Here is a 72,089-nt window from a genome sequence, read left to right on the forward strand (position 1 = left end):
TGGCCAGCTACTGGTCAAAGGACATTTAATCAACTACCAAACTGGCAAATTTTGTATTTTGTCTGTCTGTTTGTTTGTTTTGTTCTGTTAGAAATGTAATACAATTGACTGGTTGCCCTGACACGACAAAGAAAATCATTCAAATAATGCTGAATTTGTCAAGATCCTTCACAACTTTGAGATGTCCTAACTGTCAAAATGGTCACTAACTGCACCTCTTGTGAGATTTTCAAATTTCTGTAATGGTTCTGGCAATGCCGATCTGCATTTTCTTTTTTTAAAGAAAACCTTTAGGCTGGGAAAGTGTTGACAATGGGACAACAACAGCAAACAAGAAAACAAAAACATGTAGTAGTCAGTTAGTAAAAGATTCCTTCTGAAGGAAAATCCCCAAAGCCCAACAGAAGCATTTTACAGCATCACTGCACTGAAATAACAACAAGGAGAGATGATTCCTTAAATCCAGAGGGAGATCATTCCACAGTCTTGAGAGTATCGCTGTACATTGCCTACTGTGAGAGTGAAATATCCTGGTTTTATACAAAGACAGTGACAAGAAGGTTGACTGCTAAGGCAAAAGTGTAAAACATCCAAACCCCCAATCAACATCTTGAAGTTAATCAAGAAACGCCATAAAAGCTCCATATGTTCCCTTTCAAAAGAGATAACTAACAGCACTTTGCACCATTTACTAAATCTCTAAGTCATTTTCAAAGCCAACTCCATTTAAACAACTGTAATAATCAAATCTGTGAATCTGTGAATCTGTATGAAACTATTCCAGCCTCAAAGTGCAGGAGCAGTTTGTGCAGGAAAAAACCGAAAATAAATCTGATTTTAGAATCTATAAGAATCTGTTTACTGAAAAGCAAGGAAAAATCATCAACACCATTAACCTGAGATCAACAAATGCTCATTCATCAATTGATGCCTCATATAAATTGTTACCATTTATGCGCATGCATACACACACATCTCACCAAGCTTCAATTTTGACTTGTCTGGCTTCATTTGCTGTCTCATATGCTTGAACTCAGCTTCTAGATTGTGAATAGAAACCATAATTCCTACATGGAACAAAATGAAATATGCAGCTGAACACTTTGAGTATAACTAGATGTCACTGAAAGCTGCATATAGGCATTAAATGTTATTTTTGAACAAAATATCTCTTGCTGGCTTTTAGAGTTACTCTTTCCAAGGCAAATCACATAGTAAAATGTAAAACACTTAATTATAAAACACAATTAATTAAAACAAGATAAACTCTTCTAAACTGACACTATAAAAGTCATAATATACAAAATAAACCTATAAATATTACAGGTGAAAGTACAAATCCAAAAACCCCAAACACACTATATATTAATTCCTGTAGGTTTGACCACATTTGAGTTTATGCAATATAAAAAGAATGAACCCATCAACATGTCCTGCTGAGAAAGCTAATGAAATCAGCAGGGAAGTATACTGATCTACAGACACACACTAATGACCAATACTACCAATACTTCTTTTCCCTCAAACTACCAGTACTTTTTTTTTATCTTAAATCAAATCAGTAGTCAGATAGGAAGGTGTCTAGATAATAGTATCTTCAGGGAAAATATAAACCCTTTAACAACAAGATGTATTCTGATTGCCAGATTTGCCTTTTGGCTGACCAGAAACATTTCTTTGGATTAAGCTTTGATTTTTTTATTCCAAATCTATTACATTTATTGAGAAGCAATACCATCTTCTTGATATTAAGTGCAAGGAAGAAATAGAACTGAATGTAGAAAGCATACTTCTTAAACTGAATCCCATACCTCCAGTTGACCTTTCCCAGCAGTGTCATGTAGATATTGAAAAGCAAGAGGGGAAAAACACAGTTCAGAGGGACCCCACAGACCAATAGCCAAGGAATTGAACATGATTCTCTTAGTGCCCTTCAGGAAAACTGAGTCTTCCATGCCCCATTCCTACAAAGTAGACCAGAAAAGTACCATTGTCAATTATAACAAAAGTTGCTGATAGTACAGAAAAACCAATAAGAATACACTCCCCATCTAGTTCCCAATAAAAGCCAAGTTGATTATTGCCATCTCTGTGTTATAGCAAGCTCAAAAATAGATTAAAATGGCCCAGGCTTGTATCCATTTTAGCCAAGAATTTTGGACCTGAAAAGGACCCCACACCTTATATCAACTTTCCCCAAATGATCTATTGCATGCTGAGCAACAATTATCCATTATGAAGGGATACAGGGAAGACATTCTCAACAGAAGTCTTGCCAATTCCTTCTTCAGGCATCTTAGGATGATGTATTGTTCTTAGGATAAATTAACTCCAAGGTATCAATATCAAGTAAGATGAGGCTTTCTGCAGGTGTTGAACCTTCATTATTATGTCCTTTAATGCAAAGACAAATCATTATAGTAGTTTGGAACTGGATCCAGGTGAAAACCAGTTATTACCCACAGTATTTTTCTTCTATTCTAAAGTCTAGAGTCCCAAAGTTTTCCAAGGGGATTACTCTGCAGAAATGTACACATGGTATTTGAATGTGTCTGCCAGGTCTTGATATCTTTACTCCTTTAGTTCACCTGTTTCTTGCAGAGGTAATGCCCCCTCCAAAAAAAGCAATCTGTTTAGAGAGGGGGGAATTCTGAGAATTCACCACTGGCTATTATTCCCCCGGTTCATCCAGTCCGCATAACAGTATAAGGAAGCAAAAGGAAACCATTTCACCCAGCTCTGAAACAAATCCAGTGGTCAAGGAGTTGCCTGAGTGTGTGTGGGGTGTGTGCTGACACCCTGCCCCCCCCCCCCCACACACACCAACCTTACACCTACCCTTTTGCTGAATGCCCAGCCTGTAATTGCGTTCAAGGTATTTGATGGTGATCGTTGACTTAAGAGGAAGAGAAGAAACGGGGCTTTGCTGAGATAAAATAGTGAAACCTCTACACACACACACTGCAGCCTGTCTAATCATCTGAATGGCATGTTATTGGATAACCGAATTGAAAACAATGAGACAGAAAGCAAAACTGTAAAAGGCAGGAGGGACCCACCATGCTCCTCTTGACACAAACTAGTCAGGTCTGCTGTGTGTTTTAGGAACCAGCTTAGGAAGTGAAAGCTCCTAAAGTAATGGTCCCTTAGGAGGCTGACCCCTGTCAGATGAAGAAAAGGATCTAAGACAGATTCATGGGCACACATGTCCTCCCATACACACATACAGACTCCACTACTTGCTGGGAGCTACATTGAAAAACCCTCAGTTCCTCCTTCCTCGGTTCTTTGATTTGGAGTACTTGACAGCTTTCTAGGGAAGTAGGCAGGGAAGAGGCATAGAGAACAAAGCTGAAAGAAAAGCAGGAACTGGGTGCCAGAAAACGCGAGTAGTATCTGCAGGAGAAACAGATGTAAGGAATGGAGAGTAGAAACGAGCAGGAAGCTGTTTGAGGGCAGGTACAAAGAATGCAATCAGATTCTTTCCACTCTATTATTCTTTCCAATGAAGTTTCCTGGTTGTCAGAAAACCATTTTTCTATTGAGAACTAAACAACTAGAATATTTATTCAATCCCTAAGGTTTATACCCTTCAAGATATTTTGCAACTGATAAAGAAATGTATTGCTACTGCAAAATCTATACGATCTAAGCACATTCAGATATATTCTCAGAGGCTCTGCTATGTCTATAAAATATGGAGAATACTTTAAGAATGAGCTTATCACTTGGCCTGGAAAATGCTAAATTATGATTTTACATGTATGCATGGTCTTCATGGCTTGTATACTTGTGACATGTATAAACCTAACTGTATTACCTTTTCTCCTATGGACAGGAGTAAGAAAGAGTTGAAGGCATTTTCTTCCATGTTCAGTTAACCATGGTTAGTTACTTGTTATTTCTGATCCTAGATAAGTGCAGTTGAGGGAACAAACTGCATTTGTCTAGGTTTATAAGCCTGCTTTTTCTCTCCAAAACTACAGTTAACAGTGAACATCATTACTACTTTGGACAAAATGAATAACTATAGTGAGTTGAAAAAAGTGAATAATTCTGATCTCCTTTTCTTGATCATCACAGAGGAGGAAGGGGAGGCAGGAATAGTGAAGTCCAAGATTTCTGAAAGTTCATTTCTATCATTCTAATCTGTTGTTTATTGTTACATACAAACATGACCTCCGCTCAGCATATTGACATACTAGTGCCATGTGAATTAGAGGAGCCATGGTATAAAAGGACAACTGAAGAAAATTGCTTCTTTATTGGATATGAAATACCTTGAATATCAAAGAATCCACAATGTCACCAGACATACTGGTTTCAAGTGGGTGGTTAATCTAGCAAGAAAAACTATGAGACTATTATAGAAGTTTCAATGTTTCATCATTTTTCTAATATTACTTCATAAAGTGAATTATACTAGGAAATAGCAATGTGTCCTGTGCACAATGTATTCCGGTTATTGCTTTCCTATTAGCCTTTTTATAGCTTCTATTATACCGCCAAGAATTTTTAAAAGAGTAACAAATCTTTGTTGTGACTGACAACAGAACAATACTCAGTTGCATTATAATAACAAGCATAAATGCAGCAACTTTGATATGGATTAAAAGCATATTTGTACTGGGGAATGTGTTTAGGAGAGGTACATTTAGTGTTGTAAAATGACAAGGCATAAAGTCGGCTGCATGAAAGTCATATGAGGATCAACCAAAATCACCCCAGTTCACAAAGCATGGCTGTAAAAGGCAAAATACTTGGATTTAAGATGATTTAGTTTGACTGGCTTTAATGGGACTAAACTGATTTAAATCAAAGCACTTTGACTTAACTGGGTTGTGGATCAGGCTATAAAAGTATCAAGTTCATTCCTTATTTACTTGTCATTCAGACTAACCCTGGTCACATCACATCTCTCCAGAGACGGTGGATAAATAAAGATTACAGTAATTGACTGCTGCATATTCATTGCTTCAGCTAAGCACGAAATAATTATTTGCACAGTTTCAGAGCTATGCTAATGCCAACCTAACCTTTCTGTCAAAGAAAAGCTAGCAAAATGCAAATATAGCGGCAGACAAGATCTTTAGAAGACCCTGTTTTTTGATAAAGAAGATGTTGACTTACAGAATCAATTGCTTCTAGGGCACAAGGACTATTTTACTAGCAGAGTTGCTACATTTGACAATCACACATGCTTTCTAATGGGTTCTGCTTAAACATTTTAAAAATGTAGTTGGGTCCTAAGAAAATAAATACATAAGGACAGCGCCAGTGAACATTGGACAATAGAATTGGAATTTCCAAAAGTTTATATACTCAGAAAATTAGGAGAGCTGAAGTGAAACCCCTACAGTTAAAAATGAAATAATAGTGAAGATACAACATGAAACTAATTTCTATTTGAAACAACTTGTTCTGTTTTAGTGAGCACAAAAGTACAAGATGGTTTCATCTTGAGAAAATGAGTGTGGATTTTTGAATCATGTTTTACAGGCAAACCAATTATCATCCTCCCATTTTTTTTTTAAAAAAAGAAATAAAACAAAACAAAACTTGATTTTTGTTGGTTTACTGACAAGTTGGTCCTCCATTTCTCTTCATCCCACTGAGTTCCTTGGGACAATTTTCAATTAATATAGATACAGCAATACGGCTTGAATCACAGAGATATTGGGATTGTAGGGTATTTTTATACCAGGAGGAAAAAACTGAAACATTTTATACATCATGACAGTTTCCTAGACATCTGTAGGGCATCAAGTGAGAAAATATTCACATAAATGTTTATGGTCTGAAGACTATATCATCAGATGTTTGGTGTTACCCTGAGTTACAAAGATATGGTGATATAGGATTTTTATTATGTGAAATTTTTGGAATGGTATATTTCTACACCTAAGAGCCAAAATTCTTTAGATGAAAGGGTCAACAAAACTGTAAGAAAGCATACAAGTACCAAAGAACCAAAGAGACAATTAAAAGGACAGCATGAAACAAACAAAACAGATAAACTATCTTTAGATTTACATTTTAAGCAGCAACCAGAAATAACTACCTTTGGTGAAATATACACAATGTAATGGTGAGTCTTTCCTTTTAAATGAACGAACAATCCTTATAGTGCAGGAGAAGGAGTTTTTAGTTGCATCTAGTGCTTGAGCAATATAAGGCAACCTTGGAGAAAGGTAGGATCATTGAATTGTTGTCTCCTTTGTCACATTCTACTTTGATTTTTAAAAGAAGTAGAAGGGGTGTGTGGAAAAATGGGCATTACTATGTAACGAGAGATTATCATAAACACATTGCACTGATTTATACAAGTAATTTAGACGCAGCCTTTTATTCACTTAAATCATTGCCCCTTCTTCAGGAGATGTATTTTGAAACCAGTTAAAATCTCCCATGCTTTCTAAGCATGATGTTATGTACAACTCAACTTTGTATCAAGGCTTTAACTTTATAAAGGGGATCTACTAGCATGAACATACAGGAAATTGGTGTGTTGACCTGACATATTTTTAAAGCATTAAATGATGAAAATAGATTCTCTTGTTTCCTTTAATAAAAGCACATGTCTCTCTACATTGACATCTGACCTATTTATCGTATCTCCAAACTCTAAAGAAAACAAAATACATTAATATCACTAGTCAAAAGTGACTTGTAATGGAATAGTTTTTGCAAAAATAATTGGTAAGACATGGAGGAGAAATCTAGTAAAAGGTGAATCCTAAAATGGGTAACATTTTTAGTTTGTAATCCTTCAATCACAAATAGGGCCAGAGTATGCCAGAGAGACAAAGTGGTGTAGTTGATTGAGCATTGGACTACAGCTCTGGACAAATAGGTTCATGTCTGAATCTTTGAACGTATTAAACAACACATTTCAATTCACAGACTCAGAACTGAATTTAAATTGATTAAAGCTATCTTAGTCATGTCAAGGTCTTTAGTTTAACTCCACATACATCCAATAACTGTAACTTCAAAAGAAAACATAGAAGCTTTAAAAAAAAAAACAATATTACTGCTTGGTTGCTCATCATACAAGTGGCTTCATTGTTTCAAAACACCAGCGAACAGTGATACAAAGTTTTTCAGAGACCAACAATAAGTCCTTGATGAGTTGTTTGACCACATACTGCAATTAGAGGAGAATTCTGTATTTTTTTGAAAAAAATAATAATGGAGAATAGGTGCCTAGGGCCAAATTATAAAGCCTTTACTCATCGTGATGGGCAGTTACTCAATTGTCTTATTGATCTGGTGTCACACTGTCCTTTATTAAAGAAAAGATGTAACACCAATAGGCTTAAGGGGATTGGATTTTTATTGGTAAATGGCAACAGATGTCAACATCACTACAAATACTAGCAAAAGAAGAAGAAGAAAACATTCTCAACTGCACATAATGAAATCTACAGATGCATTAAAACTTACAGGTCTAAGGAAGCATTATACAACATTTTTAAAAACTCGGTTGCATCAACTTCCTCAGATTTTGTTATAGTATTTGCACAAAATACTGTTAGTGTGGTGAAGATACTACAAGGTGACTAGCTGGTGTTATAATAGGTAGTTTGGTACCCAAAACTGAAACAATAATTACGAATACACAGTCATGTGATTTGGCTCTCTCTCTCAGATCATTTTGAACACAATTTAATTTACACACATACAAAATATTAAGAAAAAATGAACTTATTGCATAGCAACTTGCCCATTTACTGCCATGCATTCATACTATGCACTTCCTAAAACTCAGCATGAACTATCCACAATTTAGATCGCCCTCAGACTTTTTAAACAGAGGGCCAGGTCACAGTCCCTCAAACTGTTGGAGGGCCGGATTATAATTTGAATAAAACATGAATGAATTCCTATGCACACTGCACATATCTTATTTGTAGTGCAAAACCCACTTAAAAACAATACAATAATTAAAATGGAGAACAATTTTAACAAATATATCATTATTAGTATTTCAATGGGAAGTGTGGGACTACTTTTGGCTGATGAGATAGGATTGTTGTTGTTGTTGTTGTTGTTGTTGTGTGTTTTCAAGTCATTTCAGATTTAGGTTGACCCTGAGCGAGGGCCGGGTAAATGACCTTGGAGGGCCGCATCCGGCCCCCGGGTCTTAGTTTGAGGACCCCTGATTTAGATTAATGTATTAGCAACTATGAAACCCAATATTAAATGTGCTTGAACCCACTGAAGTTATTGCATTGTTGAATTGTAGCTGTTCAATGTCATCCCTTTCTCAGAATTTGTCAATGCATATTTTCACTGGCAAATCTCATGTCAATAGACTTCTTTACACTGGCCATAAAACCTGAAGTGGGAAAGAAGTCAATCCTGGATGTCTACATGATGTCCAGGGACTTCTGGTCCTTCGCATAGAATGAACCAAGGTAAACCAGTTTAACCTTGCACTAAGGAAAGTCAGGGAATGCCCTGGACTTTTGGTGAAGCTTCAGAATAGCCCTACACTTTGGTCAGAGTGTAGACAGCAGACTGGCTCCAATGCGAACTAGTCTGCTATCACATGGGCCAGTAATACCCCCAGTGCTGCTGCATACAGCCATAGAGCTCTGGAACAGCATAATAACATTATGGGTGCTATCTGTAAAGGCATCCACAAAACCAGGGAGAAGGAGAAGGGGTTACCCACTACTTCTTCCTGCTCATGTGGAAACTTTTGTTGATGTCAACAAGGAGCATCTAAAAGAACTAGAAGCTTTCCCAGAGCTCTGTGACCACCATTAAGTGTTGACAGCAACAGGAAAGATAAGTGACATCCCATGTGGACTGAGCTGGCTTTGGTCCAGATGGATTATGTAGACTTTGCTCCACCACTGCCACAGGTCAAAGATGGAAAGTGTAAACACATGTAAATATGTAAAGATCCCCAGGTCCACTTTGGATTATTTCTTCTCAACTGGTCCAAAGGCTCTCCTACCATGAATATAGACATATTTTGAAGTTGCCAGACTTCATTAAATATGCTAATTAGATATCCTTGGTTTCCAAACTTCCCCAGGTCCAGTTTGAAGCATTTCTTCTCCAGGCTGGTCCCAGAAAAATTGACCATTGTAAAAAAGTGCAATAAGGCATTGTATCTCCTTTGAGTTTTTTAGTTTGAATTTTAATGGAACCATCCAAGATTATTAAGCTATTTGAATTGTAAGATTCAGCATGTTGGATTTATTTATTTATTTATTTATTTATTTATTTCAAACATTTTTACCCCGCCCTTCTCAACCTCTAGGGATAGCTTCTTTAAAAATTCAGATTAAATCTGGAGTAGATTTGTTGCCTTGCTAATATCAGATCAAACAGTTATCACTGTCTGTTTTAATTCCTCTTGTCTCTTTGACATGATACTGCTATAACACAAACTCATTTGGAGAAAACTGGATTGAACTTTGCTCTGCCCGGTGAGCTTTGGGAGCTGTAGTCAAAAAAGTAACTTTTATAAATCCTGATACTGGACATGTCATTAAATAATATATCAATTTTATCTGAGTTTTTTTCCAAACACAATGAGAGCATTTTCTTTGGAAAGGGCTTCCTTAAAGATGATGGATTGCTTCAGCAGCTTTGCTTTATGTAGATCCAACTTCACATTGACTGAAAAAGTTGAGATTTAATGAAGAAAATTTTCAAAAATATTTCTCACTTCCCATGGCACAGTCTCTCACAGCAGAAAATGAGGCATGTGATATTTATAATAATAGTAAAAATGTTAGTGATTTAACAAGGAACTTGTTGGGATACAATTCATTTGTTTTAGAAATAATATTATGAGTAGGTTTACATAAGTTGTACAGTAGCATGAAATTCCCAAATGTATGTAAGCACCAAAACCTTATTCCAAGGTATGTTATCTTTAGGATGCATAGCAATAATATGGCTACCACACCTTTGTAAGCACTTAAATATTATATGGTACAAAGGCATGCATATTTATGCCTAATATCCACTGGTGAAAAAAATCAGGATTTGAATAATAATAAAACTTTATTTATATTCCGCCCTATCTCTCCAGAGGAACTCAGGGCAGATTCCAAACATAAAAGACAAATATTCAATGCCCAAATACACAACAATACATACATAGTAATGAAATTTAGCAATACAAGCATGCCTTTTTTGGGTTTTTTTCTTCCCCTTTGATCGACCCTTTATCTTATGTTTGGCCTTGCTTTTTTTATACTTTCATGTTTATCTCTAGTCCTTAACAGGAGTGTCCGTTCTGTTGGTTGACTACTTCTACATTTTTCTTCTGTTGATACATAATCAACCTTGTAATAGTTTGTGGGGAGGCAACTTGCAGATTGCTAGGAACATTCCATCAGTCTCTGGATGCCTTCTAGTAATGCTGTTAGCGCATGGCTCTTGGGCATACTGCGTTGACTTCATAGCCACAGGGCTATGAAAACTCAATTTGTATTCATGTCTTTACATGTGTCACCTGGTGAAGTATAATGCCAGGTAATCCTGACTTCAGTATTAAAATATAATTCCAGAACAGTGCTGTAGTCCCCATTGCTTCGTTTATTCATGATTATAGGACTTTGAAGAGGAAACAGGGGGCACGATGATACGTTAATGCATTTTTTAAGCTTTGTAGCAGGTGAATGATCTCTTGTATAAACTGACCTTCGTGGTTACTGCAAAACAAGCTAATTATTACATTCTTCAAGTGACTGTAATTAATGTATTCTCCAAAGCATTAAGATATTAATATTTCATGTTGCAGATTGTCTGTAACATTTGCTGCACAACCTGGTATTTAATGTGCAAGCTGTGTCATAATTCACCAATCTAATTCACTAATATTTCAAAACTGTACGTTTGAAGTGCCATCACCTTATATATTGCTGCAGTTAAATCATAGGTTTAAAACTCAAGCCTGTCTGCAAATTAGCAATTAAAAAGCAGCAGAAGCCTTAGATTGTTATTGCTTATTAATAACATGACAAACAAGCATGAATTACTGCGAGCTCTGGACTTGTGCTGACATTTCTGTGAGAAGTTAGTGAAAATTAGTATCTCATTTTCCAGCCATAAAAATGTCCATGTGAACATTTAATCCTCACAGCATAGGAATCCTGCATGGTTCTAGATCTGAGTGAGAGTAAATCATGCACCACACAGGAAACCAGCCATTGCAGATGTTTTTGGGTGCATCTACATTGTAGAATTAATATAGGTTGACATCATGTTGACTATCATGGCTCAGTGCTATGGATTCAAAGATGTGGTTTGGTGAGGCATCAGACCTTTTTGGCATAAAGGGCAAATACCTTGTACAACTTACATGATTCTATAGCATTGAGCCATGGCAGGAAATAGCACCAAGAGACCCGGGGAGGGAGGGGATTTTCCTGGCATATAATTTCTTTATGCCAGAAGGATGCAAGGAGGTAACTTGTGGTGGCCAGGAGCATTTTACTTAACTTTTAGGGAAACATTTGGGGGCTTTGGGGTTGCTTCATGTCACTCCCTCCCCAGGAAACCCCAGATTTTTTGGGGCGGAGGGCAGTGGGGGGACCAAATCAGTTTTTAAAAATCTGCTTCGATGAAGATTTTAGTCTGATCTGAAAGCGTCCTAAATGTCTCCTTAAAGGGCATGAAATATCATGCTTTTATTTATTTATTTATAGTATTTAAATATCACCTTTCTCACCCCTGGGGGGACTCGATGGCTCAAGAAAATTGGATAAATAGGACCCCTTCTACACTGCCATATAATCAAGATTATCAGAACAGATAATCCACATTATCTTTTACAAACTGAATTATATAAGTCATATAATCCAGTTCAGATAACTTTGATTTTATCTGGCAGTGTAGAAGGGGCCTTGGTGAGATGGAATTGCAACCTCTATTTCAAAGTTTAAGATACTCTATCAAATAGTCTATGATGTTTTTGGTCTCCATGCTGTCCAACTGGTTTGTGGACCAGATAGCTCATTTTTGCAATGGCACTTTTTGTAATAAGATTTATCTTAAAACAAAACTATTGTGATGTATTATGAAAAACTTTCTGAGTTTTACTCTTCATTAGATGAGCAGTAAAACTAGCAAGAACAGCAGATTCTGGTATGATTCTAAAAACACCACAAAGGGTAAAGAATAATCTACAGAACATGTTCTATTTGTATCAAGAGAGATCCGAGTTGCCTATAAACCATGTCCTTGCACTATTGCTAGCTTGCTTAAAGGATTTGATGTCCTGAGACTTTTATTAAAGTACAGAATCCTATAAATATATTATTAAGTTACGGTACTGATTTCAAAATTGTGCCCTTGGTTTTGGAACAATGAATACAGGCAAGCTTGTGTTAGATTCAAATGTCTATCTGAAATCATACACTGTATTCCTTTATTTTTCCAGACTTGCTTTATCTTTTTTGCAAGCAGTTGGAGATGGAGAAGTTTAATGGCAGACATTGTTATTGTACATATTGCAAGCTAGATTCTGAGAATATAACTTATTGAGCTTGTTAATATCCCCTCCAGACTACAAACTATTACTATCAACATTGTTTTCACCAAGGTACTATAGGATAATGTCTTCAAACTATTAACCTAATGTGTAATTAGCATTAATAAATTACAGTACAATGGGGAAATCACTGGAAATTTACTAGAGAGCTTCTACAATAGACATTTTAGTGAACTGGATTATATGGCAGTATACACTCATATAATTTAATCTGTTTTCTGAAACTTCCTTATATGGCAGTGTATATCCACCCTCCGAGCCCATTTACACTGCTATATAAATCAGTTTGAAACTGCATTATATGGTCAGTGTAGACTCATATAATGCAATTTAATTGCATTGAACTATAATATAACTGCATTAACTTCACTGAACTACATTATATGACTCTGCACTGACCAAAATGAATTATGTAGATGGGGCCCCATCTATAACAAAATGAATGACACTCATAAGGAAAATCAGAAGTAGCAGGGAGATGGAGTCTGAAGAAGAAACAAAAGGAAAGGCAATACCAGTGCATGCCTGGCTGGAACAGAAAGAACAATAGGCCCTGAGACTGCATTTCAAAATAAATAAATAAAGTGCATTGGTTATAGTATGATGAGAGTTTTTTTTCCTAATATGATACAAATTATCATGTGAAATGCAATACAGACAGTGCTCACGGTTTGGAAATGCTTCTCATTTCTCATGAAAAATATTTCAGGGAGTTTATTATTATGTCAGAAGCAACTTGAGAAATTGCAAGTTGTTTCTGGTGTGAGAGAATTGGCTGTCTGCAAGGATGTTTCCCAGGGGATGTCTGGATGTGTTACCATCCTCTGGGAGGCTTCTCTCATGTCCCTGCATGGGAAGCTGTAGCTATCAGGTGGGAGCTCACCCTGTCTCATGGATTTGAACTGCTGACCTTCAAGTCAGCAGTTCAGCCACCACAAAGATTTAACCCATTGCTCCACCATGGCTCCCTATATAATTTAGGGGATTATATAGGAAAAGAGAAGGAAAGTATGTCCATCTTCTGTCTTTGTATTGTGTACTTCCTTCTCCTTATTGAATTGGGTTTGTTCCCCCATTCCCATTTGTTAGCTAATTTGGATGTTGCAAAGCAATGCAATGCTTTTGGGTTGCCCCTCCATGGGCAAACCAAGAATGGGCATCTTGGAAGTCCTTGAACAGACTTAGAAGTGGAGTGGGCAGATCAAAAGACAACTTGACAAAATGGCACTACCTAGAAGAATCCCCCACCTTGTGTAACTGTGGAGCAGAACAAACAAATCTGTATCTGTATGCTTGCCCACAATGCCCCGCCTCATGCACAGAGGAAGAATTGTTTTGAGCTACAAACAATATAGTCACTGTTGTCCATTTTTAGTCTAAAATTATTTAGCCACTTGTGCTTCCTTTATTATATCAGTTTTATACTTATTTATGGAATGCTTTTGACACAAAATAAATAAAGCTAATCTGGATTTTGTCTGAGGTGACTTGCCATAATCTTCTAGCCTCCTGAATGCCTTTCTCATGATGGTGGTTAAACCAGATAGACATTTTGTCATCATCTTGCCACTTGGGGCCCCTTCTACACTGCCATCTAAAATCCAGATTATCTGCTTTGAACTGGATTATATGGCAGTGTAGACTCAAATTTCCCATGTATCTTTATCTTTGTGGAGAGGAAATGATAATTTTCCTCATGTCCCCTACAGTCTATAGGAGTATTTGAATTAAAGAACAACTCTGCTAGTGAGACTGAAGATTTCAAAATTGCCTGGATGAAATTGGATGGTGAAGGCAAGGGGGTATCATATATGTATGGCAGGACATGCTTTCACCACCTGACATATTAAGTGAAATCATCTAAAAATTATATGTATATATTTTTTCTAATCTTTATGTTTTTTGAAATTGTTTATTTGTTTATTGGTATAAGTGCTGTCAAGGAGAAGTAATGTTCATGAGATCATAAACATGTAATAATTTGCTGGGAGTTTTCACTTCAAAAGATAGCTTTATATAAAATAAAAAAATGCAAAAATATCTTTATTGGTCAACCAAAAAGCAAAAATACATCATGCAATTGTTTAAAGCTCCACTGGCTTCTTCTTCAAGCAAAAGTTGTTTAAATGGTCATATAAAATAAATATGACTTAAAATCACAGGCTTGCATTTTGGATCAGATGTTGTTTCAGGTGGTTTGGAGGGGTCTTAATGGAGGTAGATGCTGTTCCTCTTGATCATGTAGAGTCTGAAACATTTAGGGCCCTTCCAGACAGGCCTAAAAACCAAGAGGAAGTGCAATTTTAAATCCCACTTCCTCTTGGGATGGAGGACACATAGCTGGCCTAAATGCAGTGTTTTTGCAGGTGTGGTGTCCAAATACTCACCTCTCCTGTTCCGGTATCAGTAGGGGTGGACATCATGGGCACTGCTAGGAAAGGTGTTTAAAGGGCAGCTTTTAAAGACATGTTTTCCAGCCTTTAACACAAGTCCTTCTAATTCCTCCCACATTTTGGCTAAACATCATTTAGCCCCCCCCCCCCAAACCCGATTTAACCCGGGTTATAATGCATGTGTAGAAGGACCCTTAGACTCCATAAGCTATTTTTTTAAAAAAAAACAAACAAACAATCCTGGTTGACTCTGTCCTTTTTGAGGCTACAAGATGTCATTGAAGGGGAAATGAACACTGAATGACATATTTTGAAGAAGAAGTTCTAAAGTAATTGTTTTAAAAATAATGACAACAACAGCAACAATGATAATTGCTAATTCATGTTTATGCTTTATGGCCCCATCCTACAGATAGAGGCACTCAAACATTTCTTGAGTTGAAGGCTCTACTTAGTAAATTTTATAGATCAATTTATATTTAGCCATAATAATTGACTTAAGACATTTTCTTTATCAAGATTCAGAAACCTGCTTGTTTTACAATGCCTGAATGGAAATAGGCCAGCTTAAATGCAAATATTATAGTTCGTATGACTTGGGAATCATAGATATTGATTTCCTAAAGACTATGATGCTTTATGTTAGTGGAGATCCTTTACACTAAGAATCGATTCCTGTTGTAAAATTGTCACTATTGATTAATTGTGAGCTTGTTTAAGAAAAGGGACCAAAGATATGAGTTAGGATGGTCTATGTTTAAAACTCATCTTAGTCATGAACTCCATAAATAGTTTTAAACAAAACTGCTATTCTGTCAGGTTCATCCTCATATCTCCAAAATGGCTAAGAAAACCCAGGCTTGTGTTACAGTACTTTTGTTGATATATGTTAAGGATGGGATTGTGATATAATTAGGAGCACTTCTACATTTAATTAAAACTTGAGAGGAAGAGGGTTGAAAACCTCCGCTTCCTCCCGGGTTTCAGTCCCCACCCCCTCCCACAACCCTGGGCTTTCCCTCGGGGGGATGGCTAGATTCCCCTCTTGGGCATACCTGAGATAGCATCCATCCCCCCCTCCCCCAGAAAAAACTTATGAGATGGACCTGACAGCAATTCAGATGCCTCCAGAGTGTCCTCCTGATGCTTGAAAATGACATGTCAGGAAATGGGGGGAGCAGGGATCTTCCTTCCATTCTCCCACCTCCTGACACATCATTTGCAAGCATCGGAGTCTCTACAGCAGAGTCTGAGCTGCCTGCAGGCCCCTCCAGTAGATATGGGGGGAGTGTTAGATTGGGGGTAGGAGGTCCCTCCCACTCCTTTGGACTCCAGGAGCCTGAAGAACTGGGGTCGCTGTGGGGATTGACCCTTGAGATTGCAGAAGTAGTTCCTGGAGTCAATCTCCACAGGCCTGGAACCTGTAAAGATCCGGACCTTAACTTAAGGTTCAGATTTTTGAGGTGCTAAATTAATGCAGGGTAAACTGAAAAAAACCTAGTTTACATTAATCCGGGTTTACTTGAGGTATTGTTTGGACACCTCAGGTAAACCCGTTACTTATCACGGGCTTTAGGACCTGTGTAGAAGGGCACTAAGAGATTTCCTATACAATGTAGTATAAATGCCTATGTTTCAATACAATGATCTGCTGTCAAGCCCTACAAGACATAATGTGTGTATAGGTCTGATAGCTCTATGAAATTTATCATTCACCATGTAAGGAATTTAAATATTGTGAATTCCTCTATAGTACTTCAAGGGAGTACTATACCCAGGTGGGATGACTAAAGATATAGGAAGAAAAACAATTTGCAACTGCCAGGAAATTACTCCAGAAGAATCACTAAGTACATTTGCTATGTTTTCTTTTTCCTTGTTTAATTGTATGTGTGCAATCTTGATTCTTGTGAGGTATGAGTTAGGGGCAGAGAACATCTGTTTATCTGCCTAGAGGCATACATGAGAGAGATCCATGCGTCTGCATTGCATTTCTTAGTCCTTGCAAACTATATTCTCCTAATGCCTTTTTAAGACACTAGTAAAAATGTGCTCTGCATTCTATGATATTAAGGGTGTTCCACATTTAGCCCAATTAGTTATTGCAGTTGTCAGAAGTGCATTTTAAAATGCAATTGATTCATTTTTCTTTAGGCAATTGATCTTCTAGAAATCACATCCAAAGCTTTTTTTTTCTGAACGCAGATCATATTTAAAGTGCAAATCTGAGCAATTAAAGTACTCTGCAAGGTTTGCAACATTTTTGCTAATGTGACAGAAAGTTCAGGCCAGAATGAAGATTTTTTCCTCTCCTGGAGTCTAGTTAATATGGGACTAACCAATTGGGACTAACTGTTGGGATTCAGGATTTGCTAATGTGTGAATAATGTGTACATTTATTTCCTCATTTTCTCGATTGAATCTGTGCATTTTTCAACTGTGCACATTTTAAGTTGTAAACATTTTAAAATGTGTATATACTTCTAGCAAAGCCTAGAGAAGACAATTATGCTGGGGAAAGTGGAAGGCAAAAGGAAGAGGGGCCGACCAAGGGCAAGATGGATGGATGGCATCCTTGAAGTGACTGGACTGACCTTGAAGGAGCTGGGGGTGGTGACGGCCGACAGGGAGCTCTGGCGTGGACTGGTCCATGAGGTCACGAAGAGTCGGAGACGACTGAACGAATGAACAACAAAATATACTTCTGTGTGCACCTCATATCTGTAAAATATCCCCAAGGCTTGAGGCAAGGTATATGACTTCTTGTAACACTCTTCTTGCAAAATGTTGGTGGATAGGGTGCTCTTCTTGCAAAATCGAACATTTTATAACTCTTAAGAGTTATGAAAAGGCCAATTTTGCCAGGATCACCCAACCCAACCAAATTCTTTTTCATCTCTAGTTTTCAGAGAGTAGTGCATTCAAGTACAATGTTCCTCATGGCTCAAGCTCCATTTTATACTTTTCTGACATGGATCTGGCAAAGGTGCAGGTATCTGCCTGGAAAAAAAATACACAGACGACCACAGTATACAATATGTTGGCACGAGAAACTAAATACATGATTCAATAAAATAGAGGCATGCCAAAACAAACCTTTCTTGGTTATAAATAAAGCAAAACAAAACCCAATATTGAACTTGTTTATGAACAAGACAAAAAAAAAAAAAGACTGATCTTTTAAGACCTACTTTTCAAGAAGCCCAGATAAATGGAAAATTACTTTAATTACATCCAACTGCCAGACAACATATCATGTTTACTTTGCACCTCAAGCTTTCTACATTTACCTAGGAAAATTAATTCACTCCCTTTCTGAATTGCCATTTTATCTAGTAGATGCAAAGTACATGCCTCTAGAACATGGTCATATAGCCCGAAAAAACCCACAAGAACTGAAAGTACAAACTAATTCTTAGATTACTCATTTTTCACTGAGTGTGTTTTCATGTAGTCATTAGTCTTCACTATGAACAGAGAATGAACCAAAGGCATGTTAGCCTTCAAGGCAAACCATGAATCAGATATTCCTCCTAGAATATAGGATGCAAAACATCTTCACCTGTGGAAGATTGACCAATGGAGAGCAAGGAGTGACACAAAAAAGCAAAGTGTGATGCATAACACTTGGATGTGAATTTACAATTTTCCTAATTTGCCTGTGTGCCCCATCTCTATTCCTTCTTGTCCCATCTATGTTCATTGGAATGCTATTAGGCTAGTCCAAGGAGTTACAATCATATTTGGCTAACAAAGATAACCCTTCATGGTGGGAACAATGATTTCTTTTGTTTCCATTTCCACTGATATTGTTGGATATAAGCTATGTTTCCCATTCACACCTTCATCATATTTCGACTGCTACACCAATGAAATATTAAGCTGATTCAATATTAGTTATTCTCTATTTCTTTTAAAAAAATATGCCTATGACATAAGTGGTTCATAAAATTTAGAGAGGAAAATGCTAAAAATCCTAGTAAAAACCACTTTAAAATAATCAGTGGATCCTTAGCTAACAAGTTACACAATGTAGTTTCATAAACCGAATTGCCGTTGCTATCTATGTAAACAACATATTTTTATTGGATGATATAATATCAATGGCAGTAGTAAATAGTTGGCAAACATGTTCTGCTTTTGAGTCACTACAACAGAAAAGTTGCTCTGGTTTTCATAATGTATCAGGGTACTTGGGAAAAACCTCCCCTGAAGATCCTGTGCACTGGCAGATTGATATTAAGTACAGTTTTACAATGAATATTATGGAATAAATCCAAAATTTGCACCACCATAATATTCAATGTATTAGTAGATATTCATTATGAGAGTTAAGACCAGATTTCAGCAGTATTTCTTTGTGCAAATGGTCACATTTCAATGCTGTGTCTTGCACTACTACTTGAGCCTCTTTTCACTGATGCCATTAGAGCTATAGGCTTATATCTTATGTTTTATCTGTATAAGTGGGGTTCTATTGTACCCTGTACCAATTTACTGACATAAGCATAGAATAGAATTGCAACTCACACCCTAAACAGATTTTAAATTAAAATGCTTCCTACAATATATTTACTTGTTTGGGAATTACACATTTAACTTATTTATTTATTTATTTATTTATTTATATATTTATTTATTTATAAATACTACCCTACTGATTATGCATTGTATAAAAAAAAATACTATAGAATAACATGTTTCATTAACCTTTGTTTTTTCTATGGTGTACATGTAAATAAAAAAGCCTCTATTTCCCACCAGCTAGAGAACTTTGTCAACTCTGCAAATTATGCTGTTCTTCTCCCTTCCACTTTCTTTCAACCAATAAAAGTGAAAGGTCAAAATGGAAGGAAAATAAGAACAAAATAAAAACAGTTAATAAAGGTCAGGTTAGTTTATTCAGAGATATCATTTAGAGTTTCCAATACAAAAGGAAGCACCCCTCATTACCTATTTTGTGAAAGTGCTAAGAAAACTCTCAAGCCATATTACATTTCAAAAATGTATTTTCACTCTTTTACGGGAAGATGGGCATCTGGCATGGGCTGGATTGTACTTCACAGAAGTTGGAAGAAATGTTTTTGCTGAGAGACTTGCAAACCTGATCGAGCAGACTTTAAACTGAGTTGTGTGAGGGAGGGTGACAGTATTCTTGGAGACAGTACTTTATCAAGTCTTAGACAAAATAGGCCAAAGGCTAAAGAGAGAGTTGGACAAACAGAACAAGTACCAAGCTGTGAGAAGACAGTAATCTCAAATACACAGCTAGAAGGAATGTCCCATGGCCTTATATGTCCCTACACTAATTCACAAAGCATGGAAAATATACAAGATGAACCTGGAACTCTTAGCATGACAAAACAGTTACAATGTAATAGACATCATTGAAACCTAGTGGGATGAGTCATATAATTGTAATGCTATGAACCAAGAGCACACCCCCCCCCCCCCAATTGGCTGAAACCAGATTAATCAAGACACCCATCTCCAAAATTTCAGAAGTTTGTTTTTGATGCAAGCAACCTGTACTGGGAGGCACAGCCAAACATTCTCCATCACAAGCTCTCCTCAGGCTATCGGGGCTGAAGGAGAGGGGAAGAGAGCAGGTGGAGCCCCAGCTGCTGGCATTTCTCCATTGCAGCAGCAGCCAGCCAGCAGCCATTCTGCCTCCTCTCTCATCATTCTGAGAGGGAGAGCGATTGATGTATCAAAAAGTCATTCTTGGTCCATTTTCCAATGCTTTTGCATGTAGCCGCCAGTCTAACAGCCACAGTCAGATAGCCACAGCTTAGTAGCCCTTTAGGATCATTTTATTTGCATGTTTGGGGTTTTCCCATTTTCTAGGATTCATTTAGACCTAGAGAGTGACTTGACCAAGGTGCTGAAATTGAAAATAAAAGCCCTAAAAATCAGTAGATATGTGAATCTTTCTGAAATTTTGGAGGAATTATGACCTGGCCATGTCATTATAGAGAAATTCAAGGAAATACATCATGCAGGGTTTTTTTTAAAAAAATTTGCATATCACGAAAAATGTTATTCATTAAAAAAAATTAAAATTCCCAAAGATCAGTGGATGAGTGAAATATTCTGAAACTTGGGTGGCTTACAGTCTTAAATGTGTCCTACAAGTGTAACAAATTTCATCCTGATAGGCCTAAAAACATCAGAGAAATGAGCCTCTAAATTTTCCCTATTGACACCAATCTTACAGAAATGAAAATGCCCCCTTCTGATTTCAGGAATTTCTTGAAAAACAGAACAGGGGGCAGTCAAAAACAGAACTGAAAATAGTATGGTTTTGGGCTTTGTGCACACCGTAATAGCCTGTCTACTTTGAATTAAATTGCCCACATTGGAGAGATTTGAATGCTCTCAAACCTGAAATGACTTCTCGCTACCGATGCAAACTAAATTAATACATTCTCTTTTTTGTAGAATGCATATAGTTTTATTTTATAGAGAAGAGGAGGAGGAAAATGTGTCATTTTCTAACCTTGAGGGCCCAGTCAAAATATTTGCTGTCTTGCTCAAATGTGGCATTTTCAATGGATTTCCCTCTTGGATGTGACATTGGAAAATTTAGGCCAATGGTAATTTCTTTGACACCACCTTTCCAAAAGTGAAGAAAGGGCAAGAATGATCCTACTATCCCTCATTTGTCCAATACATTCTTTATCTATGTGCCCCGACTCCACCACCAACTTAAATATACCTAAATAAAAATCCTTCAAAAAGAATTTGAAACTCAAAGTGAAAACCATCCCTCAATTATTGTGCTTCTCCCTCATTTCGTCATCCATGGAACAGCATTTCCATCCTTCCTAAACTGATTGAGCTGTATATATTTGGAAATTGTTGGCTATCCTCCACATTACACTGCCCTCCCTGTGCTTTTCTATGGTCCCTTGGCTGACCCCATCCTTTGGGGCAATTCCAAAAAGAGTTGATACCACCACACACAGAGCATTTGCGTAAAAAGGGGCACAGCTTCCTGTGATTCACCCCATGCATCCTGAACTTTCAGCATAGCAATCTTTGCTTTGATCTTGCATTCCTTAAGCTTAAGTGATGGCAATGCTAGCAATTTTGTGAACTATGTGACCACTACGAAAACTCTCACCCAGAGTAGGGCATGTTGGTCATGATAGACTTGATCGCTCCCGAACACCCCCTCTCACTGTGTAGAGACACGCCGTCTCCTTGGTTCACTGGGGAGTTGGCGGTGATGAAGCGCACGAGAAGGAGGCTAGCGTGCAAATGGAGGAAATCTCAGAATGTATCTGACCAAGCACGGGCTACGGCCTCACTTAGGGCCTATTCCGCGGCCATACGGGTAGCCAGGGAGACCTTCACAACTGCCCGTATAGCGTCTGCATCTAATAGATCTTCGGAGTTGTTCTGGGTCATTGGGGAACTTCTTCACCACCCCGAGGTGGAGGAGACCTTCGACAACCTGAAAACTCGGTGCTGTGAATTTGTGCAGCACTTTGCAGACAAAGTTGCTCAGATACATCTTGAGTTGGACTCCAGTTTAATCACAGTTCCAAGAGAGGTGACCGAGGCATCTGCTTGTCCGATTGTGTGGGATTCCTTTCGGCTTGTCCATCCTGAGGACGTGGAGGTGGCCCTTGGGGCAGTGAGGGTGACCACGTCAGCTCTGGACCCCTGCCCGTCCTGGCTAATTAAACCAGCCAAGGATGGTTTGATTGATTGGTTTATGTTGATCATTAATGTATCGCTGGAGCAAGGAATTTTTCCATCTGGACTAAAACAGGCGGTGGTCAGACCACTCCTGAAAAAGACCTCCCTTGACTCCATGGTCTTGAACAACTACAGACCTATCTCAAACCTCCCTTTTCTGGGCAAGATGTTGGAGCGGGTGGTCGCCGCTTAGCTCCAGGGCTTCCTGGATGACATCAACTATCTAGATCAGTCACAGTCTGGCCATGACACCAAGATGGCTTTGGTCACCTTGGTGGATGATCTCCGTAGGGAGCTGGACAGGGGGAGTGTGACCCTGTTGGTTCTCTTGGACATCTCAGCAGCTTTCGATGCCATCAACCATGGTATCCTCTCCGGGATGGGCCTTAGAGGCATGGCTTTGTCGTGGCTCCGGTCCTTCCTTGAGGGTTGATCCCAGATGGTGAAGCTGGGTGACACCTGCTCAGACCCCTGGCCTTTGACCTGTGGGGTCCCGCAAGGTTCCATTTGTCTCCCAAGCTTTTTAACATCTACAAGAAACTGTTGGGAGAGGTCATCCAGAGTTTTGGAGTTGGGTGCCATCTTTATGCAGATGACACACAACTCTACTATTCTTTTCCACCTAACTCCAAGGAAGCCCCTCGGGTGCTGGACAAGTGCCTGACTGCTGTGGCTGTCTGGATGAGGACAAACAAGCTGAAGATTAATCCCGACAAGACAGAGGTCCTCCTGGTAGATCGTAAACCAGATCGGGGTATAGGATGGCAACCTGTGTTGGACGGGGTTGCACTCCCCTTGAAGTCACAGGTCCGCAGTTTGGGTGTCCTCCTGGATTCATCACTTACGTTTGAGGTGTCAGTGGTGGCCGGGAGGGCCTTTGCACAATTGAGACTCTTGCGTCAACTGCGACTGTACCTCGTGAAGGCGGATTTGGCCAGGGTGGTCCATGCCTTAGTCACCTCTAGACTGGATTACTGTAATGCACTCTATGTGGGGCTGCCCTTGAAAACGGCTCGGAAATTCCAGATGGTCCAATGGGCGGCAGCCAGGTTGTTAACCGGGGCTCCTTACAGGGAGCGGTCAGCCCTCCTGTTTAAGGACCTCCACTGGCTGCCATTCATTCTCTGGACCCAATTCAAGGTGCAGGTTCTTACCTACAATGGTTTGGGACCCGCCTACCTTCGTGATCACATCTCTGTATATGAACCCACATGATCTCTCAGATCATCTGGAGAGGCCCTGCTCACGCTCCCACCTGTATCACAAGCATGATTGGTGGGGACAAGAGAGAGGGCCTTTTTGGTGGTGGCCCCTCGACTCTGGAACTCACTTCCTAAGGACATCAGGCATGCCCCAACTCTGGCAGTCTTTAGGAGGAGCTTGAAGATGTGGTTGTTCTAGTGTGCCTTCCCAGAATAATGATCCCATAGCACTTTGTCCTCCAAAGCATTTTACATTGTTTTAGGTCTGCTTGTATGTTTCCACAAACCACCCCATCACTTTTTCGCCCATGTCCAGCATTATTTTTAATTTTAACTACATTTGGCCTACCCATAGATTTTAAAGTGTGTTGTCTAGGCCTGGGTAACAACGGAAAAATTTGTTTCTAAAATCGATTTGTTTTTTGGGGGGGTTTGCGTTTCGTTATTTAAAATAATTACAAAAATTTCCTTTTAAAAAGTTCGATATTTACGAAATTTCGTAAATGTGAAAAAAATTACAAAACATTAATGAATTGATTTCCGAAACAATAACGAATCGATTCGTTAATGGCGGACGCGACCGCGAAATACGCTAAAAAACCTCCAAAAACTTCTGAAGCTTCCCTCTCCCTCTGTTGTTGACTGTTGGTGTGATATTATAAATTTTTTTCACTAATTAAACTAAAAACTTGCCCCAGACATGCGGAAATAATAACGAAACGACCTCAGAACAATAACGAAACGAATACAATAACGAAATACGAAGCATTTACAAAACATGTTTAAAAATTGGTCTTTTTTAAAAATTGCTCCAGAATGGTTCGTTATCGTTTTGTAATTAAAAAAAATAACGAATTATTAACGAATTACGAATTAACGAAACGAAACCGCCCATCCCTAGTGTTGTCCTACTGATATGCTATGTTATTGTTTTATTGTTTTGTTGTTTTTAAATTGCTTGTATTGTTGTTGTTATTGCTTGTATTGTTGTATTTTGGGCTCGGCCTCATGTAAGCCACACCGAGTTCCCTGGGGAGATGGTAGAGGGGTATAAATAAAGTGTTGTTATTATTATTATTATTATTATTATTATTATTGTTATTGTTGTTGTTATTATTATTATTATTATTATTATTATGAGTTGCAGCCAAAGTTAGGTTTAAGGTAGGTTTCATCTGAAGGTGAGATTCTTTTCTGCCCCTCATACATAAAGTTGGCTTTGAGGAATTGACCTGTGCTGTATAGATAATGTCGATATACTTGAAAATATGCATTGCCTCCATAAGTTCAGTGCCTGAGACTGAATGCACACAGGACTGAAACACCATAAAAATTGATTCACTCCAAAGGAATAATTTTGAAAGAATTTCAGGTGGATTGGGAGAGTGATCATTTTCTCCTTATTTAATCTTTTCTAATTGGATGCCACAAAGAGTCCTTTGAAACACCTATAAGTGACTTTTCAAGTCATGAGACAGATTGGGCTATTAAGTTTATCAACATGAATATGGACATTTATCCATGATTGAGATAATTTGTTCCTCTATATAGTATATATAAGTAATAAACCTGTCATACGATAACACATTTGAATTTTGAACAACAGTAACACAATACTTTGTGTATCTTAGATAATAGATATCTGTGTTCTATATTGCTGCCTACATCATGGCTGAATGCCTGGGTACTTTAAGTTTCGAAGACAGTTATATTGCTAATTTAATTAAATACAGATCCATTCTGGATACTCATACTCAGACACTCTCATCACAGACTCAAGTATGACACTGGGCAATACTTCCTGCTATTAAGATCCATGTATTGGCATATCAAGACCTTTATAAAGTGGCCTTGAAGCATAGGGCAGAATGCTTATTTTTAGCATTCTTAATACATAATACATTTCATTTTGTCAATACTTTGAAATAATTCATAATTTGTTCATCTACTCATCTGATTCTCTAGTTCACATTACATACTAATTCTCTCTCCCTTTCTCTCTCACTCAGAGTGTGTGTATATAGATATATATATATCTTCAACCCCTTACTAAACTGTTTCTCAGTTGATGGCAAGCACCTCAATTGATTTTATAATAGGCTTTATGCAAACTGAAACAAATGGAGTAGTTAATTGGAAGCCAAGTATTGCTCTTTCAGTGCACTGTGGAGATTTTAAGAGCTTTCCGTTACCTGGTTATTCTAAGTCCAAATTGCTGTGAAAGGAAAAAAAGAAGAGAAACACAAGCAAACACTATATAGTTTGATGAAAGCCATGGTTGTTCATTAAGAAACACTCTGATATTTTGGTCTGTAATTTCAACACAGGAATGACAGTATAGCTTAAAAAATAAACTAAGAACCCACTGCAACAACAGTATATTAATGCCTCCTGTGATAACGTGATAAAAGCTTATAATTGACAGCAATTCATAGTGTTTGGCTACCTAAAACTATTTTGATTGATTGGGACCTGAAGAAAAAGTTTTAAAATTATCATCAACTGCAAAAAGGTATTTCTTTAAGTTTTTACAGGAAGAAAGGAGACAGTTTGGTTTCAAATTAGAGATGTTTCAACTTCTGAGATCAGTCAGACAAAAGGGAATTGCAACATTTCAGAAATTGTTTTGCAAGGTGTCCAATTATTCCAAATTGTGCATGATACATTGAGGAAAATTGATATTATTTAAAAGCTTTCTAGGGTGGTATTAGGATGACAGCACAAGGTTATTTGATGTCCACATAGTCAATGGATTTTATTAATATTTTCAGGAGCAGATACAGCCCGTGTGCAAATGAATTTGAATAGATTTAATGCAACTGAGGCAACCAATCTCTTGGAAAAATAATTTTTAAAAAGGCTTGAAAGAATTCCTTGTCTAGCAAGCTCACTAAAATATAAAATCATGAGTCTGAAATAGTTAATGCAAAAGCAAAAAGAGAGTGAACATGGTTTCTTAAGAAGATATGAACAAGAAAGGAAACCTGAGCTATGAACAGTACCTGAAATTCTCATTAAAATCTCTGGTACTGGAGGATTTTTGTGCCTACAGATATTGTAGAAAATCTAAAGTAATATTGTTGAATCTGCCTATCAGCTTCATATAGCACTAAGGGGGTATTTCTTGCTTTTCATATTAAGCATACATTAAATATATTTGTTTCAAGTGATATTTTCAGTTCTTTCCATTGTTGTTTTCCCTTGTAGGCATGAAACTCATCCAGCAGACACTGATAAAGTCTGTGTTTGACAAAACCTTTTCACTAAGGCGAGTTTAATGGAAGTGGGTTTTTCCTTCTTCAAACACAGAAAAACACAGTAATTTTATAAAGTATGTTACAACTGAGATAACATTCAAGCTACTGTACATATGCCCTCATACCACAAGAATGGAAACCAGTGTCCTGTGGACAGAAGCATTCCCTCTGTCTTCTATCCTCTCTCCCCAATGTCACCAAAACTCCCCTCTCTTCCAAGTTCCATACTGTTTATTGACTAGCTGAATAGAATAGATGGGGTGATTTCAACAGATGCCAATTTTCAATCTTTCCTTCCTCAAACCCCGTATCCTCTAACAGCTAAGAAGTGGTCTCCAATGGTGCTATCTGCTTCCCCTTCCTCACTGGCAACCCGTTTGAGGTGGGTCCCTATTTGGTCATACAATAGAATGTTAAAGTGCTTAAAAATAATATTTTCAGAGAACAGTTTAAATTCCCATAGGTATGAAAAACAGTGTTATCTTGAAATGTATGAGAAGTCCAGTCAGTTCTGAATGTGTGTTTATAACACATAGTCCTTGAAAATATTATGCATTTTGGATTATGCAGCTGTATTCACAAGAAACATCATAAAAATGTTGACTAAAATGGGATAATTGGTGTGTTTTAGAATTTTGTTTATATTAAACATACCACAGCTGGAGAAATGAATTCGTCACTCACAGCCCTTACATTGTGGCAAATTATTTATAGCTGGGAGTTGATGTTTCTTCTTCTGTATCTTTAAATGGCAATAATTATAGACAAGGAAGTAACAATGTCTTTTTGTTGACTGAGGCCCCTTCCACACAGCTGTAAAAAAATTCAAATTGAACTGGATTATATGGCAGTGTGGATTAAGATAATCCTATTCAAAGCAGATATTGTGGATTATCTGCTTTGATATTCTGGGTAATATGGCTGTGTGGAAGGGGCCTGGGTCATGGTGAAGGTCTTTCCTTCAAAGAAAATCAAGTCATGAGAAATAAAACCAAATTGAAAGAGGTGCTGCCAAAATTTTTCTAGCTGATACTATAGATGCTGGATGATCCCAGTTCTTAATATTCAAAGAGAACACAACTGAAAAGATTAAGCAGAGAGCAATAAAAGTCAAAAAGATTCACCACCATGCTAACATGAAAACTACCAGCTATTATCACCAAGTAAGTTCCAGAAGCTTTCAATGGAACCATCTCTGCCTTCCCACATTCCATTTGTTTCTGAAAAGTTCTCACTCTGGGATGTCCAAAAGCATTCTTTTGAAAAGTGAGTTCTTCTTATGAAGGAATGCTCCCAGGGCACTTCCAGACAGCCCTTTATCCCAGGAGCATCTGCATTCAAAAATGTTCCTGGGGGTCTGTCTACACCCACCCCAAAAAGCACATGCTTTCTGGAGTGGGTGTCCAGATGTTCTGCCAGGACTGGTCTGGCAGAACATCTGGAGCGCTCCCCCTGGCCCCACAACCCCTCTTTTAAAAGTAAAATAAACATACCTGGCCTCCATTACAGTTTTGCTGGAGCTCTCCTGGTGTGTAGAAATGATGTGCCAGAAGAGGGGGGGGGGAGGAAAATTGCTCCTCCCCCCCCCCCCCCACTTTCCTGGTGCGTCATTTCTACACATCGGGAGAGCTCTGGCAAGAAGGCCAGGTAAACTTATTTTACTTTTAAAAAGGAGTTGGGGGGCTGTGGGGGAAGGGGTTGGGATTCCCACAGTTTTCTGGACTAATTTATTCCGGAAAACTGTGGGAATGGTGTCTGGACTCCAAGAAGGCACAGAATAAATCCACTATCTAATTAATTTACCACAAACCAGGGTTTTTCTGGTTTGTGGCGAATTAATTGTGGGTTGGCCAGAATGTCATCTGGACAGCCCCCTTTTTATTGTGGATGGGGCTGTCTGGATGGACCCCCAGTGAAACCTTGCCATTGTTGTTCCTGTTTTATTGTGGCCATTAGCCAACAAAAACCTTATACAGGCAATCCCCAAGTTACAAACATCTGACTTACAACAAGTCAAAATTAAGAACTGGACTGAGACTACAGCAAGTGAGTGAAATCTATCCCTAGGATTGGAAACTTATTCCTGAAAGAGTTATCAAGGGGAAAAGGTGTTTCCACCGAAGCTTTATCACCAATCCTTGTTTCCACAACAAGCATTTTTTTTCCAAAATCCAATTATCACAGGGGCAGAAAGGAAGTGAAATCTTCTGTACAGTGGCACAGACAGGAAAACAAACACCACAGCTGTGATAACCCTTTCCTTTGCAATCCAAAGCTTATATCTATTTGTACCTGTTCCAAATTCAATTTAAGAACAAATCTTGTTCGTAACTTGGAAATTATCTGTACTAGGATACAAATAACTGGGATCTGCCAAATGGTTATGCATCAAAGATTTTGGTGGCATTTTAATATTTTAATTGTTTCCAAAAAAAAAAGCACTCAAGGAACAACAGTGCTGATGCTACATTACCAAGGAATGTCCTTTCCCCCTCCCTAGCCCTAAGAGCCATCTAGCTATTAGTTCTAGATAGATTCTAAGGTCCCGCTATAAAATCCACATTGAACTGGATTATCTGGCAGTGTGGATTCAGATAACTCTGTTCAAAGCAAATATTGTGGTTTTTATGGTTGTGTGGAAAGTCCCTTAGTTTTTGCAGTGACTTGCAGTGAGCAGGGAGTTGCAGTGAGAAGGGAGATTTCTCCTGCTCTATTTTACTATATGGTTTGGATTCCCTCTAATGATTACACTTAAGCATCTGTTTAAATCTGTATATCATTTTCAGATAGTGTGTAACAATAACATGGACTTTTGAAAGTATTGCTTTATCTGCATTAATGTTTGTATGCTATGCATACAAACCACATTCTGTTACACAACATAGAAATGCATTGTTATATATTGTTAAACAAAACTGATATCGAAATGATATTTATCCTAATTTCATTGCAGCTGCCAACCATTTGAGTTAATGAACACAGCACCATTTCATCTGAAGGGTTGTCATGAGTTTCTACTACATCAAGATAGTTCAGGTAGCACAGACCGACTACATGCAGTACAAATCATGCAGAAATTGAAAATCATTTCAAAATTGCACATTAACTAGATTTAAATAGGAAATAAGTTATGCTATGCTTGCACCCTGAATTCTAAACAGTTTGGGCTTGTTTAGATCAAAATCCAATTTTTTAGTGTTTCCTTCTTTGCTTATAGCATCATTAAAGAATAGACTCAGAATGCAAGGCACACTATGAGCCAGAAAATTATAGTTGACATGTTTTCTTTGACTTTCTGTTTCACTAATTGTACTATGTCAAAAACAATGAGCATCTAAATGGGTTTAAAGATAAGTATAGTGGTTTTTTTTTAAAAAAAGATATTCTACCTTCTTGCTACAGTACTCTATAAACAAGATGAATTGTTTTGACCATTAGTAGGTTCATTTCAACAAGATCATTTATGTTCACCGGTTTTCTTCCACATCTGATATATCAACAAAACCATCATGACTATAGCAAAAATAATACCTCAAGGGAAATTTAAGGTACCATCCAAAAAGGACTAAGGTCTTAAATAAAATCTTATAGGCGTGGCCCTAATGTGTATTATAGCAGACATGTAACTCCATCTTAAGCTGTACTGCATGCAAATTATACCTATACAGAACAATCTCATCTAACTTCATGCCTTCCTTACGTACTGGATTATAAATCCCATTGCTTCCAGAAATATGATTCTAGAGGTTTCTGACAAATTTAACTTCTCCCAATATACTCCATAGGCTTTGCACCCATGTATTAACATGCTGTTTACATGCAATGTTTGACTAAAGAATAGCAACAGCATTTATGTTTTTCAGATTGCCTGTAATTTGGAATTAGAGACTTTGTTGATTAAGATATTACTATCCTCCATGATGACACAAAGGAACTATCATTAATAATTAAATAGGCCTGCTATAATTGATAACTGTAGACTGAACTCTGCAACCAAAATTTTATATAAAAACAGATGTCAGATCCTAATAGCTTTGAAACAAAATTACTGTTAATTTCAGCAGATGTTCTGCGGGCTCTCAAGTAAAAATCCCCAGGGCACTACAAATTGTTGGTAGTAGAATCAAGTCTACCATACTTACATGTAATATTTGTTAGAAGTGCAACAACACTTAACATGGAAGAGTCAAGATTCCTTCAGAGCAGACACCTAATAGCAGTGTTAGATGATCTGAATGATCCAAACTGTCCTTCCTTCTTATCTAACATTTTGGCCTCTGTGATGCAAACTCATACTCTTAGGGGGCCCTTCCACACAGCCCTATATCCCAGAATATCAAGGCAGAAAATCCCACATTATCTGAGTGTGGTCTCAGATAACCCAGTTCAAAGCAGATATTGTGGGATTTTCTGCCTTAATATTCTGGGATATAGGGCTGTGTGGAAGGGCCCAGGGATGCTTTCCCACTTCTCCTATCTCAGCTCTTACCTAAAATTAAGGTTGATTAGATTAGTACCCCAAGTAAATTTCCTATCTTAGACTACAGTATCCATATTAAACCCCTTTGTTTTTCCAAGCTACTGAAAAATCAGAAACTGTAACCAACATACACATACACTATCAATATTAGCACAAGTTTAATTATGTACTCCCATTTACTATCTTTCTACAGGACAACCTGTATCCATGGGAGCAGTATTCATGGTTTTGCTTATTCATATCTGACAAAATGTGTAATATCTAGGCATTTCTAGGTCCTCCAGGATTACTCTACAACTGCTTCTACAGAACCACATAATCCAGATCAGTATGTGGACTTTTTTTTTTAAAAAAAGTTCTGACTTCTGGTGAAGAAAATAGAGCTGTGAGCTGACTGAACACTGGGATATCCTTAGTGGGTTATCAAAAATATGGAGTTAAGAAATACTTTTTCAGAAAGATAATGGACAAATGCAAACTCCTCAAGACTCAAAGGATCTAATCTTCCCCACTGAAGCAGGAGAAGGGATGAAAGGAAGGGGAGACATCATGTACCCCAGTGATGTTGTCTTGCAAATGTACTTATTGGAACTATTCTTCAAGAATTTTCTAAGTCTGCCTGACGAAACTATCTGCTGAGACCAATTACAAAGGATGAAAGTAAATTAATTTGTTAAAGATTAAGCTATAAGAACTGTGAGAATTGAAATTGTTTAACATACCTAGTGTTGTGACTCAGCTGGAATCTCAAAGTGATAGTATCAATGATAGTGTCAGTGATGATGGGATTCAAATTCACAGTCAGGTGCAAAGCAATGATGTCCCTGTGTTAGACGAAGAAGACCAGGAACAGGGGGCAGAAGTTCAGTTGTTTCCCACAGCAAGGGATGACTCTGGTGAAAGTGAAACTACTGAGAGCCAGGTGCATGATTCAGGAAGGGAGGACGGTTCTCAGCCAGATAATTCTCATCCAGATAATGAGGGAAAAAGCACTAACAAGGGAATTGACCTTGATGAAGCTGGAGGTTTAGATCGAGCTGATCGGTTGGAATTTAAGGTTCAAAGGAGTGTCAGGATTGCTAGCAGGCAAGAGAGGGAGGCTCAGGGCCATAGGAATGCCTTCATGTTGTCCAAAGAGTATTAAACAGGCTGTTTGAATATGCCTCAGTGTCAGAGCAACTTCCCACTTCAACCAAGAGACCTTGGATTTATCTTACAGCTTTCGTGTTCATGTTTCAGGACTTTGTCATGTTCTCATGGGATTTTGCCTTGCCTGTGTCTTCATGGATCTTGTTTGTCTATGCTACCTTGGATTGATCTTTTGAAATATACTTTTGCCTTTTTTGAACTTTTTATCTTTTACTTTAATAAATCATAAAGACTACTGCTTATGTGTTCTTTGATATTTTAAGCAAGGTGACTTTACTCTGAGGTCTGACACCTAAGAACTTGATAGCCATAACATCCTAAAAACATGTAGAGCAGTGGTTCTCAAACTGTAAGTCCCCAGGTGTTTTGGCCTACAACTCCCAGAAATCCCAGCCAGTTTACCAGCTGTTAGGATTTCTGGGAGTTGAAGGCCAAAACATCTGGGGACCCATAGGTTGAAAACCACTGATGTAGAGCCTCTGCAAAGAAGGCAGAAGGTGACCAAAGAGATAAACCATAGAGATAGACCCATAGAGAAAAGCATAGAGAAAACCATAGAGCTTGAAATACAGCTTTAAATACCGAAAATAGGGAAATAACTAAAATGGCTGTAACAACAGCATACTAAAAGTGAAAGAGGCTGTAGGAGCCTCTATAAAATTCAAAAATTAGATGTCTCTTTTTTTTGGGGGGGGGGGTTAAGACAGCTTGATTACAGAAATTACTGTGATGTCAACAAGTCAAAGATTGAAAGATCACAAAGAAGCTTCCAGGAAAGAATCTCTCCCACAAGATGATCCAATGAGGGAAATCTTGAGCCAATTAAGAACAATTATAGATAAAATATAATATTTGGAGGCCAGGATTGATAAGAGAATTACACAGGCTGAAGATTATTTACATAAAGGGCAACAAGAGATAAAGAAAGATATGCAACGGATCGCAGACACAATGAGTGGTATTTTAAAGTAGCAGGAACAACAAAAACAGAAAATAAATATAATTGAAGAGGCTCAAAAGAAGATGCAAAAGGATTACCAAAGACATTAAATCCAACTCCAAAGATTAAAGTACACACAAAGAGAAAACTCTTTGAAGTTGAGAGGAATATGGGAATCTGTACAGAAACTTGATATGGCAATAGCAGAAGTTGTGGCTGGAATTCTTGGTCAAATTCCAACATGCAATAAGTAATAAATTTCCAAGTTATGTGATTGTGTTATTTACAAAAAAGAAAGTACGAGACCAACTTTTGAAAACCCACAACAAAGATCTGATTTAAATGACAGAATTACATTATTAAGAGAATTTACACCTCAGGACTCTTCTTTACTGCCATATCAAATCCAGATTATCTGCTTCATAATGTGGATTATATGACAGTGCAGAAGAGACCTCAGACAATAAAAAATAAAAGAGGTCTTTTTCCTGACAGATAAACTTAGGAAGAAAAGCTACAGATGAGATAGGAAAGCCCAGAAGGACTGATGGTATCTTATAAAGGACAAAGGTATTGGTTAACATCAGTCTTGAAGCCCCATGACAAATTAAAAAAAAAAAGAATCTAGTTTCAGAGAGAGAAGATCAGAAGACCAAGAATAAAGAGAACATACAAGAAGCCAAGAAGAGATGGCAGCCTCAATAGATCCTGGATAAAGAAGATGTTTCAACTACCGCAGCAGGCTACTCCATATGATGGAGAAAAATTAGATGATCACCTACTTTTTCAAGAACGAGGATCCCAAAAATATTTTCTATATATATAAATGGACTAAATTGGCCAAACAAGAGAAGAGCTTTTCATTATTTGTGATTACCGGAAACAAGAAGAAATACCAACTTTTTGTATAGTTTACAAAAATGATAAATCTGACAGAAATTGACAAATTGATCAGGCTTATACAATCACTAGACCCTCCCAAATTTGAAGAAAAAATCTAATACTCTAATAATTAGAGATACACAAATTGACTGGACTTATACAATCACCAGATCCTTCAAAAACTAAGGCAGCTGTCTATTGACTTTTTTTTTTTTTTAAAAAAAAAGCAGAGACAGGATAGGGAGCATTCATTAGGCCTTTCTATTTCTCAATTTTTGTATCCCATTTGTTTCAAACATTGTATACCCCTTTTCTATCCTTCTGTTTTAGATTAGAAAATAAATGTTCTTTTTATTGTTATTTCTCTTTTCTTTTTTAGCAGGATACTTCAGTTAGGCAGAAAAAAAATGAAACACAGAGACGCAGAATGAGTGATCCCTGACTTAACAATAGTACATGTGAAAAAGATATTGGAGTTTTGGTGGACAACAGGTTGAACAAGAGCCAGCAGTGTGATAAAGCAGCTAAAAAATGCAATCGGATCTTGGGCTACATCAAAATGAGTATAGTGTCTAGATCAAGGGAAGTCACAGTCCCATTATATTCTGATTTGGTCAAGCCTCACCTGGAATAGTGTGTCCAATTCTGGACATCCCAATTCAAGAGGGATATTGACAAGCTGGAACGTGTCCAAAGGAGGGTGACTAAAATGGTCAAAGGTCTGGATACTATGAGGAGCACCTTAAAGAGCTGGATATGTTTAGCCTGCAGGGGAGAAGGTTGAGAGGAAACATGATCACTATGCTTAAATATTTGAAAGGATGTCATAAGAAAGAGGGAGCAGGCTTGTTTTCTGCTGCTTTGGAGACTAGGACTCAGAGCAATGAATTCAAATTCCTCCTGATTTTTTAACACATGTTTTCCCATTTGGATGTGTATTGTAGTGTGCTTTAGGGTTGTTTGTTTTCTAGTTACCCCTCCCCTATAATTCACATCATTAATCAGTTTTTTTAAAGTGACATCTAATTCCACTGCTATAGCCAGCCAAATTGGCAAGAGAATATTGATGATTGGCAGATCAAGCAGATGACATCAGAGTGTTGGACTATCATATTAATAAGTTTGCGGTGTTTCAGTGTATAAATAAGCATTAAATTTCTCTGTGCTTTTCAAACTAATTTCTTGTAATCAAGCCCTAATGCGTTCAAAATATTGTTCTTAGACCTCCTTCTGTTCTTTCACCATAGTGATGCTTTCCTTTTCTTGCTTCTACTCAACATGCTTACATTCTTATTCAACCTAACACCTTGGCTTCCAGCTATGTGCCATCTACATATTTCATGATATTGGTTCCTAAGCCTAAACCCATAAAAGATTGTAAATATACCTAGGTGGAATCAAATCATATTAGTAAAGTTTGGGAATATAAGTTCACAAATTTTATTTAAACAATTAAAATTGTATGGCTTGAATAGATACTGTATCCATTAAAATTAAGGGGAAAATTTTTAACATTTATTTGTTCTTCTTCATCTTGGCTTTCTTTTATTTCATAAGTTTTCATTAAAAGATCTAGATCTAGTGTCAGAAGCAACATTACTAAAGCGATTCTTCACAGCAGCTTTACATCAATGCCAGCTGTGATTTCATTTATTTCAAATCACTGTAATCATTGGCAACTACTCATGGAGTTGTTTTCCATCCCAAATTTAAATGTAAACTCTTTAATGGGTGTAAAGGTAGAGTATTTCATCTTTATTATTTTTGTAAGTAAAGTGAAGACTGTAAATGCAAACTCAATACTGTGGAGCTTTTTTTTGGGGGGGGGGGCTGAAAAAAGACAACATGGATACACAGCAGAACCCTTAACACTAATGTATTACCTCTTGTACCGCCATGCCATACACTTTTACAGACTGAACAAGAAGAGATTGAAGAAAGAAACTGAACTTTCCTAATGCAGAGAAATGCTGACATCTATTTATTAAGCCATTTTTCCATGTTGACACAGCAGTATAGTTACAATATCAAAGGTTTTAACAAGTCAAAATATATATATTCCATTCTACTGCAATCAGAAAAATCATAAAACTAAAACACAGAGCAGTGGATAAAAATACACAAGGATATCAAAGCTAACTCCCCCAACTGAACCGAACAGATTTTGTTCAGAAGAAGGACTAACATTCTTAATTGATTTCCTTCTTCCACATGAGGCCAGTATATGAGAGTTTCAGATCTTCCCCTCCCCCCTACGTAAAAAATGTGTGTAATATGCAACCCCTTCCACACACACATATATTTTCTGCGAAATCATGCTTCCTTTGTGCAAAAGCCTATTTTGCTCAAATATGTTTTTGTGAACATAATTTTCCAAAAACCATACCCAAAATTGAAACAAGGATAAAACTATGCAAAGAAGGGCTGGGCAAACTTTTCGTTAATCTTTGTATGTTGGATCAAATTTGTATTGTTGAAGGCTTTCATGGCCAGAATTACTGGGTTTTTGTAGGTTTTTTGGGCTATATGGCCATGCTTCTAGAACATGGCCATATAGCCCAAAAAACTTACAACAAACTTGGATCAAATTGGTTAAATCCATATTTACGATGCAATATCCGACACATGGATGTGGCCTGTTCCAAAAATAATAATAATCAAAACTTACCCAATACTGTTTCATTTGAATTTTTTGAACCTTGGAAGCCTCTCAAAGTCAGTTTCATGTACAGCACAATCAAGCAAAGGAAGTCCAAAAAGGCTGCCATTCCTCACCATTAGGAGAGGGAGGAAAGCAGCAGGAAGAAAGCCGAGTTCATTAGAAAAAAGACTGAGAAAGCCCAGAATTCTGGGAAATGTAATTTGGGCAGGTGAGGAGCCCCCTGCCAAAGACTGCCATCAAATGCAATTCCCAAAATTCTGCTTAGCATCAGAAAGCCCCCATCAGGATACGGGAGAGCATTGTCATTCCGTAGCTGCAGCCAGCCAGAGTTCCAATACATTTTTGAATCTGCAAAGAGGTGGAGTGACTGATATTTCTAGTAAGTAAATCTCTGTGCTGGGATGGGAAGAAATCCCTAAATGGAAGTTGTGACGGTTAATATCAGAGTTGTGGCTTTTTTAAAAAAAAAATGTTTTTGTCAAAACTTTTTTTAAAATCCCTAAAATCAGTAGATGTATGAATATTTCTGAAAGCTGAGAGAATGATTCCCTATCTTGTGTAATTGTATAGAAATATTAAGGAGATAGCTCTTGTAGGTTTTTTTAAAAAATAATATTGTTTATAAAAACTTTGAAAATTCCCCAAAAATCAGTGAGTAAGTGAAACATACTGAAATTTTATGGGATAGCAATGGTAAATGTGTTCTATTATTGTAGCAAGATTGGTTAGGAATAGGGGGTGAAGCCTAACATTCAAATAGAGGGAAAAACCTTTTGAATTTGAGACTTGAGTTTTGGCAGTAGGGATTTGTCAGTTGGGAGTTAGGTAGTCAGTTGATGTTCACAGTTGGATAGTGCTAGATAGGAGAATTGGGTTAATCTTTTGTAGTATTCAAGGACTAGAGGAATTAGCCAGGAATACTGACAGTGGGAACAGGACCTTGCTTATGGTCTGTTTCTTTTATTCCTGAGGAAGGCTAGGCCAAGGTTGTTTGGCTAGATTCCAGAAAGTGGGAATTTGGTTTGGAATTATCATCAGAGATTAGTTTCCTGAGATAATCTCCTGCTTGTTAACTCTAGATTTGAACCCAGTACCCATCTAAGAATTGTACATCACAAGTAACCAAAAGCTTTTGTGCCATTAACTTACAGAAACCATTATGCATTTGTACCAGAAGAGTTTATGCCTGTTATAGTTAACACATTACAACAGCCTGTGTGTGAACGTTATTGGTATTTAAGCCCTCTGAGGAAAATAAACACCATAGTAACACAGAAGGGTGTTACTAAGTATCCTCTCCACACATATAACTCAGCCTGAATATTCGGCAATAAGGTGGCAGCGTACCCCAATTGAAGAAACAGTTTCAAAACCTCACAGTTCAGACGTCATTCAAATATAGCTATACAGTTATATTTTTCCTGTTTTATCAACCTCCCTCTTGTGATATTCATTATAAAGAAGTTCCTTAGTGGAAAGTTTCATTATAATTTAGTGAAGCAGCGTTGGGATTATTTTTATATCTTTCCCTGTCTGATAAATTCAAATTATTTTAAATCCTCTCTTCTCGGCCTTCTTCCATTTGATATCTTTTATAGATGGTATAGGATTTGAGTGAAAAAAACTGTTCAGGACTTTAGTGTTGGAATTTCAGTCTATTTTTTAAAATAGAGAAGGTCTGATCTGAACAGAGTAGGCAAGTTAAATTTGTTGTTTTTTATTCTCTCAGTCACTTCTAATTCTTGGTGACCTCATAGACCACCCCCACCTCCTTCAAAGTCAAGCCAGTTACTTCAAGGATTTCATCCATCCATCTTGCCCTTGGTTGGCCCCTCCTCCTTTTTACCTCCCCCCAGCATCATTATCCTCTCCAAGCTTTCCTGTCATGATGTGGCCAAAGTACTTCATCTTTGCCTCCAATATCCATCCCTCTAATGAGCAGCCAGGCATATTTTTTCCTGTAGTATGGACTGGTTTGCTCTTCTTGTGGTCCAAGGCACTTTCAGAATTTTCCTCCAGCATCACAGTTCAAAAGCGTCTATCTTCCTTCGCTCAGCCTTCCTTATGGTCCAGCTCTCATATCCATAGGTTACTATGGGGAATACCATTGCTTTAACTATGTGGATTTTCATTGCCAGCGTGATGTCTCTACTCTTCACTATTTTATCGAGATTGGTCATTGCTCTCCTCTCAAGAAGTAAACTTCTTCTGATTTCCTGGTTGCAATCTGTGTCTGGAGTAATCTTTGCATGTAGAAATACAAAATCTGTCACTGCCTCCCTGTTTTCTCCCTCTATTTGCCAGTTATCAACCAGTTAAATTATAATAGCATATTCTGCATGTGTTCAATATAGCCCCAGGTATACTGTGTTATAATAATCCAACAGTCTTGGTAAAAGGGACTAAAATGATCACTATCAGAGGTAAAGTCAAGATAGGGTTGGAAATCATCTTTCATAATACTATTTTCCTCATAGATTGTGGCTCTGGGAACACTGTTAACATCATTACGGCAAAAAATGAAGTTGCTAACACATTCCCACTAAACCGAGGGTTTTGAAATGTGATAAGGCTTTAGCACTCTTTCTAGAGAAGACTAATTACTTTGTAAAATTACAATTACTCTATAACATTGACCCAGAACAGTTACTGCAATGTAAAATTGCATTAATTCTATAATGTAAATACACCCTGAGACTGATATACAAACTGAGTAATGTTTAAATAAGCACAGATTTAAGGGTTGACTTCCGGTGTGGAATCATGGCGGCAAGATGGTGGTTTTGAGAGCTCCTCAAACCTCAGCGTCTTTTGAGTGATGTGGCGAGCCTTCGGCTCCCCCTAACCAGCGGATGGAGACTGGGAAGGACGCAAAACCCACAGGGGTGCCAGCCGACGGTCTAAATTCCCCTCTCCCCTCAAGGGCGGGGGGCAGATAGACCCGGCAGTGGCCCCCACAGGGTAGCGATCACCGAAACGCTAGCCGGCCAGCTGACTACAGCGGATCTCGGCACTTTGCCGCCACCCACACCTTACCAAGGAAAGAAGCATACAACAAGAGGTTGTGAGTAAACACTCTTTCTGCATCGGTATTTCTAAGAACTTCCAAAAAGGGATGAGAGATGGAAGAGTAATAGGCTCTATCTAGTTCTGTACAATTAAGTTGTTGTTGCACAGCCTACCAATATTATTATTATTATTGGAATTGCCAATACTGTGGATACTGTTGATGTGAGGAAGGCTTGGTCGTGAAACCCCACCATCTCGGTTCAGCCCGGAGTTACTTCACGCAACTTATGCTAGAGGTTAATATCCTGAAGGAGAGAGACGCAGGGCCTGGCCGTTTGTTACAGCAGAAAGAGGAGTTGAGAGGCGCTGATGGTTTGTCGGGTTAAGAATAGAACAAAAGTACTACAAAACTATTACTCCCGCCCCCTCGCCACGCCACCTTGACTCTGAAGAGGAACCCCGCTGAAACTCTAAACTCCAAATCCCCCTCCCCTCCTCTCCCCTCCATTCGCTTGTTCCATCAAGGGGGCAGAAAACACAGATTAAAATTAGACACAATATAATATACAGTGAGGACTGCCCGGAGAAAACGCCGAAAACGCCGAAGCCTAAGGCGTAAGCAAGAGAACAGGAGAATACATTAGACTTGAACTACTCTAAAAACTCAATGTATAGCCTACGAATCCTCTAATCAATTCCCAGCCCTAACCAATAATTAGGGCAATTAAAGAATTTAAAACTACAAAGGCAATTAAAGGACTTAAGATAGTTAATTAAGATAACTTACCCTACCCTGAAGCGCCCGCCAGCTGCGTTGCATCTCCTCCGACGTGCGCACACTTGGGAGCCGTGGCGCGAACGCGCGGAGACAGGCCATCGCGAGGAGACGCGAGAAACGCGAGGAACGGAGAAAGCTCGCGAGATTTGGCCGGGAGACTTGGCGCGAGAGTGGAAATAAATCGAAATAAAGAAATAAAGAAATAAAGAAGTAGAAAATAAGAAGAAAGGAAGCCTTAGAGCGCAACGGAGGGAATTGAAGGAAGAGAAACAAGAAAGAGAGTAAGTACAAAAGACTTACAATTTAACAATAAATAAATAAATATATATATATACCCTGTGCCGGCTGACAGAGGAGGGGAAGGAAAAGAGGGAACGAAAAAGAGCAAGAAAGAAAACATTCTAGCTAAATTTCACAATATTACAACTTGCCTTCTGGACAGCCAAAGGCCAGAAGGGCTAAGTCAGAGGAGGAGTGGAAAATAAAAACAAGAACCCGGCTAAGATACAAAGAGAGGAAGGAAAGATCAAGGAAAGGGGCAAAACAAGCGAAAGCAGAGGAACAAGCAGCAATGGAAAAAGAGAAAAGACTTCAAAAGGATCACACTGGAGCTAACCAAATAGGAGATTCAAAATCAGGAAAAGCAGAGATGTCCACACCAAAAAATAAGGGAGAAAAAGGTGACAAAGGTGAGAAGGAGAAGGAAATAAAAAAGAAACTATCTACCTCAACATCTGGCTCAAATAAAAAGAATGTAATCATAGAAGAATCAATCTTGAAAGAAATTTTAAAAGAGGTAAAAGAAATCTCAGCGAAACAAGATGCACATCAGGAGAATTTAACAAAATTGTCAGAGAAACAAGATGCACATCAGGGGGAACTCCAGAAAATGCGAAAAGAAATGACAGAAGAATTAAATACAATGAAAAAGGAAATACAATCGTTCCAACATGAGATGAAAGAAATTAAGAAAGAAAAACAAGAAATGTCGCGCAAACAGGAACAATGTGAAAAAAGACTAGAGGAACTGGCAGAAAGAAGCTCGAGACTGGAAAGACAACAAGAGAAAATGGAAGCCAATGAACTGGAATTTCAGCTCAGATACAGAAACATAATGGAAGATCCAAAAGAAGATATAAGAAAAATTGTGGTCGAGATAACAGCGAACTTACTAGAGCAACCAAAGGAGGAATTAGAAAATCAGATCGACCGAGTGTACCGCATAACTACCAACTTTGCTAAGAAAAATAAAGTGGATCGAGATGTTATAGTACATCTTAGTAAGAAGACAACCAGAGATGGAATTCTTAGATGTAACAACCAGGGACATAAAGGCAGGAAAATCGCCATAATGAAAGAGATCCCTCAAACCACCTTACAAAAAAGGAAAAAATACTTATTCCTGACTGAAGAGTTAAAGCAATTAAATATAAGATTTCGTTGGGAAAGAACGGAAGGGATAATGGTTACATACAAAGGAGAACGGCTTTGGTTAACAACGGAAGAAAAAGCGCATGATTTCCACAAAAGGCTAAAAAGAGAAACAGGACAAAAACAAGGAGTCAAACGAGCAAGACCAACATCACCGAGAGGTACACCGTATGCAGAGGAGCCGACGGAGTGGGAACCGGACGCTAAGGAGGCAAGAGTAAAAGAGGATAACGAAAATGAAAACAAAGATGGAGTGGAGTCTTAAGTGTATATCCAATAACACCAACGGTTTGAACTCCCCGAATAAGAGAAGAAAGATCTGTAACTACCTCAAGAAAGGGAATTATGACCTAATTGCGCTCCAAGAGACACATATCTCTCAAAAACATGTGGCACATCTCACCCAAAAGGGATTACAGACATTTTATTCAGCATCAGCCGAGAAAAAAAGAGGAGTCGCGATCTATGTAAAGGAGTCAATTCCTGCCAGACAAGTATTTAAGGATATGGAGGGCAGAATGATTGGAGTGATTGTGGAAAGAGCGGGGTGGAAAGGGTTGTTTTGTAACTTATATGCCCCAAACGGGGCGAAAAACAAATTTGCAAATAAACTTAAAAATTTATTAATGGAACTAGAATATGACGACCTTGTTTTATTGGGGGACTTCAATGGTGTCCTAGATTCCAATTTGGATAAAAGTATTAGAGAAAAAGGAAGGAAGAATGATAGAGGAGGGAAACTACCAGACTCCTTCCTAAAAATACAAACCGACCTCGGGTTACAGGACGTTTGGAGAACCCATAATGAGAACGTAAGGGATTATACATTCTACTCCGACAGGCATAGGAGATGGACTAGAATTGATATGATCTGGGCCACTAAGACACTTATAGGGAAAGTCAGCAAAATACAAATTCTACCGCGACAATATTCAGACCATTGCCCGATAGAAATGGCCATAAACCATAAAAATAAAAGTAAGAAATGGAGATTAAATGAAGACTTATTAAGAGCTAAGGAAGACATCAAGAGAAACATGGAGATCCTGACAGAATTCTTCAAGCTAAACAACACCGATAATATAGCAAAAAATACAATATGGGACACCAGTAAGGCCTACATGAGAGGTATATTTATCCAGCAAGGTAGTAGGAAATATAAGGAAAATAAGCGGAAGGAAAAGGAAATAAATGACAGAATAGAAGAAGTAGAGAAACAATTTAAAAAACACCCAAAGGACGAGAAAATCAAATTAGAATTAAAAATATTGAACAAGCAAAAAGAACGCCTAGAACTGGACCAAATGGCAAGAAACCTGTTATTTGTGAGACAAGATTTCTTCCAAAATGCAAATAAAGCAGGGAAATGGCTCTCGAGAAGAATTAAAAAGAAAAAATGCGCACAAAATATCACCCAAATCATAGAGGAAGATAAGGTTTTCGCCAAAAATGAAGAAATAATAGCCCAGTTCTATAAATTCTATAAAAACTTATATAAGAAAGACCCGATAAGCAGAGAAAAGATTAACGAATTCCTGGGGAAACAAAATATAGAGAGACTATCAGAATCCCAGAGAGAAGCACTAAATAGAGATATCACGATAGAAGAGATGGAGAGAGCGATTAAGAGACTGGATTCTAGGAAAACACCAGGACCAGATGGAATATCGATGCTATATTATAAAAAACTTAAAGGGGTTATTATACCAAATCTGAGAGCAGTTATGAATGAAATCTTACAAACTGGGAAAATGCCCGACTCTTGGAAAGAGGCCAATATTGTTATGATACACAAAGAAGGTATGGACCCCCTCAGTGTAAAGAACTATAGACCAATTTCGCTTTTAAATAGTGATTACAAAATCTTCACTACAATATTAGCGGATAGGCTGAAAGGGTTCCTATCTTCATGGATAAAGGAGGAGCAGACAGGATTTCTAACAAATAGGAAAATGAAGGACAATGTCAGAAACATCCTAGACATTATAGAATACCACGAAGCCCACCCCCAAAAAGAACTGGCTATATTATCTGTCGATGCGGAGAAGGCTTTCGACAATCTCAACTGGTCCTTCTTCAACTCTATATTGAGAGAAATAGATGTCGGACACAATTTCCTGAATGCCGTAAATGCCATCTATTCAGACCAGAAAGCCAAGATAAGAGTGAATGGACAAGACTCAGAAAATCTCGACATTGAAAAGGGTACGAGACAGGGCTGTCCTTTATCGCCACTAATCTTCATCTTGGCACTTGAAATCCTACTTAATGGGATCAGGGAAGATATTACATTGAAAGGAGTAACCATCCAAAAAGAGTCTTTTAAACTGAGGGCTTTCGCCGATGATTTAATTTGTACGATACAGGACCCTTTAAATAACATCAAAAAGTGGATTGATAAGATAGAGAAGTTCGGTGAAGTCTCAGGCTTCAGAATTAATAAACTAAAATCTAATATACTAACTAAAAACATCTCTAAAGAAAAGAAGGAAAAGCTCATGGAGATTTCAGGATTACAAATAACATCTAAAATTAAATACCTGGGTATCTACATAACAGCTAAAAATTCCCAACTCCTAAAAAATAATTATGAAGCGAAATGGAGGGAAATTAAGAAAGATCTGAAAGACTGGCAGTATATGAAATTATCCCTATTGGGCAGAATCTCGGTAATAAAATCTAACATCCTTCCAAAGATGTTGCATCTGTTTCAAAACCTCCCTATAATTAGAAGGAAGCAGCTTTTTAAGGAGTGGCATAAAGACATCTCGAGATTTGTGTGGAACAACAAAAAACCTAGAATCAACCTGACGAATTTGACAGATGAAAGAAGAAGAGGGGGACTGGGCTTGCCAAACTTAAAACTATACTTCGAAGCAAGCTGTATGGAGTGGATCAAAGACTGGATACTACTAAAAAATAAAAAACTGCTAATCCTAGAAGGCCACGACCTAAGAACCGGGTGGCATGCCTATTTATGGCACAATAAAGCAAAAGTGGAAAAAAACTTCCGGAACCACTTTATTCGATCGGCTTTGTTGAAAGTGTGGGACCAGTATAAGGATAGGATGTATCCCAAAACCCCACTCTGGGTCTCCCCCCTCGAAGCCCATCAAAGGAGGGAATTGGGATGGGGCTCATGGCCTACATATAAAGATCTGTTACTTAGGGAAAGAAAAGAAACCAGGATCAAATCTCAGGAGGAATTAAAAGTGCAATATAATAACATCACTTGGCTTCAGCATTGGCAGCTGAAGGAATATTTCAAAAAAGACAGCCAAGTAGGGTTTATGGAAAACCCAACAGCATGGGATAGGCTCTTGGACTCCCCCAGAAAATACATCACAAAAGCATATAAGATACTATTAGAATGGTCTACTGAGGAAGAACGGGTCAAAGAATATATGATAAATTGGGCTAGATTAATAGGGCGATCCATCTCTTTAGATGAATGGAGTTTAATATGGAATAGTAAAACAAACTACTCCTACTCCTACTACCTAAAAGAACACTGGGTGAAAATGACACATCAGTGGTATCTAACACCAGCCAAGATAGCAAAATTCTCCAAACAGATGTGTTATAAGTGCTGGAAGTGTGGAGAACAGAAGGGGACCTATCGACACATGTGGTGGTCCTGCGAGAGGGTAAGCAAGTTCTGGAAACTAATACATGAGAAATGTCAGAAAATATTAAAGAAAAATATCCCTTTCAGACCGGAATGCTTCCTATTAGGACTTACGGGTGGGGGGTGGGACAAAGAGACAGACAAATTATTCACCCACTTAATAACGGCAGCCCGATTATTATTGGCAAAGGTCTGGAGACAAAAGACAATTCCATCGGAAGAAGAGTGGATAGAGAAAATACTAGATATAATGAACGTGGACCAATTAACGAACATCCTGTCATCCTCACGAAATATGCCTGTATCTCCAACGAACTGGACCCCGGTTAAGGATTGGCTTAGAGAAAAGAAGATAAAATTATCAACAGACTAACACCTTTTTTATAAAAGTAAGACACAGTATCCAGACAGGAGGCTAAGAGGTATGGAATGATTGCAGAAATATCAATAGCTACAACAAGACAATACGAAGAAAACCTTTTTGTAACGTAAAGAGCTATTTTTAATATAGATGAATTTATTAGTAAGAAGTATTTATTAGTAAGAAGTCGTAGTAAGATAAGGTAGAGCAATGTAGTACAAAAATAATATATAAGGATAGTGTAAGTATAGAAAGTGAAACTTTACAATGAAATGCCGTAGCAGAGAGAGAAGGAGGTCAAATAGTGGCTATAAGCACTCTGTTTTTAACGTATCTGTATTATATGTTTTGTATTAGGTGGCTAGGATTAGATAGTTAGTAAGGTTGGGTTAGGGGGTCTGTAAATCCTATAGTATTGTCGAATGTCTTCTGTATTGTCTTTGTATTGTCTTTTTATGCCTTTTTATGTCTTCCTATGTTGTAATAATAAAATTTATTAAAAAAAAATAAGCACAGATTTAAGTAGTAATCCTCCAGAAGAGGGAAACTGAAAATTCACTAATAATAGTTATTGATTATTCTGGTACAGGTACTACAGATATAACTGACTTGATGTCAAAAAAGTAACTTTTCCAAACTCTGAATAAAACACAGTTTTTCCTTAAATATTTGAAGGATTTGTATAGTCTTCTAAAACAAAAGTAAACAAATTGCCTTTTGTTATTCAGGCCCATTGAAGTTAGAGCAGTAATGCCAAAAGTAGTTTCTATTCTTGCTTATTATTTATTTAACATGAATAGTCTGCTAAGACATGCACAGCATTGGGAAATATTATTATTATATATTATTTATCAACATATATATCTTTTTATGTCCAGAAAGATTCACATTATCTATAGATATTTGTATAACCCAAGACAATGAAAATCCTTGGTGAAATAAATAAATAATAGGTCATCTATCATAGATAACTCAAATTTTAAAAAAATCTCTAATTAATAAATAGCAACGATAAAGGTAGTCCAAAATTTCTTAAGAATAAAAAGTTTTTATACTTCTATTTATTAGTACTTGCATATTATCATACCATTGTTGGGCATATCTAATTCTAACTGGATGAAGAATCACATAGAAGGTATCATGGAAAGAACCACCCATTTCTAGAATATGAAACATCTTTAATTAAAGGGAATATATAAAGGGCCTCATCTGCAAATCTGATACCCCTGTTTGGGTATCAGCCAGCACACCAATGACTTAAATCAAGAAATAGTTTTCTAAGATCTACAGAGAGACTTGCTGGAACACCTCAGCAAGCGAGAGTCCCAAAGTGGCAGGCTAAAATCCAGAACCTTAATCAATGGCTGATACCAAATGAGAGACTCCCTCCTGGGCACATAGAAAACTGGGCAACTTGGAAGGCTCTGAACAGACTGCGCTCTGGCACCACGAGATGCAGAGCCAACCTTAAAAAATTGGGCTACAAAGTGGAATCTATGACAAGCGAGTGTGGAGAAGAGCAAACCACTGACCACCTGCTGCAATGCAACCTGAGCCCTGCCACATGCACAATGGAAGACCTTCTTGCAGTAACACCAGAGGCACTCCAAGTGGCCAGCTACTGGTCAAAGGACATGTAATAGAATGTCAAGTCTGCAAACTTTGTGTTTTGTTTTGTTTTATGCAATACAACTGTTTTGGTTCGCTCCTGACACGATAAATAAATAAATAAATAAATAAATATCTGCAAATCTCAAAAGAGTGTGCCTTTACTAAAGATATAATGAGAATCTGCCCATTTTCTATTCTTTGATGAGAAAGGCCATCTTGATACATTGAACCCTGACTAAAAAAATGGGCAATGGCCATAAGATTTGTTTCATACTTCAGGACTTTCTGTGAAGGAAAACATCAAGGTTTTTGCATAAAAACCTGAGCCAGTTTGGGGGGGGGGGGGGGGGTTGCAAATTAAAAGCCCCAGAATGAAAAGAAAATAATAATGGAAAAACATGCAAAATTTCTAATACTCTAACTTGGGTTGGGAGCTTTTAAAATTCTTCATTATTGATGGCAATATTTATACCTATGGTATATTGTGAGTGTCAGAGGAAAACTCATGTCTGAGAGCGTATGATTTGCTTGCTACAGTCCACTATTCAAGAAGCTGATAGAGTCTGTTGCTTGAAGACTGTTCCAATAGTACTGTTTCATGGAAGACTTTGTCTATGTAGGCATTAAAACCAAGATTCACATTTCCTACAGTTCCAGTGAGTATTGTGTTATCCAGTGAGTATTCCAGTAATACTAACTGGAAATTAATCCAGCTTTGCCCCATTTTAGGAAAAATAACCATATGTTCTAACTTTTCCAGTGACTTCTGTGAAGTGTCCAATCTGGAATGATCCACATGATGTACTGTTGATCATCAGTATAGGAAATAGAGAATGGATCATGGCACAGCTAGCTCCACAGCTCCATGTGAGCTCCTAGCCATCACATACACCCCATATTGACATCAGAGGTGCTTGTATGTCCAGGAACAAAGTGGGGAGATCGACCCCCCCCCCCCACCTTCTACTTGGTTGTGCAGTGCCTCTGCTGATGTTCACACCTGGTGGTTATGGTGGTCAAGAGTTCATGCAGAGCTCTACAGCTGGTTAGAAACAGCAACATTGGCAAAGGGCACATCCAGACAGCCCCTTTATTGCAGAAACTTCCACAATAAAAAGGAGGCTGTCCCCGCTCCCACTGTCCTGGCATGCTGTTTCTACACTCCAGGAGAGCTCCGGCAACACTCTCCTGGAGGCCGGGTAAATTTTCCTTACTTTTAAAAAGGGTTTTAGGGCTTTGAGGAAGGGGGATTGAGTTTCTGCATTTTTTAAACACAGATGCTCCTGGGATAAAGAGCTGTGTGGAAATGCCCAAAGAGATAGAAGTGATAGTTCATCAAGGCGGACAGGATCTTGGTCTAGCTGGAATGTGTGAACTCCAACCCACCACCACATTAGGAGGGTGCTATTTCCAAGGTCAGTCCAGATAATTTCTGCTCTTGACTGGCCCCAGATTTTCCAGTCTGTGTAGACACGAACGGAGCGAAAGTAATAGTATAACAGGACAAGGCAGATAAATGAGTGGATATACATATATAATAGTATCTTGGTACTTCTGAAAACTCAGCAATCAGTACAAAGGGAAAGGAACAGAGTGGAAATAAAGAGGTTATGGACCCATGTGTATGGATGTTCTTCTTGCACACACGTACACCTGTTGTAACTAGATTGATCAGGTAGATTTATGAACCATACAAAAAGTTGCATAAGAATAATCATTCAGGCAGGAACATATGTGAAACTTAATCGTAGATTGAAATTTAAATTACTGTAAATACAAAGAGCAGCAGAACGAATTAACAGGATTTTTTTTCTAGATTCTTTTCTTTGAACACATCAAGCCATATTTTTCTCCATTTTGTATGATGGCAACACAATACTAACCTTGGCAGTCAAAGTATGTTTGCTTTTTGTGTTGTTGTTGTTGTTGTTGTTGTTGTTGTTGTTTTTCTTACTTGCCTCTCCTCGTGGGTCAAGGCGGGTTACAGAATAATTAAAACACACAAACATTGCAAAAACACTACAGATATACATGTATCAAAATGTATTTATATAACAGGTACACATTAAAATACATTTCTATAAAATAAATATTAAAATACACAAAATAGAGATTAAACAAAGGACACACATTTAAAATTAATGCTTATGGACAAGGGTGCCTCCTATTGTCATAGCAAGATTCATTTTTCTCTGTTCAATTGCATATTCTACTTTACCCATGATAATTATCTATTTATAATGCAAGAACATTGGAAACAAGCCTATGAGAATTAGGGTTTACAGTCCTTTTGTTGCTCGATCCCGGCATTATGTGAAAAGTGATCACAAAATAATATAGAACAAAATCTTAGGGGAATGTAATAAGAGGGGTTTTTTTTTGTTTTGCTTTTTTTTAATATAAAATAGAGCTGTCAAATCATTGGATTGTGATATGGGCAATGCCACTGAAATTTGAATGAAGAATAATAAAAACCACTTTATATTCCAAAAGTTGTTTTTGTGAAATTGGTTCTCCTATAATAATCTGCAGATTTGTGGATCAGATCTTGAGAATGAAACATAGAGAAAAAATATTTATTATTATGAATAGATTTCTGTCTTGGAGGTGAGATAATCATATATCAAAAACATCAATTCAAAATTAAGATATATACAACTCAGCAAATATTAAACTTAAACCTCAAATTACTCCTCACAGTAGTATACTGCCCTTGTGTCATTTGGTTAATAGTTCAAACTATTCTAAAATAGAATGGATCCTTGTCTTGAATGTACAGTATATTGAAAAAGGCAATTGTGTCATTGTTTTACTAAAACTTTAAGTAGTATTTTATGTTTCAAAAAATTACCATGGTATTGATTGTTCAAAGATGAATTGTGATACCAATTCAGACAGTTGCCTAGATTATCATTCAAAATCCAGAGGTTACTAGGGTTTTCCTGTAGAGCAAGCCAGATTATCGAGACATTTCCACTAATGAGAGGCAAAAAGGACTACTATTTACCAGCCTATTTGCCCCCCCCCCCCCCTTACAGTGCAGACTATAGCTCATGGAGATAACTGTACTGAGACGGAGTATGTTGGCAAAAACTGACGAGACTCTGAAACTTATGAATTCCATTAATTGCCATTCTCTACATTCCCCCCCCCCCCAAATGAACAGTATATTATATAGGAAACTTTGCCAGAACATGTTTATTTTTTCAGGAATACACAATAACAGCAACTCTGAGAGTATAAGTGCCCTTCCAGATAGCCTCATAATCCAGGACAAAGAAGTGCGGCAAAAAAATTGCGGCACCTGAAAGCAAATCCAAAAATGGAGCTGTCAGTCCCAGCAAATAGTCCCCTAGTGCCCAGAATGGTTTGTTTGTAGTAGATTTTAGAAATCTGAAAAATGGACATGGGACATCCTCTTCCCTTTGGGGTAACTTGCCAGACAGTTGGATTGTACCTAAAGATGTTTTAGGTGCAGTTTTCAATTTTTCAGTCATTCAAATATATCTCTCAGATATATAACAGGAATGGTAAATTATGCATGTATCTTGACAAGAAATTTAGGTTCTTCATAAATAAATAAAGTTATGTCTTAATTAATGGAAATTCAATTTGTATGTATGGTGGTGAAAGCTGGACATGAAAAGCTGTTAGGAAGACATTCAGTCCATTTGAAATATGGTGCTGCTTTTACACATTTTTTTTGTCCTGAGCAAAAAGAGTATAAAAATAAATCTCCTCTGAGTAGTTAATTAGTTATTGTTTAAAAATAAGTTAAACATTAGACATGTGTATTCGGGGAAAACCTTTTCCCGTTTTGTGTCCCAGGTAAGCCTCCCAAAATTGGGAGGGTTGTTTTTGGTTCTTTCGTTTTGGGGGCCTGAAAATCGGATCATTATTGGGAGGGGAACTTCCCACCCACTGGCTCTCCTTCCTGACCTGGCACCTGCTCTTTCTACTAGAGAGCAAGAAGTGCTTGGCTGTAGGCACTGGCAGGTATGCATGTTTTCCAGGCCTGCCTGCACACCCTGCCACGCATGCACTCTTCTTGGAAAGAGAGTGATTGTATGGTGGGGAATGCAGGCAGGCCCAGAAAGCACATGCATCTGCCAGTGTCTGCAGCTGAGCCCCTCTTACTCTAGAGTAAGAGGACCTCAGCTGCACGTCTGCTCCAGGTCTGCCTGCACACCCCATCACACACACCCTACCACACTCTCTGATAGTGCATATGTGACAGAGCATGCAGATAGGTCCAGAAAGTGCACGTGCCTGCCAGTGCCTGAAGCTGAGCGCCTCTTATTCTAGAGTAAGAAGCACTCATAGAATCATAGAATCAAAGAGTTGGAAGAGACCTCATGGGCCATCCAGTCCAACCCCCTGCCAAGAAGCAGGAATATTGCATTCAAATCACCCCTGACAAATGGCCATCCAGCCTCTGCTTAAAAGCTTCCAAAGAAGGAGCCTCCACCACACTCCGGGGCAGAGAGTTCCACTGCTGAACGGCTCTCACAGTCAGGAAGTTCTTCCTAATGTTCAGATGGAATCTCCTCTCTTGTAGTTTGAAGCCATTGTTCCGCGTCCTAGTCTCCAAGGAAGCAGAAAACAAGCTTGCTCCCTCCTCCCTGTGGCTTCCTCTCACATATTTGTACATGGCTATCATATCTCCTCTCAGCCTTCTCTTCTTCAGGCTAAACATGCCCAGTTCCCTAAGCCGCTCCTCATAGGGCTTGTTCTCCAGACCCTTGATCATTTTAGTCGCCCTCCTCTGGACACATTCCAGCTTGTCAATATCTCTCTTGAATTGTGGTGCCCAGAATTGGACACAGTATTCCAGATGTGGTCTAACTAATCAGATGCAGGCCTGCTCCTAGCCTGCCTGCACACCTCACCACACACAACCTGCCACATTATTTGAGAGTGCATGTGTGGTGGGGCATGCAGGCAGGCCTGGATCATGCCTGCAACTGAGCTGCAGGCCTGCCTGCCTGCCTACACACCCCACCACACATGCACTCTCTTTCCAAGGCCAGGAGACAAGTTCAGATGCACATGGAAGCAGGCTTTAGGCAGGCTCTTGTGTTGAGCAGATTTTTATATGGGGAGGGGGCTTTCCATTTTGTGCTTCCGAATAAACAGAAAACATTAAAGAGATGGTAGGAACAAATTTTGTGCACATGATTATTAAACATGGCAGAATCATGCAAAGTAAAGTACTTCCAAATCTTGATTTTAGCATTAATGCTTTTCCAGGAAACAGAATCCAACTGTGCCTACTCGGTACAGAACTTTGTCCTTTATTTCAAATACCACATTTATAAAACTTATTCTACATATAAACATGACATGTAACCTTTCATGTTTTTTTATGACTACTGTTAGACAAATGTGGATAACTCCATTATTAATAGAAAACACAAACTGATTTATCATTCCATAAAAGTGCTAGAACAAAGAATGCCATATCTGATGTTTCTCATAATTAAATGCGTCAGACATTACTTCTTAACATTCATCTTAATTTTAAAACATTAATTTCTACTTTCCCTGAGAAGTACAGAAATGCGTATCCTGTGGAAAAGGAAGCCACACCAAATAATCCCAAAAGGTTCTTCATTGTGACTTTCTTCAAGAGGAAATTGAACAATATGTTAGAAATTTTGATTTTATAAAGTCAAACTTTCCATTTTAAATGTGTAATCCCCACGTTGAAATAGTTTTTCCTTATAGAAACATTTTAAAGGGTTCCCAGTCTTTCTATAACTCTAAAGCAGTGGTTCTCAACCTGGGGTCCCCAGATGTTTTTGGCCTACAATTCCCAGAAATCCCAGCCAGTTTACCAGCTGTTAGGATTTCTGGGAGTTGAAGACCAAAAACATCTGGGGACCCCAGGTTGAGAACCAATACTCTAAAGGATCTTTTGACAGAAGGTATCCTGTAAGAATGTCCATCTCTGCCACTTCTGCCACTTTCACAATCCATTCCTCCACTTTTGGTGTTTCCTTCAATTTCCAAGCCTGTGCATGAGCAATCCATGCAGCAGTTGTCATCAGGGTGAAGTTTGTCTTATATCTTCAAAAGTGATCTGTCTGTTATTCTTAGTAGGAATGCCTCTGGGTTCATGGGTTTTTCAATAGTTTTATGGATTTCAATCCAAAAGTTTTTTGCCTTCTTGCAGGACCACCACATATGGAAAAATGATGCCATTGCTTGTTTGCCTTTCTGACAATTATTTTTCAATTGTGGCTGCATTTTGACTATTTTGACAGGTGTCATATAGGATTGATTAAACATTTTGTAGAAATTTACCAGAAGTGAATAGTTTCTGAATATTTTTATTTTTACTCTCCAGAGATGTTCCCACTCATCTAAGCAGATTAAACATCCAGTGCTGTTGATGTAATGTAACAATGTAACAACATTTGCAAAAGTAGGACAAATTTCCATAAAATGTTCTGAAAATGTTTAAAATGTCCATTACAAAAAGGGGAAAATCAAATTAATTCTCTTTGTCTGTTCATTCAGTTTTAAAGGTAACATGCTCACTTGGGGTGTAAACTAGTCAAATATTATTATTACTATAAGCTTAATATAATTTGTGGCACGACCCAGATTTGGTTATTCTTTCACTGTATTCTTCTTTTTGAAACATGTTGCCATCCTTCAACAGTGTGGTCTCTTTTGTCAACTAGATATTGTCAAAGTTATTGCAGAGTTCATGCAGTTCACCTCCCGCCCCCACCTTGTATTGATTCTTCTGTATCATCTATTGTTGTTGTCACCCCCTCCAAAGGATTTCTCATACAAAAAAGAACAGCTATATATCAATGCAGGCATGCTTCTTTTTTCATGTCAGATCAAGTGTTCAGCCTCAAGACATTGTAAGAAACATGAAGTAATACAGAGTTTGTTACTCAAGCTTAATGATAAAAAAGATCCAAAGAAAAACAAAAACAATCTTAAGTTTCAGGTGAAATTTTAAGCAGTGTCAATAAAACAAGTGAAATGATATATGATAATTCAACTGAAAGTGTATGGTCATTGATAGAAACCAAAGTTTTCTCAGACATGCACACACAAATTAATGGCATTAAATAATGAAGAATGTGTGCATCTATCCTTCATGAGGCTAGGTTAGGGTCAGAGAAGCTTTCTGAATTAGAGGAATTTCTTTTATCAGAATAAAGTTATTCCACTGTATCCAAACCATCCCATGATGGCAGTCCTCTAAGTGGGTTCTTCCAGAAGCAGTCTGAAATGGTAGCTACCTTCACACTTCCCAGCGCTTCAAAATTTCCAACTAAATGCAACAGGGACAATGACTAAAGAAACCAAGGATCCTATTTTCCCATTCTAACTATAGCACTCAAATGAACATGCTACAGGGCTTCCATCACAAAGTGACATCAGCTGGCTGAGGCTCAAAAAAGGAAGGAAGGAAGGAAAGAAGGAAGGAAATAGATACTTTGGTTTAATTGATACAGAGGACCACAGGTTCACAATATCTAGTAATACTTACTAATTTGGATCACAATCCTAACTGGCCAAAAGAATTAAATGATAGTTTAGTCTCAGGATTAGGTACTCACAGGCTTCCTCTATAATGGAACAAGATGGAAGGCTGACAGGGGACATCTGGTGGAGGATTTGTGTGTGTGTTTTTTTAAAAAAAACCACTGTTATGTGCTGGACCTCATATGTACACATACCCAATCAGATGATTAGCTGTTTCAGACTTGTTAAAAGCAAACATGCACTGGAGCAGTCTACACATGGGGGAGGGAAGAAAAGCATGTTTTGCATAACTTTAGGGTTATACAGTCATGTGAATATGTGCATTTTCCAGCTGAAATCAGGATATAAGGGGACCTTTTCACCACGTATTTTTCCTCTGTTAATGTGAATGAGCGTGCATTTGGTGCTAGCGTCATTTAGTTAACCGCCTTTTTAACCCAGTAACTTCTGCATTTTAGGTGCTGTATAGAAGGGCCATGAAATAAATTCAATCCCTTCCCTACCTAGAGGTGTTGCAAATTGCTTAGTGCTATCCTCACCATACCAAACATTGTCCTATTATTGCCCTTCTCTTACTGGTGAAGAGGGTTCCAATAATTTTCTTTTTCTCCTTATGTTGTGGCTCTTGTACTAGTGGTTCTCACACAGCAGATTTCTTTCTCTTGCAAAGACCTCTAAGGTGAGCTGACAGCATAATGGTCTGAAGACCATTAGAAATGGTCTTCAGACAATTATAAATTTGCAAAGTAGAAGAGTCTTATGCCTTACCCCAGCTCTCGCATTTAGGCTTCCTTTAAGTGAGGATTTCACTATTAAAGAATTTTAAAAAGTTATTAGAGGAATTGATCAGGACTGGTTCATGAACTGCAATTTCTTTCAGGCAATCTTGGAAAGTGCTGCTAGAAATTTCAATGTAGGGATTTATAATTTTTTTCTTTATCTTATCTCCCAAGTGATATTTCGGGGAAATGCGTAAATGACTTGACCTGGGAAAGGCTAGTTTCAATAACATCTTCTAAATAAGACTAACATTTGACAGCTACAAAGTTTTTTTTCCTGGTAACTTGGTATGATTATATTCTTAGGATGTCCTCTTCACTATTAAGAGCTCAGGTGGCATGCTGTCATTTAATATTTATCTAGGGATTTGTATCTCAGTTGTTTCTTCCTAGGAAGTCTTTTAACATTTATGAAATATCACCATGCAAACACCATTGTGGGGGATACAGAAATGGAAGCAAATGTCCTTGGTTTGACAAGGTTGTAGAAACAGTACCTGTTGAAACATTCTCTTTGTGTAAAATTACAATATAAATGGCAATTTTGCCCACAGGGGTCAGAGATTTATTCTGAAGAATTCTAAACCTATTTCTCAGTCTGTACTTTTACAGAAAAGAACAAGAATAAGCCTTGTCTGAATTATCTGGAGGTATTGCTATTAAGTTATCATGTCTTTAAACAAATTGGGTCCTCATCTGTGATTCAGAGAAGTACAATAACAACTGCAGTCCAGTGCTAACAAGTTGTCATTAACAAATCAATAAATAATTAAATGTAAATTTAGCTGTTTGTAAAAAGCCCTTTGTCATGATTCTTGTTCAGTTTCAAGTCTCTATTCCTCTGAGCATGTCTGTATTTTGTTTTAAGAATTGCTTGTAATTTCTCTTCTTTTCTTTGAGCTGAATATCTAGCTACCATCCTAATTTTCTTGGTTTTGTAATAATTAGTAATAATATTCAGCATTAATATAGCTCAATGCACACTTCATGTGTAATGCAAACTATGTTAACAAAGTCTTACAGTTTACAAAGAAAAATAAATGAAAGGATGAACATTCAACAATCACAACATGCTTCATAGAAACTTGAAGTGGAGTACTGATTCAGCTATCTTTGGGTATTCTGGACTCTAGCTAAATATTCAGCCTGTACTACAGGTTTATAAATATCATTGCTGATTCACAATGGAATAATAAAAGTAGGGAAAGAAACTGGGTTGAGTGAGGGCTACTTTATTTCAACTAAATCTATTTAACTGTGTTGCACCTGGAAAGGTGCAGAAGAGGGGTGGGGAATGTGCAGTGGATTCAACTGAGGCAAGTGTCACCTCCTGACAACTTCCTCAGCCTATCTCTGGGTGAACCAATTGAGCCCTGAAAGGGAACCAAGAGCTGGGTTATTTCTCATCTGGACCACTGCTGGAAGATAGACCTTAGGAAACCCCTCTACAGAAGTAGAGAATGTATGGGCATTGTCCTCAGGTCAACTCAAAGGATAGTGGATTTATCCATTAGATGGGTCTCAGGGCCTATTTTGCTGGTTCTAGAGCTCTTTCCCTTCCCCAAATGTGTGCCACTGTGTTCAGTGTGACTCCTAATCTCTTCCCTCCACCACCTGCCAAGTGTACACCTATTTAGAGACTCCACCCCATGCCAAGTATAGCATATAGGGTATGTAAAAAAAGATGACAAACAAGGAAAGGGAGAAAAAATCAACCCAGCTTAATGCTCATACTTCACTGGAAGTGGAAAGGTGGTCAAGTTTGCTACCAAAAAGAGGATACAAGGGGAAGGGAATGGAGGAAGTTCAAAACACCACTGACTCTGGATCAAGAGTCATTGCACCCAATGACCAAATTTCTGCTCTCTTCCCATGAGGCTAGTGAAGGCAAGCACAGAACCATTTTATTACTAAAAATGCTATGAAGTTTCAATGGTTTATCCTTGCAAGGGAAGACAAATCCTGGCAAACATTACTCTAGAAACATCATATTGCCTGGGCAACTGACCAATTAAATGACTGCATTTGAACAAATATGGGCTAAGAACCTACATCAATCTTGCATAGTGTACATACAAAGTTATATGATAGTTCTACCTTACATTGAAAATGAACTTTGTTCAACCAATTGTTTATCTGCCAGTATTTCTGCTTAGTCTGACTGTGGAAAGGTGAATGGACAATTGCCATTTCTCAAATCTTAATGATCAAAATGGTACATGGAAAGCACCACTGAACAGTTATGTGTTTTTATATAGCTTGTTTAATTGCCTTTCAACATTTTCTTTAGACTTTAGTTCTTGTTTTAATCTTGTTATAAACTGCCCTGGGTTGCATGACATTAGAAAGCCAAGAAAATAAATAAAATATCTATTCAGTAACGTACAACTTGATGGCTAGACTCCTAGTGCATAATCTCATATTGGAAAATCTCAGTGGATCAGTTTTTTGATGATGCCATAAGTAAATCCTGTTATTTCACCAGCTCTACTCTAGTGAGAACTGATGGAAGGTTTTGGGCAAATGTGAAATGGTTACATTTGCTGAACTACATTTACGTAACCATAACCATTGTACAAAAGCCAAAAGAAAAAAACACACCCAACCCTACCTATATAAGATAACATAAATATACTGGCCACAAACTCGGTGACCAGGAATGCCTAATGTCAACTCAGATAAGCAAGCATGTTACTGGGATTAAGTTACAACATGTTTGTTTATATAAAAGCACCATAATATTTGATGGACATTGCTATCAAATAAGTGTGAATAGAATTGGAGCCTTATTGGAGCCTTATGTGAAATCTATTCTTGAGCAAGTATAGGATTGAATTGTGAGTTGGGTATACCTAAAATGCCAGTTAAGAATATTCCTTTGGTATAAACCTGACTATGAAAGTGATTCTACTTCAGCCATTTCTTCATTTAAAGGTCACAATTCATAATACCCATCTAAAGGGGTGCGGTGAGGAACATGGTTGAAATGTATACCTTATTTCTTGGTTTTTGTTTTTTGCTTTTAATCATAACCCATGTCCGAAAAGATTTACTCCTAGAGCCAAGATACAATGCATTTCATTGATTTAAACTGCCTTTTGTGTGTTGTACTGTACACAATAACTTTCTGGGATTCATTGCCCATTTTAAATTCAGACAGTCTGCAAATTGCATAGCACCAAGGGGAAGTGCACATAAAAAGGAATAAGAAAAACAATGCGGCTTAATATTACGTTACTCCTCATAGCATGCAGGACACAATGCAGTATCGGCAATGGCACAAATCTGGTAAATAAAAATATCTCAATGCTGGGAAATGATATATAGAGAGAAGGAGAAATGCTGAAGTAGTTATGAGCTCATTAACAATAATTCTTTTGCAGGATCACTTACTTTAAAATCCCAGCCATCCAATGAACATCAGTGAGAATATTGAACTAACAAGCAACACATTTTCAAAACATTACTGCCAGCTCTATATGAGTTGTGGGCATGGGGTGGAGGCAGCTAGCTGGTCTGCTTTTCTACGAAGAAATATTTTTGTGTCAAATTCTTGGCTAGATTCTTGTCTGCATACTACAACAAAAGATTTATTTTTATAAGTTTGATTTAATGTAACTATATTTTTGTGAAACACACCCAACACATTAATATATTTTGGTGGCAGGAAATGAAGATACAGCACTAGTTGAATTATGTTTATAAGCAAAGTTCCAAGAATATAGAATAAAAACATAATTCTGAGCACGACTACTCATTCAAAAACAAGCTATATTGAATTTAGGATTGCAGCATGACTACTTCACTCTTTCAGATATTCTGTAAAACAATCTTCTGGTTTAGGTGAAATTATCTGTGGATTCCAGTAGCAGCCACAGAAATTATCTGTGGATTCCAGTAGCTGCCAATTACATTTGATTATACTTCTGGTTGAGTTCTGTTAAACTTTTGATGATCTAGATTGACAGATTGATTGATTGATGAGAGGGCAGTGAGAAATGGCGGACATCTGATCCATTTCAGGTTGCATTTTTGGATCCCCACCCTCATTTCATTTTTGCTAAAATTCAGGAGATTTGGGGGGGGGGGTGATCCAAAATTCAAAATATGGAGTTCTGTTTTTATTCTGGGAAGATTTGGTCCATTGGCTTGTCTTTCTGTCATTTTTATGGCCATCAGGATCCAATAAAAATTTGCCATAATAGTAGGAAACATTTACAACTGTAAGCCTGCCAAGTTTCAAATCCTTTAACTATTCCACTGATTTTGGTAATTTTGTTAAGTTTTACCAATAACATTTTTATAAAAACCGACAAGAGGAGTTTGCTTCCCAACCAGTAACGTAACGATTCAAAACAACAGTGTGGGTTAAACTAGGGATAACTTTTATTAAATATTACCAATCAATCTCTGTGTGAACTGCCAACCAATGTAAAGGTTGTAATGAAACTTGGTGTGTAATGAAACCGAGGCAGTGGGCATCCAAGACCTCCTCCTCATAAATCAAGGGCAAGATACCATGGTCCCCAGCTGCAACCAACTGTTGCCTCAAGAGTGAACTTTCAGGGAAACAGATGGAGAACTCCATCCCAATCCCAGAGCATATTGAGACCAGAAATCTCCACACTCAAGGTCACTAGTTTCACCCTCACCTTGTAAATAAATATATATATAAAGTTCCCACCCATGGCCTACACCACAAAGGGGTGCCTTAGGTACACACCGAGATGTAACCTATCCCTGTTTTTTTTTTTTTTGCATGATAGCCTATTTAAAGCCCCCTCTCCCAATATACCTTGGATTAAACAGTGTAAGGTAGGTAAACCCTCCACCCACCCACCGCCCAGAACATAGAAGGGAAGAAATTCCTACCCGGCCCCAAGTGGCAACTTTTGATGTTCACTGTTAGAGGGCAGGAGGGTGGATAAGAGATGAAGTCAGTAATGAAGAGTAGGGCAGGGAGCAGAGTACTGGCCCCACCCACATCACATACCAGCTGAGACTATTTTTCCTATCCCCCTTTGCTACCAGGGAGCAAAGCGCTCTCCTGTCCTCATGTTGGGGGGGGGGGAGCAAGAGGGGAGGAGAATGGACATACCCAGGCCTGTGATTGGCTGAGAAACATGATGCAGCAAGTGTGGTTGTGCTTGCTGCTCTGCCTCATGGCCTCCACCACAGAGATTGCTGCTTGTGCTTGCAAAACAAACAAATGGTCAGAATACTAATGATGAAAAATAAGCCAGAATCAACAAATCTTTGCCAAACTTAGCCAAAGGATTTGGCGGCTCATGTTTCATTCGGCTGCTTCCAAGGGTGTCCTTCCCAGTTCATATTTGGCAGTTTGGCTGCTAAATCACCAAAAATTCTACAAACCCCTAATAGATAGATAGATCAATCGATCGATAGATAGATAGATAGATGACAGATAAAAGATGAGAAAGAGAGAGGTGGGCCACTTCTACACTGCCATATAAAATCCAGATTATCTGCTTTGAACTGGATTATATGGCAGTGTAAAGGGTGCCTTAGAGTGACAGAAACAACAGATAAATTCAATATTGGTCTGGATTAAATTATCTAGTTTAAACAGGGATTATTGAAGTGTGAATCACACACAGAGAAAAAGATTCTGCCATTGTAAAACTCAAAATATTATTGATTATTAAAAATAGCACCTTCCAAGCTGAAATCCATTATTTAATGTTTTCATCCTGTGATATTTTAACACTACCTACAAATCTGGAATGCTCTTGTTGAACAAACATATAATCGGTTCTTGTGGGTTTTTTCGGGCTATATGGCCATGTTCTAGAGGCATTTTCTCCTGACGTTTCGCCTGCATCTATGGCAAGCATTCTCAGAGGTAGTGAGGTCACTACCTCACTACCTCTGAGGATGCTTGCCATAGATGCAGGCGAAACGTCAGGAGAAAATGCCTCTAGAACATGGCCACATAGCCCGAAAAAACCCACAAGAACCTATTGATTCCAGCCATGAAAGCCTTTGACAATACATTAAACATATAATCCATTTGCTCTACAACATACAAACCCTCCTGCTTAAGTAAGTGGTGTGTAGTAAAAAGCTAGAATAGGCCCTCTGTAACACTTTTACTCATGCTTCAGCCAAACTAGTGCAGGCTTTTTTGGTATTGCACTGCAGTAAGAATAGACACCATTTCTGAATTTGGTACCATAACATAATGAATGTGAGAGAAACAATGATTCCGTATCTTTTTAAATTTTCACCAGCAAGACTGCTGTGAGACACATGCAACTGCTCTGGAACTTGAGATGCTAGAGGCATGGAGTTGAATGTGGAAAATGAGAAATGCTTACTGCCAGTCCATTTCTGATCATAGCTGGTTTTGACCTATAAAGCCCTATATGGCTTGAGTCAACAGATAATATCTCCCTTCATTAGCCCAGTAGAGCTCTAAGATCATCTGGAGAGACCTTTCTCTTTGTCACGACATCTTTGTATCTCATTTGATGGGAGCAAGGGACAGGAGTTTCTTACTATCTCATCACATGGGCCAATTTGCCCGTTGTATGCTGCTTGTTCTCCACTTTCAGCATAGAGCCCATTAGAGGATGCACTGGGACTTCTAACCAAACTACATGCCAAAAGAGGAGAGGAAGTGGTGCACACTTCCCATGTTGCCTTTCTAGCAATGGGGTGAATCCCGAAAGTAACACTTCCCCTATGGGATCAGGGATAAGGCAACCAACGCAATACAAAGCGTGGAGCAATGGGTTCTCCACGCCTCCTGCTGGGAACCCATGGATTTGCCATGATGCCTCTGTGATGAGGTTGATTATGGCTGCTCCCAGACTTTGGTAATCACCTCTCAGAGAAGCCAGGAGGATCCTATCCTTGATCTCTTTCTGGAGGTTTGGTTTTCAGAATTGTACTTCAGCACTCAAATCACTACACCATGCTTGCTCTCAATAAAATAATAGGACAAAGTAAATGCTAATCAGCTGACAGTTATGCATTACACAACACCAAACATAAAAAGACACCAATGATATGTTGTTAAACACTGTTTCCTTGCTGTTCTGGTTCCATCAGGGGGAAGTGGGAACCATTGTGAAATATATCAAAATAAAGTATTCTACAGTTTGTGAAATCACATGTGAGGGTGAAGGAAATGCACACAAGATATAATAAATTGAACCCTCAAGGTAGAATAGCTCACTTAAAATTAGCATTGTTTTATTTTTTAATAATCAAAGGCTCATAGTATTGCTGGAGTCTGTGCACTTCCTGAAAGTATAAAATTGAATCCACTATTTAAAATGTGTCTTTTTATGATGTAAACATGATATTGTAAGTGTTTCAGCTCACTGAGCTTGAAACTCTGGCCTATTAGAACTGAATGCAGATTTGCTACTTTGTGTTATAATGCAAGTTCATTCTCCTGTATTTATTTATTTGCAGATGTATGTTGTTTTGAAAACAGCAATTTCTACTCTCATTTTCCATCATCTAATTATAGTATGCTGAAACCCATTTTACTTTTCATTAGCAAGCCTTCTTACTCATGCCCTTGCTTACATGAGTTATGTCTGCCATCTTTTAAAAAACAATAACACAACTAGCTCCAGCAGATAAGAGTCCTTTGTCTCACCCTGGTCATTCCACAGATATATAAACCCTTTTTCCTACTTCCAACACACCTCACTATCTCTGAGGATGCTTGCCGTAGATGCAGGTGAAACGTCAGGAGAGAATGCCTCTAGACCATGCCCATACAGCCCAAAAAAACCTACAACAACCCAATAACACAACTACAAAACAGTTTACTTCTGTTCAAAATAAAAAAAACAATCTTTTCTAGAGTAATTGCAGCGCAATAAATGAATATAGGATCTGTGCAATGACAACTCAATTGGCTCTGGACTACGATGTTGGACAACGTGATTTTAATTTGATGTAATTATTTGTGTTTTAATTCTGTGTTTTTAACATAAATATTTATTTAATTTTAATTATGTTTTATGGCATTGAATTATTGCTGATGTATAAAATCACTCTGAGTCACCCTTGGGGTTAAGAAGTGTGGGTTACAAATGTTGTAAATAAATATATAAATAAACCTGTTGGACTGACTAGGGGAAAATCAAAAGTCAAACTAACATACACCTGATGCTAGGACTTCTACAAAGGTAGCATGTTAATCTCTGGCAGCAAAAATGAAGAATTTGTTTCATTAAAAAATTGGTTAATCTTTGAACTACCACAATATTTTATGGTGTTTTTATGAGGTCTATACAATGTATTTAAATTCATTTTATAAAGCCATATACATCACTTCCTGTAGCACTCTGTGACTATACTCAATGGAGTGCATTGCTGAACGATCACAGACTATCAGGTAATCCCTGTAAAAGGGGGAGGGGGATTTGGCCATCAGCCTCCCTAGACCAGACCACCCGGCCTCTGCTGGGCATAAACAGGGAAAGGAATCCCTGAAAGTTAGGGTTACTTCTAGGCCACCTAATTAACTGAAAGGCTCATTAGAGGGTGTAAGTTGTCAGGACACTGAGCCTCTGGTAAGAGCAAAAACCTAGAGACCAGCCCCAAGGACATGAGATTTTTCCCCAACGCCCACATCCTATGATACCGTGGAGCAGTCCCAAATTCCCATCCTACACAAATGTGCCAGTAGGTATACAACCAGTTCGTATCTTCCCTACACCTGCCATGGAGACCTATTTAAGACACCACTGTTACCCGTTTTCCAATTTTCCACAACAGTGTAAAGTAGGCAAAAAAAAAACCCATAAAGGAGTGGGGATTCCTTCTGGCCCTGTAGTGACAAAAACGATTACACTGTGTAAGAAGGTGGGAGGGTGGGTCAAGGAAACATGATGAGGCTGCCTCTAAAGAGCAGGCTAGTCCCTGCCTCTCTTCCCATCTCCTGGCAATTATGCCAGGACACATTTACAGCATATCTCCATCCTTATGAAGATAGCAAAATGATCTCCCAACCTCCATTAATCTATGTTTGGGAAATCCTGTTCTGCCATATTCATTTTTTTCATGAAAGGTAATCTTTTTAATATTGAAAGCTAAGTAATATTTTGTAGGTATATAAAATGTGATGATTTGCTTTGTTTATATGTACCTTCTCTCTAAGCATTGTATCATATGGGCCATTGTATCTTAAAACTGGAAGTGAAGAAAGTTCAGTAAACATTAGTGATATAGCTGTTTGGTGCCAGTGTGACGTCTTCCTATGGACAACTAAGAATTGAGGTTGATTTGTTGTTGTTACTTGTGGTCGAGTTGATTATATGGTGACCCTATGAATGGAAGTTCTTTAGCTGATCTCAGATCTTGTACATTCAGTGCCATTGCCTCTTTCGTTTAATCAACCCACTTACATTGTGGTATTCCTCTTTACTTACTGTTTTCTGTATTGTCTTTCCAAATGGGTCACTCCTTCTTAGAATATGTCCAAAGTATAATAGCCTCAAGTTATTCATCCTACCTATAGAAATAAAAGTTGGATTTAGAACTTGTAAATATCTCATGCATTTCCCTGAACTACAATAGGGAACTGAACTGTTGGCAGGCCTCTCTTGTAAGTTTTGGGAGGAGATTGGCGGGGGGGGGGGGGGGGGGGAGGTGGTTTGGAGAGGGGACTGGATTAAATTCCTCAAGGGAAAGCCCTGGTATTGGATTGGGGTTGGGGGAAAAATCCCAGGAAAAAGCAGGTTATTGCCATGCCTGGAAGGGCCCCCAGACATTCCCTTGTTATTATTATTATTATTATTATTATTATTATTATTATTATTATTTCAGAGTTTTATATACCGACCTTCTCACCTCTTTTGAGGGACTCAGACCAGTTTCCAACCATAAAAACACATACAATCGGTAAAAACATCATAGTTCATAATACAATAACGCATTAAAAAACAAATATATCCAAAACTACAGTGGTCAGTTGTCATACTAAAAAACAATTATACATCATCTTCCATCCATGTCTTAGGGTGTTGTCTCACTCATCAAAAGCCTGTCTCCATAACCACGTCTTCACCCATTTCCGAAAAGTCAGGATAGAAGGGGCGGTTCTGATCTCCGGTTGGAGAGAGTTCCAGAGTCGCGGAGCCACCACCGAGAAGGCCCTGTCCCTCGTCCCCACCAGACGCGCTTGTGAGGCCGGTGGGACCGAGAGCAGGGCCCCTCCAGATGATCTTAATAATCTTGATGGTTCATAGGGGAGAATACATTCGGAGAGGTAAACAGGAGGACATATTCTAAGGGCCGGAGTCGTTTAGGGCTTTAAAGGTTAACACCAGCACTTTGAATTGTGCTCGGAAGCTAATTGGCAGCCAGTGGAGCTGGTGTAACAGCGGACTGGTGTGCTCCCTGTACCCAGCACCCGTTAGTAGTCTGGCTGCCGAGCGTTGGACTAGCTGCAGCTTCCGGGCAGTCTTCAGAGGCAACCCCACGTAGAGAACGTTGCAGTAATCTAAACGGGATGTAACCAAAGTATGGACCACCGTGGCCAAGTCAGACTTCCCAAGGTATGGGCGCAGCTGGCGCACAAGTTTTAATTGTGCAAAAGCTCCCCTGACCACTGCCGAGACCTGGGGCTCCAGGCTCAACGATGAGTCTAGGAGAACTCCCAGACTGCGAACCTGCGTCTTTAGGGGGAGTGTGACCCCGTCCAGCACAGGCTGTAACCCTATACTCTGTTCGGCCTTACGACTGACCAGGAGTACCTCTGTTTTGTCTGGATTTAGTTTCAATCTGTTGTCCCTCATCCAGTCCGTTACAGCAGCCAAGCACCGGTTCAGGACTTGAACAGCCTCCTTAGTAGCAGGTGGAAAAGAGTGATAGAGTTGGACATCATCTGCATACAGATGACACCACACTCCAAAACTCCGGATGATCTCTCTCAACGGCTTCATATATATGTTAAACAACATAGGGGACAGTACTGAACCCTGCGGGACTCCACAATACAATGGCCGAGGAGTCAAGCAGGAGTCCCCTAGTGACACCTTCTGGGAGCAAGCCTCGAGGAAGGACCGGAGCCACTGCAAAGCAGTACCCCCAAGACCCATTCCCACGAGGCGTCCCAGAAGGATACCATGGTCGACGGTATCGAAGGCCGAAGAGAGGTCCAGCAGAACCAACAGGGACACACTCCCCCTGTCCAGTTCCCGGTGGAGATCATCCACTAAGACAACCAAGGCTGTCTCAGTACCATGTCCTGGCCTAAAGCCAGACTGCGCCGGATCTAGATAGTCCGTGTCTACTAGGAACTCCTGGAGTTGCGAGGCCACCACATTTTCCAGGACTTTGCCCAAACAGGGGAGATTGGAAACTGGTCGAAAGTTGTTGAATTGAGTGGGGTCTAGTGATGGTTTTTTCAACAGCGGTTTAATAACAGCTTGTTTTAAGCTGGCTGAAATATTGCCTTCCCGAAGGGAGGCATTAACCACCACCTTCACCCACTCTGCCAAACCCCCTCTGGCTTCTTTCAACAGCCAGGAAGGGCAGGGGTCTAGGATGCATGTGGTAGGCCTCGCCTCTCCAAGAACCCTGATGACCTCATCGAGTTGAACAGATCGAAACAAATCCAACAAAACTGGACAAGCAGATGCTTGAGTTACATCCTCAGAGACTGCCATTAATGTGGTGTCAAAGCCCGAACGGATCAAAGCGAATTTGTCCGCAAAGTACTGAGCAAATGCTTCACAACGCGCTGCCGAGTCGTCAGGGGACCCACTCGAGGTGGGGTTCAACAACCCTCTGACGACTCGAAACAGCTCTGCTGGACGGTTCCTTGCGGACGCAATATTGGCCGAATAGAAAGCATTTCTTCTATTTTTGGTCTGCTTATCTTTGATGAAACTTATATCTTCCAAAACACATAGATAAGTAAGTGTTGGTTTATAGTGTATTCTTACAGATTTCCATTTGCTTTTTTATAATGGGTTAAGTTTTTAGGTTCTTGTGGGTTTTTTCGGGCTATAGGGCCATGTTCTAGAGCATTTCTCCTGACGTTTCACCTGCATCTATGGCAAGCATCCTCAGAGGTAGTGAGGTCTGTTGGAATTAGGACAATGGGTTTATATATCTGTGGAATGGGTGGGGTGGGGCAAAGAGCTCTTCTCTGCTGGAGCTAGGTGTGAATGTTTCAACTGACCACCTTCATTAGCATTTGAAGGCCTGGCTGAGCCTGGGAAAATCTTTTGTTGAGAGGAGTTAAGATGTGCCTGGTTGTTTCCTCTCTGCTGTTTTGCTGTTGTAATTTTAGAGTTTTTTTTAATACTGGTAGCCAGATTTTGTTCATTTTCATGGTCTCTTTTCATGGTTAAGTTTTTTTTAACTGTATTGTCCACATATTCTTTTTTGTTATTTCTTATGCATCACCACTATTATTTGGGGAGATTTTACTTGCCATTTGTGAATATTACAGAGAGTTAACCTGTTTCCTGGGCTAGGTTATTGCCTTGTGAGTAACTTTGAATAAATATAGATTGCCTTTTTTCATTTTTCATTTTTCTTATTACCTGAGGCAATTGTCAGTTAATAGTCCAAGTCTTCCACTAAAACTCCAGCTGTTAATTTCTGATGAAAGAAAGAAAGAACTAGAATTGGGCATGTTATAGAAAAGTGATTGGTCTTTTTCTCAACAGATAGATGACACAGGATATATATATGATAGATACACAATCCACTGGTACAGTTCATTTCTAAAACCTGTTTTGCCTCATCTATAGGATTATTCAACAAAAACAGTGGCCTCCATTTTTCTTTCTTTGATGCCACCTCAACATAACATTTGAAGAAGGGGGTCAGTCAAAGAGAATTTTACTGCAGCCACATATATTCAATCCTGAAGTGTAAAGTCAACATTTTCAAAAAAATAAGGTGAGAGAAACCATTGACAGGAGAGGGAAAGAACTGCCACCTGATGCCATACTCTTTCAAGTTATGACATGGTTAAACATTTCATGTCACATCTTGATTGTGGATGTAGTCACTCACAAGCCATCAGAAAACCATTTTGTGAAGGGAGTTAATGTTCATAGGCAGACTAATGGCTTAAGTTCTTATTCCAATTTGCTTTCTTTATTCTACTGTGCCAGCATCTCTTCTCTCTCTTAGGGTTTCCATTATAGGCAATTTCAGGAGCTCTTCTTTCACCTTGTCATAACATTGCACTACATCTGGATGTGGCTTCAACTGCATAAATAAACAGTGTATCTTAGAGTTATAATTGAATGTGTGCCACTTAAACAGACTGATACTTATTTTAGTATTATTGCTCCCATTTATTGTTTATTTTCAGATATTTCTAGACTATGTTTCATCTTAATGGATTCAAGTGTGCGTTCATTCATTTATAAAATGAAAGTTCCCTCCCATTCTGTAAAAACAAAGGAGAATCTTTCTTTCACCCCATAATTTCATATTTGTGGTTAAACCAAGACTTTCAAGCTAGATTATCAACATTACTATTGGACTAGTGCTCAAAGATTCTGAGTTTCTAGGGGATCCTTACTGTAATGACCAATGAACACACACACACACACATATATAGAGAGAGTTATGTGATTATTGTGCTGTGGTAATGCCAAGAAAGAGGTAGTTCTTGGTGAGGAAGGCTGTATAAAATGGAAGAATGGAATTGAATGGAAGGAAGAGTTGTATGGTATATTGGGCTCACTACTGCCAGAACTGTAGCCCCAATCATGTCTCCTAGGACACAGGCATGCAAGATGTCCAGAGATACTCGCTCCATCTCCTTCCACATAGATGTATAAAATCTTCTTTGAACTGGAGTATATGGCAGTATGGATTCAGATAACACAGTTCAAGGCAGATATTGTGGATTATCTGCCTTGATATTCTGGGTTATATGGCTGTGTGGAAGGACTCTCTGATTTTGATCAGAAATAGCATGGTATGGTCTCAGGAAGGGCTTCCTTTGTTTTTTCCTCTGTATTTCAAAGCTACCAAGGAAGCTATGTTTTTGGGAATCATCCATGTGCTTTTTCTAATATGGAAAAAAACACCAGTTAAAATTCATGAATAAACCAGGTTTTTTTTTAACCTGCCACATTTCGGGGGGTGGGGGTTGAACCCTTAAACCTCCCCCCCCTCCGGCTATGGCCCTGATTCTAGATGCTGTAATTTATAATTCACCTACAATAAAAGAGCATGCTTAACCCCAATAACAACATGCTGAACCCCACTTGGCACATACATCCAACATGGCCAACTCTGAATACTGGTGGGGGTTTGGGGTGAATGACCCACAATGAGGTGCCAGCTCCCACCTCCTTTTTTGTAATGACTTTTGAAACATTTTTATCAATTGCACATCCTTAATCGTTTCTTAAGTCTGATGCCTTAACCCAGGTCTCATTGAAGGATATAAGGGAAAAGGATCCCAGAAAGGGTGGTTTCTTAAATTTAATGCCTTAACCCAGGTTTCATTGAAGGATATAAGGGGAGCAGATCCCAGAAAGGATGGTTTCTTAAGTCTGATGCCTTAACCCTGGTCTTATTGAAGGATATGAGGATAAGCGATCCCAGAAAAAAATGGTTTCTTAAGACTGATGCCCTAAAAATGATGGAAAGGGGAGCCTCAGAGGTTCCCTCATTTCCATCAAAGGGCAGGATCTTCCTGGGGTGAAAACAGATCTTTTGGCTGCCTGATCAAAAAACTGAATTTTGCTTGCCCAAATTTGGGGGGCTCCCAAAAATGGCCTAATCCAGGGAGACCACTGAAATCCAGACACCAAAAATGGCACAGGGTTTAGCCGAATTGTCCATCCCTACTATATACCAAACCAATGATGGATCTGGACCAAACTTTTCATGCATACCCAACATGGCCAACTTTGAATACTGGTGGGTCTGCAGGGAATTTACCTATGATATTGGGAAATGTAGTTCACTCACACCCTATTCATTTTCTAATGAGTACATTCTTAACAAACAAAAGCAAAGACTGACTTTTTAAATAAGTAGTGTTACAAATTACCCAACACAGGCATCACCGAGTACCTAAGCTGGTATATAATAAAAGTGGAAGTATGTCTGTATGTCTGTATGTGGGCAACAATGTATGTTTGTGACCAATTTCCTATTGGTTCCCACTTCCAGAGACTACTGTGACCCTCATCAATGATGGATCTGTACCAAACAGAAACAGAACCCCCATGTTCAGAGGAAGGGTTTGGGGAGACTAACCCAGCATGGTGAGAGCTTTAGTTTATCTCACATCTAGAGAGCAATCTGAACCCCACTGCTGATGGATCTGGACTGGACTTGACACACAGAACCCCCATGATCAACAGAACATATGGGAGGGGTTGGGGGGGGGACTGCCCACCATGGTGTGAGTTGTAGTTCACCCTACATCTACAGAGTACACTGAACTCCAACATCAATAAATCTCAACCAAACTTTGCACACATACCCAACATGACCAACTTTAATTACTGATGGGGTTTGAGGGGGACTAACCTAGCATGGTGTGGGTTGTAGTCCACCCACATTGTTATATACTTTCTTAATTGGACTATTCATAAAATCCAAAAACAATGACTTTTTCAAGTAAATAGGATTACAAATTACCAAAACTCTAACCCAGGCATCGCTAAACTAGTAGTAAATAAAGACCAGCAGATGAAAGCCCATAGAAGGGAGAAGCACGAGCACAGCAGATGCTTTTAGTAAAAGTCAACAGCAGTAATAATAACTTTTCCATTTATTTTATGAGGAAGTAGCTGAGAAATAAC

The sequence above is a fragment of the Anolis sagrei genome, chromosome 2, assembly GCF_037176765.1.
Source record: "Anolis sagrei isolate rAnoSag1 chromosome 2, rAnoSag1.mat, whole genome shotgun sequence".
Classification (NCBI taxonomy): Eukaryota; Metazoa; Chordata; class Lepidosauria; order Squamata; family Dactyloidae; genus Anolis; species Anolis sagrei.